Source organism: Semicossyphus pulcher, unplaced genomic scaffold, assembly GCF_022749685.1.
Source record: "Semicossyphus pulcher isolate SPU_LCO1_2020_fin unplaced genomic scaffold, fSemPul1.0.p SCAF_18, whole genome shotgun sequence".
Classification (NCBI taxonomy): domain Eukaryota; kingdom Metazoa; phylum Chordata; class Actinopteri; order Labriformes; family Labridae; genus Semicossyphus; species Semicossyphus pulcher.
Genome location: NW_027211691.1, coordinates 24,869,456 through 24,939,162, shown reverse-complemented (window position 1 = coordinate 24,939,162; position 69,707 = coordinate 24,869,456). Strand labels below are relative to the sequence as shown.

At 43.6% G+C, this 69,707-nt stretch overlaps 6 protein-coding genes across 8 annotated transcripts in view; 2 read left to right on the top strand and 4 right to left on the bottom strand.

Moving 5' to 3' along the window:
- LOC138595577 (cullin-1) overlaps positions 1–22,691 on the bottom strand; it is a 25,381-nt gene extending 2,690 nt beyond the window's left edge. Inside the window, exons 1-17 of the mRNA XM_069666881.1 lie at positions 22,560–22,691; positions 11,681–12,088; positions 10,192–10,366; positions 9,917–10,084; positions 8,828–8,878; positions 8,565–8,655; positions 8,252–8,415; positions 7,987–8,149; positions 7,170–7,300; positions 6,808–6,915; positions 6,594–6,700; positions 4,608–4,656; positions 4,092–4,223; positions 3,859–3,976; positions 3,487–3,563; positions 592–710; positions 60–165 (exon numbers count right to left, since the gene is read on the bottom strand). Of these exons, the coding sequence (XP_069522982.1) occupies positions 60–165; positions 592–710; positions 3,487–3,563; positions 3,859–3,976; positions 4,092–4,223; positions 4,608–4,656; positions 6,594–6,700; positions 6,808–6,915; positions 7,170–7,300; positions 7,987–8,149; positions 8,252–8,415; positions 8,565–8,655; positions 8,828–8,878; positions 9,917–10,084; positions 10,192–10,366; positions 11,681–11,820 (1,899 nt within the window). The 5' untranslated portion in view covers positions 11,821–12,088; positions 22,560–22,691. The remainder of the gene's footprint in view (positions 1–59; positions 166–591; positions 711–3,486; positions 3,564–3,858; positions 3,977–4,091; positions 4,224–4,607; positions 4,657–6,593; positions 6,701–6,807; positions 6,916–7,169; positions 7,301–7,986; positions 8,150–8,251; positions 8,416–8,564; positions 8,656–8,827; positions 8,879–9,916; positions 10,085–10,191; positions 10,367–11,680; positions 12,089–22,559) is intronic.
- A 2,229-nt stretch (positions 22,692–24,920) lies between these two features.
- LOC138595588 (uncharacterized) lies at positions 24,921–30,142 on the bottom strand. Its single transcript, XM_069666900.1, has 5 exons — positions 28,888–30,142; positions 26,527–26,585; positions 26,334–26,417; positions 25,514–25,590; positions 24,921–25,179 (listed from the first exon to the last, which is right to left on the bottom strand). The coding sequence occupies exons 1-5, from the start codon at positions 29,283–29,285 to the stop codon at positions 25,135–25,137; spliced, it is 663 nt and encodes a 220-aa protein (XP_069523001.1). The 5' UTR covers positions 29,286–30,142; the 3' UTR covers positions 24,921–25,134.
- A 1,332-nt stretch (positions 30,143–31,474) lies between these two features.
- LOC138595575 (polyhomeotic-like protein 3) lies at positions 31,475–48,497 on the top strand. 3 transcript variants are annotated; one of them, XM_069666877.1, is made up of 12 exons: positions 31,475–31,971; positions 36,233–36,893; positions 38,077–38,229; positions 39,557–39,655; positions 39,907–40,114; positions 41,786–43,006; positions 43,879–44,219; positions 44,309–44,474; positions 44,924–45,035; positions 45,425–45,545; positions 46,274–46,595; positions 47,733–48,497. In XM_069666877.1, the coding sequence occupies exons 2-12, from the start codon at positions 36,252–36,254 to the stop codon at positions 47,885–47,887; spliced, it is 3,540 nt and encodes a 1,179-aa protein (XP_069522978.1). In that variant the 5' UTR covers positions 31,475–31,971; positions 36,233–36,251; the 3' UTR covers positions 47,888–48,497. The 3 variants fall into 3 exon arrangements, with proteins under 3 accessions (XP_069522978.1, XP_069522977.1, XP_069522979.1); XM_069666876.1 differs by having other exon boundaries at positions 39,907–40,129; XM_069666878.1 differs by lacking the exon at positions 39,557–39,655 and having other exon boundaries at positions 39,907–40,129.
- Positions 48,498–49,249: 752 nt separating this feature from the next.
- On the top strand, positions 49,250–52,971 carry cldn11b (claudin 11b). The gene is made up of 3 exons (XM_069666901.1): positions 49,250–49,475; positions 50,286–50,450; positions 51,497–52,971. Exons 1-3 carry the CDS (start codon positions 49,250–49,252, stop codon positions 51,754–51,756), a joined length of 651 nt encoding a protein of 216 aa, XP_069523002.1. The 3' UTR covers positions 51,757–52,971.
- A 2,832-nt stretch (positions 52,972–55,803) lies between these two features.
- Positions 55,804–61,279, bottom strand: slc7a14b (solute carrier family 7 member 14b). Its single transcript, XM_069666886.1, has 7 exons — positions 60,979–61,279; positions 60,189–60,425; positions 59,717–59,934; positions 59,454–59,600; positions 58,049–58,257; positions 57,188–57,972; positions 55,804–56,198 (listed from the first exon to the last, which is right to left on the bottom strand). Exons 1-7 carry the CDS (start codon positions 61,277–61,279, stop codon positions 55,804–55,806), a joined length of 2,292 nt encoding a protein of 763 aa, XP_069522987.1.
- A 6,215-nt stretch (positions 61,280–67,494) lies between these two features.
- rpl22l1 (ribosomal protein L22-like 1) lies at positions 67,495–69,113 on the bottom strand. Its single transcript, XM_069666903.1, has 4 exons — positions 69,067–69,113; positions 68,237–68,350; positions 67,896–68,017; positions 67,495–67,676 (listed from the first exon to the last, which is right to left on the bottom strand). Exons 1-4 carry the CDS (start codon positions 69,073–69,075, stop codon positions 67,532–67,534), a joined length of 390 nt encoding a protein of 129 aa, XP_069523004.1. The 5' UTR covers positions 69,076–69,113; the 3' UTR covers positions 67,495–67,531.
- Between the last annotated feature and the right edge of the window lie 594 nt (positions 69,114–69,707).

Sequence of the window (69,707 nt, the reverse complement as noted above, 5' to 3'; positions counted from 1 at the left end):
AAGTCGAAGGAGAGATTCACTTGAAGGCGCCATGAGAAAGTGACGTTTCACGTTCTTACAGTTTTGATCTGTGTGCTGTCAGTGAGCTGCTGGACGGTGTAGCTGTCCTCTGTGTTGTACTGCAGCAGGATGGCCATCTGGAAGGTGGAGGCTTGCAGTGTGTACCTGGAAACAACAACCACATCGGCAGGTTCAGTGTGAAAGCAGCCGGCTCAGAAGAATCTGACAAACAACCTAACATGTTGTTCACATCATCATTAGTTAAAATCATTCAAAGTGACCTTTGATTCATTTATATTTCATTCAGTACAAAGTTTCATTCTATTGGTTTATTTATAATGTGAATGACAGTTTTGATTTCATCTGTTTGATTCATCTACGCTTTGATTACAGCAGCAGGTCGGTGCAGAAACTGTTCACTTTGTTCTCTCGTTTAAATATAGAATCAAATCTCATCCTGAAGCAACAACAGACACTTCAGGCTGCATCACGTGGTCAGACTCACGCTGCTAAGACCATAAGATGCTGTAACAAAGTCAGGAACTCCACAGAGCGCCCTCTACCTGCGAGTGTTTTAGGATCACACTGTACCTGTTCTTGAAGCAGTTGGTGACCAGCTCTCCTTTGGACAGGTGATAGAGCCAGGTCAGCTTCCTGCCGCTGTGTCTGCTGGCGTAGAACGCTGTGAAGCGCTGGTAGCTTCGCTCCAGCTGCAACACAAAGAGAGAGAGAAACAGGAGAGGTCAGAGCAGGGGTTCTCAAGCTGAGGTCCAGGGACGTTCCAGGGTCATGGAAAAGATGTAAGTGAAGTCAACAGCTTAAAGATATCATCTCTAAGATCATGTAAATAAATGTCTGTTCAGTCACCATGCATCTCAGAATGAGGTAACACAATGTGACTGAGCCGATGGCCCGCTGATGAAAGCCTTTACATTTGCAGTATATAGTATTATTACAGACTGGGCGTCTGTGGCGACAATCACGTTAAAAATCACAAGCAGCGCCAGCAGTGGTTGGTCTGCCAGAGAGGGTAGGCGGAGCTAAGCGGCTGCTTTTCCGCTCTCTGCAAGTGTTGCGAGTAAACAGTAATCTACTATGGCTGAACAAACAAAGAAAAGATGGATGACTACAGATACAACTTCAACAAGAAGTGAAAATCCAAAGAAGAAGAAACAAACTCGACGCTCAGATGAAGCAAACAGTCTGAAAAGGAAAGCGACCGTCAGCCAGGAAAATCAAGAGTTACAACCGGAGCCGACCGTGGACGTCTGGATAAACTGGGAAGAGTGCTCCTGCAATTACCGTTTATCACCAAAGGTGCCGCCAGAGAGAACACAACTGAAATCTTTGAGATAAGACTTTTAAAGAGGGAATAAAGTGTTTCTACTGCCCGTAGAGGACTGCTGCTCAGCCTCAAGACTGTGGAGGATCAAAATAAAAGGTTGAGTCGTCCTTGTTAAGAGAATAAAGGTGCTTTAGAAACCAAACCAGCAACACTGAACTCTCATTGTCAGCTTTAAATCAAAAACCCTGTCATTTAGAGCTCTAGAGGAACCTGGCCTGGTTCAACTCTGTCATCAACTATGATGATGTGATATGCTGCAGAGACTCTGAACCAAGTTACAGCTGCAGAGACTCTGGACCAAGTTACAGCTGCAGAGACTCTGGACCAAGTTACAGCTGCTGCAGAGACTCTGGACCAAGTTACAGCTGCAGAGACTCTGAACCAAGTTACAGCTGCTGCAGAGACTCTGGACCAAGTTACAGCTGCAGAGACTCTGGACCAAGTTACAGCTGCAGAGACTCTGGACCAAGTTACAGCTGCAGAGACTCTGGACCAAGTTACAGCTGCTGCAGAGACTCTGGACCAAGTTACAGCTGCAGAGACTCTGAACCAAGTTACAGCTGCAAAGACTCTGGACCAAGTTACAGCTGCTGCAGAGACTCTGGACCAAGTTACAGCTGCTGCAGAGACCCTGGACCAAGTTACAGCTGCTGCAGAGACTCTGGACCAAGTTACAGCTGCAGAGACTCTGAACCAAGTTACAGCTGCTGCAGAGACTCTGGACCAAGTTACAGCTGCTGCAGAGACTCTGGACCAAGTTACAGCTGCTGCAGAGACTCTGGACCAAGTTACAGCTGCAGAGACTCTGGACCAAGTTACAGCTGCAGAGACTCTGAACCAAGTTACAGCTGCAGAGACTCTGAACCAAGTTACAGCTGCAGAGACTCTGGACCAAGGTACAGCTGCAGAGACTCTGAACCAAGTTACAGCTGCAGAGACTCTGGACCAAGTTACAGCTGCTGCAGAGACTCTGGACCAAGTTACAGCTGCTGCAGAGACTCTGGACCAAGTTACAGCTGCAGAGACCCTGGACCAAGTTACAGCTGCAGAGACTCTGAACCAAGTTACAGCTGCAGAGACTCTGGACCAAGTTACAGCTGCAGAGACTCTGGACCAAGTTACAGCTGCAGAGACTCTGAACCAAGTTACAGCTGCTGCAGAGACTCTGGACCAAGTTACAGCTGCTGCAGAGACTCTGGACCAAGTTACAGCTGCAGAGACTCTGGACCAAGTTACAGCTGCAGAGACTCTGGACCAAGTTACAGCTGCTGCAGAGACTCTGGACCAAGTTACAGCTGCAGAGACTCTGGACCAAGTTACAGCTGCAGAGACTCTGGACCAAGTTACAGCTGCAGAGACTCTGGACCAAGTTACAGCTGCAGAGACTCTGGACCAAGTTACAGCTGCAGAGACTCTGAACCAAGTTACAGCTGCTGCAGAGACTCTGGACCAAGTTACAGCTGCAGAGACTCTGGACCAAGTTACAGCTGCAGAGACTCTGGACCAAGTTACAGCTGCAGAGACTCTGGACCAAGTTACAGCTGCAGAGACTCTGAACCAAGTTACAGCTGCTGCAGAGACTCTGAACCAAGTTACAGCTGCAGAGACTCTGAACCAAGTTACAGCTGCAGAGACTCTGAACCAAGTTACAGCTGCAGAGACTCTGAACCAAGTTACAGCTGCTGCAGAGACTCTGGACCAAGTTACAGCTGCTGCAGAGACTCTGGACCAAGTTACAGCTGCAGAGACTCTGGACCAAGTTACAGCTGCAGAGACCCTGGACCAAGTTACAGCTGCAGAGACTCTGGACCAAGTTACAGCTGCAGAGACTCTGAACCAAGTTACAGCTGCAGAGACCCTGGACCAAGTTACAGCTGCAGAGACCCTGAACCAAGTTACAGCTGCTGCAGAGACTCTGGACCAAGTTACAGCTGCAGAGACCCTGAACCAAGTTACAGCTGCAGAGACCCTGGACCAAGTTACAGCTGCAGAGACCCTGGACCAAGTTACAGCTGCAGAGATGTATTTAGCTCCCAAAGCAGGATCAGAATTTAGTCTCTGGATGCTCAGGCAGCTTTCAAATACTGTAAATTTCAGTCTCAGTCATAAAACAACTGCACAGTTGACCGTGTTAGTCTTACCTCAGAGGGCAGAGCGAAGGTGCAGGACTGCTGGAAAGGCCAAGACCCAGAGCTCAGAACCTGGATACTGAAGTCCACTGTGAGAGGCACAAAGAAACCAGTTTAAATCAAACATGTTGGTTTCATGTTTTGACAGCAGAGTTAAGAAAAGTTTCTCTCCAATTTAAATCCCTGCAATGTTTGGTCAATGTTATTCTAATGGACTGTACTTATTCAGCTTCTTGTCTTTCGAGTGGTTTCCAACACAAGCCATTCAAAGCCTTTGGGACACTTAAGAGTCCTGGACTGGAGGAGCTGGGTACAGAACTGCTGATTTTCCTATACTGGGTCTATCTAATGTGTTTACATGCGTGTGTGCGTGTGTTCACTTACAGTCCAGAGGCTCGGAGTTGGTCAGGTGCTTCTTGAACTGTTCGTTCAGGTCTTTACTGACTCCGATGTCCTGGAACATCCGCTGCAGTTTGGACGTGTACTCGAACCCGCACGCTTGCTGCACGAGAACAGAAACAGAACCGGGTTCAGTCTGAGGTTTGGAGTCCGCCGGGATGCAGAAGCTGAGGGTTTATCATGTGTTGTTCTGCAGCTGGTCTGTCTGTGAATCTCACCTTGAGCTTGGAGATCATGCTGGCCTCGGCGTCGTCGCTGGCGCTGTTCTGGTGGACCAGACGTTTGGCCAGCATCTTAGCATAGAACTTCTGGAAAACATCTTTGTCCTCGATGTACTTGAACACAACCATCTGAAGGAGAAAGAAAAACATTCATCTCTCTACACTAGTAAGACTCATCTGTGAGTACCACTGAAGCTGTACTGTGTTCTGCACGTACTGGCTCAAACATGTAGGTGTACACATGCATTGAATCATTACTCTGTACACACTTTCTTTCACACGACGGCCTCTAATACAAAACTGAACTGAAACAGACACACTGCAGAATAATGCTCGATATCGTCTGTTTCGTTTTTCAAACAGAATCAGGTGTTCTTCAAAGCTTAAGTCCAACATTTGTAGCAGGTTTGACCTATTTAAACATAACTAGGTCAGTGGTGAAGCTCCACTTTCACTGCTGCTGCAACGTTAATACAAACATAGTGTACGTGTTCATGGGTCAGAGTGTCTCACCACTTGGTTGAGTGTGTCCTCCAATTCTGCCTCCTCTGGGTTTTTAGAGCTAAAGAGAGAAGAAACAGAGTTTAGGTTTCATCTTCAGTTGAGGACGACGCAAAGTAACCGTTTGTTCTCCAACAGGAAGTGAAGAGAAAACAACAAAGTGCTGCACCGCTAACACCACACTTACCTTCTTGTTTCAGGTTGTCAGGATACAATTTAAAATCTAAGATTGGCCAGTATAAAAACACGTGTACACAATATAAATGTCACTTCTCCCAAAAATCACGTTTGAACGAATTCAAAGTGATTTGGAATTCGTTGGATTATATTGAACACGGGGGGGAGGGGGGATGTAGTGGTACACACAGCGCTTCTGAGGAGGTTGGTGTTGAGATGATCAGCTCTGTAGCTCGGTCGTATACTACAAACATAGCTCCGTATTGGTAAGGACTAAGAAGTGAAAGTGGGGTGGTAGAGCGAGTGAGAGAGAGAACAGAAGTGTGTGTGCACGAGTTACGTGAAGTGTCGGGGACCGGAGCAGCAGAAGAGCAGAGAAAAGAGAGATCGGATGCTGTGTGAACAGAACTCCGGGTTCCTACACGTCCATACCTTTTCAGACTCTTACTCACTATAACGAGAGCTAACAGCCCCATGCACTCACGTCATCACCTGGAAGTGGTGCTGCAGTGATTAGCTGACGTTAGCTTAGCTTCAGCTCTCTAGACTTCTAGCTAACATTTTCTAGTCATCTGAAGGTTTCATTACTTCTTGTGGTTGGTCTTGTCTCTGGTTGCGTTGGGTCAAAAACATTGACTACTGTAGTCTGGGTGCAGGGAGGCTGTGAGGTGCCCTTTTATATGGCTTACAATTGCAGCCTCCCCCATGTTGGAGAAGTCGAACGATTTTAGACAAAGTTTGCATCCAGCTTTCTTTTCTAATTTGGAATCTTAAGTCAACCAGGCTAAATATTAAATAGTTATATTTGGGATTTTTAAGCTAGTACTCTGAATACTTGTAATTCCCCACTGCAGCTGTTCAGTCCTCCTTTCAGGAGTGTCTTGCTTTAGACATCAAGCTCGCTCCGGCCCACGCTCTCGCACACAGTACACATTCTGGCTGTGCTGCCGTCTGCTCCAAACACGATGCGTGTATGATCAATTCATATTTGATATATAACAGAATTTTATAACAGAACAGGGCTAACAGGCTGGAAACACAAACATTTTTCCATACCCTCGTTTCTTTTTTCCATACTTATCCAGGCCTGGAAATGACTCAAATCAAAACAAGAGTTAGCTCCAAAGCTAGCTCCAGCTTCGGCCCTGAAGCTGAACAACAGTCAGTCTCCCCTGTGCTTTCTGATTACAGTGGGGACACTGAAGTAGGAAAGATTAACAACTCGGCCCGTTTCCTCCATTTAGTTTCTTTTTCTTGCCGACGTTGCTTTGTATGTTTATCACTCTGTAGATTAGCAGCAATAGTCATATTAACTTTGAGGTTCCGCCACAGCGCTGTAACGGACCTCGTCAGACCAACCAACGCCGGCACGAAGCCGCCCCACTGCCGGCTCCACAGTTTACACAGACGCTGTTACGCCTCTGTTTCGCCTCAGAGGTGGAACAACTTGACCCCACCTTTCCACCTCGGTGCATGTTACATAGAAGACGAAACGTAACAGAGGCGTGATAATCCCGCCTTAAAGGGGCAGCGTAAACGGGGCTTACAGCTTCTCTCTCCCTTGCTCACTTTGCAGTCTTGGTTTGACGATATAATTATAAGTATATCTGTTCGTTTAATAGCTTTGGCACTTTCACTTCTATCAAACCATAGAATAAGAGTCCAAGTACAGTTCAAACTTTATATTATGAGTTATATTATGTCCGACTTCCTGTCCATGTTGGCCTCCAAGTTAACATTCATTTTTATCTTGAAAATGTTTGTGAAGTTTGTGATCATTTAGATCTAGAGTAGACATTCTTTAGTAAACATAACACCTACCTCTTCTTCAGTAAAGAATCGCAGTATCTGGCCAGCAGCTCAGGAGATTTGCTGGACGACTGAGCCATCCTGGTGACGGCGTTGTTGTTGATGAAACGACCACACGCCTGTGAAAACAACGTTAAGATCTGAATGAAACTCTTCAGTAAACAGATGTGGCACTGGATGTTGTGATTCTACCTTGTAGAGTCGACCTGTCGGAGGGGTTACTGACCTTGTCGAGTGCTGCCACGAAGCCGGCGTCGTTGTTGAAAGCAGACATGACCAAGGCGTTGTACTTCTTATGGACATCCAGGGTGGTCTGGACGTACACTTTGGGGTCCTGGAAGAAACATGCACGTCTTTGGTTCCAGCACGATTCCATTCACTTCTAACACCTTTACTCCCCTCACCTTCCTACTCACACAACATCCATCAACTATGTACTCAAAAATGTAAAAAACAGACTCCTGGACGTTTTTGTGGATTTGGCACCAAATAAAGAAACAACAACAGTTCCTGACACTAAATCAAGTTAGTGGATAGTTAGAGTGAACAAATAAAGATTGGTATCAGAGGTGAGAAAGCGTTGCGTACGTTGAGCGCTGCCTCTCCACACTTCTCGATGGCCGCCAGGCCCTGGTTGTGGATGTGAGTCTCTAGAAGTTTCTTCAGTTCACCCAGACCGTCTGTGATCCGTGACACCAGGTTGTACATCCGGCCCAGGTCTGAAAAAAAAGGAAGAAGATCGAATGAAAGATAATTGAGTGCCTTCGTTACGAACAATCTGCTGATGAATGTAAAAAGGTCAAGTGAAATAATTTTGGTCTCCTACTTTTCCGCTCTCTGCAAGTGTTGCGAGTAAACAGTAATCTACTATGGCTGAACAAACAAAGAAAAGATGGATGACTACAGATACAACTTCAACAAGAAGTGAAAATCCAAAGAAGAAGAAACAAACTCGACGCTCAGATGAAGCAAACAGTCTGAAAAGGAAAGCGACCGTCAGCCAGGAAAATCAAGAGTTACAACCGGAGCCGACCGTGGACGTCACACATGCAGCACTGTCTGGACATCTGGGGAGTGTGCTCCCACTATTACTGCTTATCGCCACAGGTGCCGCCAAAGAGAACGAAACTGAGATCCTCGAGATTAGCACTTGAATGTAGGCATAATCATGTTTAGACGTTTCAGGCAAATACAGCAATACGTTTTCTTTTAAGGGACTCAGCTTTGAGTTGTAGATGAAGTTAAAGACACTGAGCAGATATAAAAACTTCTGTTAGCTGGGTTAAAAGTTTGTAAATAATCGCTCGTTTAAACCCTGATGTTGCTGTTCGGTCAGTCGGAGCTTGATGAATCATTGCAGGGTCAGCAGACACGGCAGCAATGGAAATAGAAATCCCAGGTTTACCTTCATTCTTGTCGGCATCCAGAAGGTTCTGAAACTCGGTGTGGAAGATCTCCAGGTGTTTCTCTATGAGGACCTGCTCACACTTCCTGGCCAGCTCGTCCTGGGTGGATTCATGGAGGTAAACCTGCACGCGCCGCTGCTCCTCCAGCAGACGGGCCTCCGCCTGAGGAAAGACACACACAACACACAAACAAATGTAAATGTTAATCTAAGGACACGGCTTCAACTCATCACTGCACGTGTTTGAAGTGAAAGGTTGGTGTACCTTCTTCATGTACTCAGTGACGGGGTTCTGCTGCAGGAACTCTGTGCTCTCGCGTGTGTAGAAACGTTCTGTGTCAGTGAGGAACTGGCATTCAAAGTACTCTTTGTACACGGACAGCGTGGGGCCTTTGGCGAAGGCGTCCTCCTCATTCAGACCCAGCTCGACTGAGGGAGGGAGAAGAGGTGAGACAAGAGAGAAGGTGTGAAATGACTTCATTCAAAGCCCTGGTGTCTATCTCTCTCCCTCTCTCTCTACCTTATGTCTGCCAAGAACAGATGTTCTTTATATTTGTTCGGTGTATTTATTGACCTACCGTAAGACTGGACCACACCGCTGATCAGTCTGGTGTTAATGGTCTCTCCGTTCCTCTCTCTCTCTATCAGCTTCAGCACGGCGTTTGTCACCTGAAGCAGAGACACTTGTTTAGTTCATGTTCATCACTTTAAAATAAAGACGTCATTTAGGAAATAAGGAGTTTTGCAGGAAAGATTAAGGACTATACTTGACAAAAACAAGATACACATAATGGTATAAACAGGTTGCGTCTGTTGTTGTTACAAAAGAAAACAGACACACCTGTTTGTTGAGGGGTCGGAATAAACACTCCCTCCAGGTCACAAGTGCCAGCTGGGAGGAAGCAGCAGTGAGAGCGGGAGAAGAGGGGAGAAAGAATGAGAGGGTTAACAAAAGGTCAAGACATCAGGCTTCATGTTTTTAACATCGTCTGTTAAGGCGTCTTCACTGGGACAGGACGCTGTAAGAACTGGAAATCACAAAAGCTTCATTCTGTCCTCTTAAAACTCTTAAATCAAAGCCTCCCGCTGAAATCATTTTTACAATGATGTCGTATCAAAACAAACAAGAAACACAGAAGCTCTGTGATGAGTTCAGACCATGAAAGCTCTCAGAGGAACCGTCCGTCTCACCAGAAAACATCATATTTCCACCATTCAATTTTGTTTACATAATAAGGAATAATTTGCAGGAGACAGACAAATACCCCACACATCCTGGGAAGCAACTCATTAGCTAATGCGCAGATATCAGACCCAGCACTTTCACTGCTCGGACCTGTAATTATGTGGGTTGTTGGCATCTTTCTGGCTTTGTAACAGCACAAAACATGCATTTTAACTCTGTCCAACGGAACTGAGCATAATTAAAGGCTAAAAATACCTGTTTAGATCCAAACACTTAATATTCACTTAAAGGGGAACTCTGGTATTTTTGAACATTTAACATATTTTTGTGTTTAAAAACAGAATACTTGTTTAAGACACAATAACACAAACACACTAACAGACTGAGGCAGCTGTAGACCAGGAGCTCCCGTGTTCTGTGAGGTAAAATTGCTGTTTTAGTCAAGGGAGTCTGGTTGCTTTGAAGAGAGGCTATGTAGCGGCCATTTCCTCTTTAACAAAAATGTCTCTGCCGGGATCCTTAGAAACTTAGAATAACAATCTGAGCCAGTCAGTGGAAACAACAAGAGCCTTTAGTGGACATATTTGATCATTATTTGAACATTTGCCCCCAAAGGATTACGTTGCAGCCATCACAGCTTATTTTGCCGCTGCCTCCCGGTACCTCTCTTGTCATTTAAACATCAATATATTTAGAAGTTTAGGTTTAAAAATGCTCCTCCAGCATCCGTGACGTTAGACGTACCGAGTATATCTCATAGATTCCTTTGCGTCCCTCATCACACTCTCGTCTGACCCAGTGGCGGTTGAGGTAGGCGCAGATCCCGTTGAGGACCTTACTAGAAAAACGGTAATCCTCCCACTGCTGGGTGTAAAACTTCAACACACACTCGTCCATTAGGTCCTCACCATCCTGTAAGACCAAGCACGGACAGGAAGAGAACATTGGTAAGCTGCAGAGTGTCTGTGACGGTCTGTTAACATCCCAGTGATGAGCCCTGATGAATTGTGAGCACTCACCTTGAGCAGGCTGGTCAAATAGTTCTTCAGGAACTCTTTGAGTCGCTTGTAGAGCTCCAGGCCTACAAACTGAGCCCCGCCTGGAGTGGTGGACTTTTTGGAGGGCTTGGCTGGAGGCACGGAGCCCCTGCCCTGGCTGGACTGGTGGACGCTGGTACAATAGTTATATACATGTCTGAGGGAAGGGTTAAGGATTAAACAAAGACACTGGACATCACAGACTTTTTCACTAACGTTAAAAATAAACTTTGGTAACAAAACCTGGGGTTCAATAAATGCGTCTCCTAAATGTAGCCGGTGTTTAGACGTTTAAAACATCTCAAACATGGTTTGGTTCTCTCTCTTAAACAGAGCAACACTATAACTACAAGGCTTGCTATAACTGGTGAGCAGTGACGCAGATTTGGGCTGAAGAGCTCTGAAAGGCAAAGCTGACGTTCCCAAATTGACGTTTCTTTAAATGAGTGCTGTTTTCGCTTTTGCCTGACGGGACACGATTACAGTTCAGAGCTGAATGCATTTCAGACTTGAGGGAAATGGTGACATCTTTTAGCGCTGGAAAGGTGCGCAAGAGGAAGCCAGGTTCTCAAACAACAAAATCTGCCCTCAGGGAAAATCATCTGTTTGTGTACTTTACAGCCACATCAGGTACACTTTGTATTTTATGGAGTTTGAATGTTTAAAAGGCTACTCGCAAATCACCCTCTTTTACATTTTGGATCAAGACCTACTAGTTTGTTATCTGACAAAATAAAAACTATTACATCTTTTGAATGATACTTTAAAACACAGTGGCAGCGAAGGCGTAAATGTTTCTGAAATATATACGTCTAAAGTTTATCAGTGACTACTTAAAGCACGAAATGGTGTTTTTAGAAAAGGTTTGTTTCCTGTCTTCCGGACTGGCTGTTTATTTGTTGTAACTCATTGCCTGGGCAAACAGCAATAAAACAGGTTTTGGTTTTTAGAAAGAAGGAAGTAGCAGGCAGGTGCTATGAAGTACACGACAACACACAGAGGGCTATTGACTAAACAACCGGCACAAATATGGTCATTATTTGCCACCGTCAGAACCAGAGATAATTCATTCTGAAAACGTAGCCTACTGGAGATTCATTTTTGCACTCATAGCTGAAGCATCCTAAAGGTTACCTGCTAGTTAAAGAGTAATTTTTTTGGTATCAATTAAACATATATGATAGATAACTTTCAGTATGTGGTTCAGTATATTTGTCATCTTTTCAATCAATTGTTTGGTCTCTAAAATGTCAGACAGTGAAACAGCCATTAGAATTACCAAACATAGTCACTGTACTGTTAAGAAGGTTAGAACCAAAGTTAGAACCAGTAAATTTTCCTTTGAAGTTTTTTTTGTGGCCAACTAGTCCCCGTTTCACCAAGTAACACATTAATCAAGTAATCGCCACGGCTTTAGAATCCACCTAAGCACAGCTTTTTAGCATCGCCCTCCCCCGCTCGCACAGGATACGTGTAGAGTTCCATGTAGCGTGACTTGGCCATGCTTTGCCGTGTGTACACCTGCTGGATGCCAGCCCGCAGGTCGTCCCATATCTGGTCCAGGCCTATCTGTTTCAGTCCGTGGGGGTTCTGGGTCCGGTTTGACGACATCGTGGAGCCCCTTGTCCTCTCCTCTCCTGTACGAACAATGCCCTCCTTTTCCTGCTCCGGCGGGCGTTGTGCCCCGGCTCCTCTCCTCGGTTGGTTTCGGTCCTGACTCACTCTGCTCTCAGAGTGCGAAGTCCATCTGGGGCAGCTGCGGCGCTTCGGGAAGCTGGTAGTCAAGTTGTGAGGCGGGATGCAGTCCCACTCTGCACACCTGGGTGGCGCTGTCTGCCACTCCACCACCTAAAAGCTTTGGCACTCCTCACCAGATGACCTTCAAAAGGGAAAAAAAAAAGGTACAGAAAAATACATTTTTATTAATGATCTTTGATTAGCTTTGACACACTTTTGCCTGAAAACAAGCCACAAAAAATCATCTCAGGATGAATTATCATATTAATAATCAATAAGAGAAGTCTCAGTTTCCTCACCACTGAGCTGGTAGTTAGCCAGGCAGGTTATATGGATTTATCTGCTGACACCTGGCTCTGATCCCTGCAGACACGCTGCTGACAGACCCTGACGTCACTCAACTAATAACAGATTAGTCCACTTTATCGCCTCCCTGACTTCCTTCAACAGTCCAGTAAAGACAGTGCCATGTCTACATAGCTCATTACTGGACACTCAGAGCAAAATTTTACTTTTAAGCATTTGTCCAAAGGCTTTATCCAGACATTTGAGTAGAGTATAGACTTTTATTATACTGCAGAAGGACACTTAGCTAAGAAGTGCTTTTAAAACATGTTTTTAAGATTAGATCTCCAGTTTTGGATAATAGCCTCTTTGTTGCAACATGTGGACGTGATTAACCAAAACAATGTACAGGTCTCAGTCTTCAGAAACCAAACATGGACCAAGTTATTGTCTTCACTCAGCCAGAGCTAGCCAGGACTTCTGGAAAGTGCTCCAGTGTAGGCTCTCGTGCTTACACTCCACTCATGCTAGCTAGTCCGTGGATGGAAAAACTTCACAAATAGGGTTAGGTTTCATTTTTCCAATTCGAATCGATTCTCATTTGAATGACGCAATATCAATTAATAAATCCCGAGATCGATCTTTAAAAATATGTGTAAAAACGTGTCTGATCACTCATGTTTCTGAGCGCTCCCGAACGCAGCACGACTCAGCGCATCCCCCCGAAACACAGCAGTGAGGGAGACATGCCCGGACTTGTTTACTGCTCCTACTACGGAGACATCAGTGATCGCCGACGGACTCTTTTTATCGTGTGTGCGTCCTTGAATATGTGCGTCAGTTTTGCACTGATGTTTATGTTACACTCTGTTAGTGAGTTCATTTTCGGCATGTTATACGTTAGTATGCCTTTCCCCATAACTCGTGTGGTTTTGTTCTTCGCGCTATGAGTTCTCGTAGCCAAATCTCGCACAAGTTGAAGGCCAGTTTGTTCAATCAGAACAAATTGACAAATCCTTATGGATACCCAGCCCTATTCACAAAGTTAATAAAGTCATTGTATTCACGTGGTCACGTGGTACATCGCCAGGTGCTACGCTTTTTTTCCGTGAACAGGTCATTATCGCTTCGTTATCAATTATTACATGAATCAACTTTCCCCACCCCTACTGAATAGCAGGTCAGGTCATGACTGCAACACTAGAACCAGAGTAAATTCAGCTGGTTTAAGATTGGCACTGATGTCAGTCCAACGAGGCCACATCATTAAGGCTAATAGACGGACCTAAAGCTGTAATTTCATCCGCACTGAAGGACAAGAGGAGAAGGTAAATGAACGCCAGAGTTTGCAGCGTCGCCATCTTTCAAGCCACAGAGAAAATGAGACACAACATAGGATGAGCATAAATATCTGTGCAGATTAGTTGCATTTGCTGAACTGAAGCAGAGTGGAGGCATTAAGCCTTTTGGACACAGATCAACAGACAAAATAAAGCTGACTCAGACCAGACTCTATTTCTAAATATAAGGCATGTTTTTTTCCCCCTTTTCAGTGTGAGGAAAATAAAACAAATGCAGAAAATAATTCAGGACCGTGTTTGAAATCGTCTTCAAACGGAAAATCTGTAATTCTGACGCAAGTTGGTTTTAAAATGTTTGTACAGTGCACATGAAAAAGATCAACATTCTGTTCCCTTCATGTGACACAGATAAACATGGTAGTAAAATATTCAGTAATAGTTTCATTTCCAAAACAACCAACATGAACTCAATGCCCAGGACTATAGCCAACATGTAATGTGAATGCTTTAATCCAAATTAGAGATTAAGCAATACAATTTAATAAATAATAAACTGAAAATAAGATCTGCTTCTTTATGATGTTTTTTATATTTCAGGCTGAATGTCATTAGGTTTTTGACTATTCGACAGATATAAAAAGGTATATGAAGATAAAAAACTAGAATTATGAGATTTGATTAAAAATTGTAATTAGCTGCAGCCCCATTTCAAATAAAACAATCCTGGTGTGACAGCAGTTAGATCTGATACCTTTAGTTTGAGGCAACCATGATTATTCTTGTTGCTCTGCATGAAAACAAAAATGGGAAGAAAGACAAACTGCTGATTAAACTAATGAGACACAATGATTAAGGGCTCATATTGTGTAGGGATACGCAGGTACCAAACCAAGATATGACACTGTTATTACACAGCATGTAACATCACAGGGAGATCACACTGATGTCCCGGGAAGAAACAGAGCCTTGTTGTGTTTAAAATGCAGCGTGAGAGAATCAGAGACTAAAGGGAGGCTGTGCGGGCAGAAACTGCTGTGTACATGTAGGCAGGGCTGCTATATTTAGAAGGAGCAGGCATGCAGCGCTGCCCGTCTCTGGCCATTCACAGCTATTAGGGCCAGAGACTCAGGACGTGACACAAGTGCAATAGTCTGTAAGTGGAAGAGAAGGAAGCTGATTGACCTGTTCTGTTTACTTCCTGTCCCTGTTGACGAGGCCTGGACAATGAATGAACACTTGACGTCTGAGCAGCATCAGAGACACGGCAGCTACAAGTCTGCTGCTGCTTTCAAAGACGTGGGAAAAGAAAATACAAAAGTTTGGTTCTTTAAATAACACAGGATATGTAGGTGTTTGTGGCAAGTTGCTCATGCTCCCAACTATATTTAGTTCTTTATATTGAATGCTCAGAAAAAGCAATAACTTCTTTCAGCAAGCTGACGATGTTGGTGAGCATTCTATTAACCTGTACAGAAACATAAATATTTCTACAAGGGCTGCAACTAACACCAACGCTTGCTAATCTTTCTTAAAGCACAAAGTAACGTCTTCTGCTTGTTATGAAAACAAATTAAGAAGTTGGACCTCGGCAATATTCTTCATTTGGCTTAAATAAAAATCAACCAGAAAAAAAGGTTGAGTAATTTTAATCGACCTAAAGCATTGTCACATAAAACGCCAGAAATTGTGCTTGGCCAAGGTTCCCACACCCCGAGGAGACCCCTTCAGTTCGCTTGTTTTTTGTTCAACAGAAGCTAAAAAACTGCAAAGAGAGAAAAAAAACAAATATTCCTATTTGAAAAACTGGAACCAGCTAATATCTGAGATCTTGGGGGGGATAGATGACTTTAATTATGAAAGGATAATTTAAATAGCAGGCGTGTAATCTCCAGTCCATTTTGTTTCAGCCATATTTGTTTGTAACATATTTTCAAATTGCAAGTTCCTGTTCTCTTGTGATACAAAAAAAAACAGTGTCCAAAAACAGCGAAAAGAAAATACCAGTTTTCAAAAAAAACATTATTGTGCAGCACACTTCTTCAGTTCAGACACTGCAGCACATTTTCTACATCTGGCTCTGGGAGCAATGCTATTGGCAAGATGATGAGGGGACGCACTGAGGCAGACAAAACGCTTCGACAGTGAGCTTCAGGCGCATCAGGACTGGGATTCAGCCTTCATCAGTCACTAAAATCTGCCGTCTTCTCCACGCCCAACCTCTGTCTCCAGCATCCCTTCCCCCCCTCCCACAGACTGACCACAGCACTGCAGCTGCTGTCTGCTGATGCTCTACTACAACTACGATAAACTACCTTTCTGCTTAGCAACATTTGGGATTAGCAGGATGCTAAATGGAGGTGAGAGGGTTAAATTGATTTCTGTGCAAATATATGACCAGAGTTAGATTCTTAATGTGATAACAACCAGTGGTTCTTTGTCCAGAATGACTCAACATTTTTGCACAAGTTTCACTTCAAAGAAACATAAGCCTTTTCATATTCACCCAGTAGGCTTAAGCAATACAAGACGTTTAGTTTAGCTTCCACCGACTGGCAACGTAAACACAGGAAGTCAGAGGCTGGCTAATCTGAAAACTCTTTTTTCTATTCAAAACCAATACAGTTCATCGTCCTCAGCATAAAAAACGCCCTTGCCTTCAGCTGTTTGTTACTGAGCTCACAGCGCTTTCATTTGAAAACAGTCCAACTTTTGGAACATCGCCACGCTCACCAATGGCACTTCTCGCACACCGTCCAATCAAAATCAAGAAGGGGTGGGACTTACGATATCCACTTTGTCAACAACAATGGCGGAGGAGAAACTAATCCTGGCGATCACTGACAACCCAGTCATTTTAGATCCCTCCTTGAAGGGTTACCATGATATAAGAGCGATATAAGAGTGGCTTTTTTGTAGAGGTCATATTTCTTGACTGACCTCAGGCATGCAGAGCCGTTCAGCCGGGCTGATGGTCTCCCTAAAACTGGTCTGCATTTGTGCGATGGATGGGCCGATCTTCTCCAAAACGATCTTTCTCCTCAAGCTTTTCCTGGCATGGTTAATCTCATGCACTCAGACTTGTTTTTTCGAGGGTACAATTTCCAGCTCTAGAGCTGCTTCTTATGTCAGGACATGATTCCTTTCCATGATTTCTTGGTTTTAAATTCCGCTGAACGCTTAATAATTGCTTTTCTTAAAGGAAAATTGCCCGTGGGGGCGCTGTTTAGCTACAGTCCTCGTCGCACTGATCGCAGGTTCGACTCCCAGTCAGCCGATCATTTGGTGCATGTCATCCCCCACTCTCTACTGCCAACATTTCCTGTCTATCTTCAGCTGTCCTATAAATAAAGCCAAAGGCCAAAAAATAAATCTTAAAAAAAATAAAAATAAAAAAAGGAAAATTGCCCAAACTACTGAGGAAAGCGGAAGTGCCGTCAGACAGCTTTCGTAACCTAGCAACAGTAGGCACCGACAAGAAGCGCACTGAAATTGAGGTTGTGGGAGGCCAGCGCAAAAAGCAGCGTTAATGGACACGCAGCCTAATAGAATTTATCGATTAATTCAAATTGACTCTAAAGGATTTTTAGAACTAAAAGATATATTTCTTTTAAGCTTTGTTAATAAAGGAGCTGGCAGCCCTTCCTAAGCTCCCGTAGGTCATAGTAAATTTTATATTTCTCTTCAGACAAAGGTTAAAAATATCAATATGGTGGCATCATAAAGACTCCTAAAGAGTCAGGTCTACCACTTTGCACTGTAAAGTTTATCTGAAGTCTGTGGCAACTATAAGCTTCAGCATGACGGATTTATTCCCGCACCTCAAACAGATACATGCAGAAAAGAAGGGAATTGTGTGGTAAGGTCTCAGGTGTTTATTTACTAACTTAACATCATTATTCGCCGGCCTAGCATCAACATCACTGGCTAACACAGGATGAGGATGCTGTTATGTGTGTTGACTGTCAGATGCAGGGCTTGGTCTGTCGGCAGCAGGCCCACACAGCTCGGCCCAGACTCTAGACCCGTTTCTACCGCCGCTCATGTTTGGCGGCTCCTCACTTAACTCGGAAAGGAAGCCCTACCTGAGCTGCTCCAGCAGTTGCCATGGCAACTAGGGCAGACAATACCTCCGAGTGGCCATTCGACTACAGCAGGTAGAGCATTCATTCTCCCCCGTGCTTCTATTCACCAGTGGTAGAGAAAGGTGCCCTTCACTGGGCAGCACTGGGATCAGATTTCAGACTCCCACAGCAGAGGGTATCAGATGTGTGCCGCTCTTCAGTATCTGACCTACAATCAGAGTGACAGGAAGTGGACAGCTCACTGAGTGGCAACAGTTTCTAGAGAGTTTGTTGTGAAACAGGAATCCTAAGCCGGGTCGTGCGGCGCCATGGTCGTCACGTTCCTCCTTCACACACGGCAGGATGGCAGCAAAGGTCAAAGGTCACAACTCGTTTCAGGAAACAAGCCTACATATGTCTGTGCCACAACATCGCAACTGTCAACACGTACTGTTTACCGTTATGCCGTTATTTAACCAGGAGAAGCAAAACAATCTCTTTTGTCGTTTATACATATAATAGCATATAGAACACAACATTAAGCATGTTTGTTTATCTTTGTTCTGTCCTGTAACATTTTCAATCACTGCATAAACTAAAGATAAAACATTATTATAATGACTTCTTATTAGTTAGGAAGCTATAAAGATGAGAAAAATGGGATTAGAAGGGCACAAGATCAGTATTTCGCTCAGTGGTAGAGTCGTCTCTCAATCAGAAGTTTGGGGTTTGATCCCAGACTGCTACAGTCACATGTCGAGGTGTCCTTGGGAAAGACACTGAACCCCAAATTGCTCCCGATGGCATGAGTGTGTGAATGGGTGAATGTGACATGCAGTGTAAAAGCAGCTTTGAGTGGTTGGAAGACTAGAAAAGCGCTATATATGTACAGTCCATTTACCATATAAGGACATCGCAGTCTTCATTAAGATGGCTTTTGTTTAGCAGCACATTGTAGGAGTAGAAACAAATTCCAAACATGACTGATTATGCAGCCCGGGGCACTAAAATAACTGGCGCCACCAAAAACAACCAGAATCATTAAAGAAAGGTTCACATGGAGGGCTGGAAGAGACTGAGGAGAGAGAGCGGGAACCAGTACACTATCCCATACAGTGAATTTCAAGCAGGGACAAAGTGACTACAAATCTTGCTCTTACAAATGTCTTAATTGCCAGTGTAAACACAGCCCTTTATATAAAATAAAATCAGCCACAAGTTAAGGCCTTACTCTGCTGTCTGCAGCAACATGCCTCCAAACTCCGGACAGGTTTTCATATTAGGACATGTAGGTGACAATTGATCATCTGCCAAAGAGGCTGGCAGACAAACCAAACAGCCAAACCTCACCTGCATTAAGCTGGTGGACTCTACTCTCCCACATTGAATAAGTTGTCAACGCTGTATGTAGTGCAGTGTGTATTACCACAACTCAAGAACTCAAGTGTGTGTGAGAGATTAGCAGGATGGGGAGGATGCAGGGAAGGGTGGAGAGAGAGAGAGAGAGAGAGAGACAGAGGAAGAAAGAGAGGGAGAGCGGTGCTCGTGGGAAAAAAGGCTCAGCCGGGTAAATCTGATTACCCTGGTCACCGTGTGTCCTGTCCAGACTCAACAACCTAATACCCTACATTTAAAAACACATACAATGCAAACCACAGCTAAGTACACACACAGAAGAACTTGCCATCACTTCTGCAGAGTCACCACAGAGACACGTTTCAGTTATTCATCTCCTTCCATAATTTCCGGAGACAAAAACAATCAAACTCGGAGGGTGAGTCATGAGGTGCACTGAAGCTTCTGCTGAATCTGAATCACAGTGACGGGCACATCTTATTCAACACTGACATGCTTGTAAGGTGTGTCTGTTTATGGACGTGAACCCATCATGTGCTAGGTTAGGCAGCGGGGGAGGACGTTTCATTAGCGTAAGCAGCTTTTGATTTCTCTTGCTCTGCTCAGCATTCAGAGGAGCAGCCAAGCAGAGACTCTCAGTCCCATTGGATTGACTTTACAGTGACTGCCCTCAGCACCGTCACTCCACAGCACCTTGTACATGTTAAGCAGACAGACCTGCATGGGTCAGACCGGGTAAAGGAGGAGCTAGGATAGACCAATAGTGGGTGACATCATTCTAAATCTTGTTTTCGTCAGGAGAGAAGGGATTTCACTGCATGTTTTGAACACAACATCAACAACACCTTGTTTATAGTGATGTAAACACTTTAGATATTCTGTAGTGTGCCTTAAAAAATTCAAAAGGTTCTGATTAAGACATGTGGGATGAGCAGATAATATTCTGGTTTAAGGGGCATTTTTTTGACATGTATAAAGCACATTCAGAATTTGAGCCTAATGACACACAGCTTCTGGCCTGTTTATGGTCAGCTCTATGTGTTGTAAACTAACAGTTTTCAAGAGCTGAATATAAACAGGTTTATTATTAGAATATTCATTTTCACCAGCCATGTAAACAGCTAAGTAGGATTATTGACTTTGTAAGAATATGTTCTACATGTTAACTGGGAGAGAAATTTTGATCCTGCTTTTCATTTCAATAATCAAAAATTGAAAGCTCACTTGATCAATTTTTTGATGTAGAATCGTGATGGTGACACCCCCAATGTTTACATACTGCTGATTTGCCTAATATTGCTGCCATTGAAAAAGCATGAGTCATTTTCTGCTGCCAAAAAACAGACTGATTTCTGTCATGCAAGCCAACATGATGTTGAGCAGAGAGGATCAGTCTGCTAAACTCGGCATGTGTGAGGGAGCTGTTGCGAAAGGGCAGATCAGGTGCAGCATGTGCTTCATGTAGTATAAACATCACTGAAGAAAACACTTTAAATAGATATTTTCCGTTACATTAAATATGTCAATCAAAGCACCAGTACAAGCAATCTATGAAAGAAAGACAGCAGCGTCTTCACAACATTAATGAAACTGCCAGGAAATGACTGCTAGCATAATTCTGGGTTCAACAAGATGTGATAGATGTAAGTGAGGATATGAGCGTTTCCTTTGTTGCTTTTAGCGACTGCGTAAGCCTCTGAATAACCACGTATGTAAGAATGGATCAGTCTGCAGCTGCTTTATCCTACACGCAAATTTACATCCTACGTTAGATGTTCTAAATACCAACATGCACCCACCCTATGGTCTACACAAACACATGCAGATCCTCCCACTCACACAGGTTGATTATGGAGGGGGAAAGACGTGTCCACACATGCAGTTAAACCTCGTCGCTCAGTAATAAGACAGGAAGAAAAAAGATTTTTGAAGAGGAAACTTAATGCAGCTGACGTGGCCAAATAGAGATATTAAGATATCTCAATACTGAAAGCTAGCAATTTTAACATTCACATTTTGTCGCAACGAGCCTGAAAAGAACTAGAGAGCCTACACTGATTGAAATAAAATAAAATAGGTGAAAGAAATGTCCTTGCATCAATTCTAAACATATTACTAGTATCAATGGAGACGTGGGCAGATCTAACAACCAGGGATCAGTATTGGGCTATGTCAGCTTTAAAAAGATCTTTCATACACACGTGTTATACTAGAAACACAATAAAATACTATGTTTCTTTTAATCTTCTAAACTACAGAATGCATTCCCTTTGTTCATGCCAAAGTAAGCCTGTAATGTATATTGCACAGCAACACTACAAGGAAAATATCACATTTTAACTTATAAAACAATGTATACCTAAATGTAGCTTGATTGATTACTTTGTGCCTCCATTTTAATTATTGGAGATTACGTTATTGACAACATTTTGGTTTTAAAAAATGAACATATGTAACATCTGAGATAAATGAGAAAACGAAGGGTGATACAACACAATGTGTCTTTTAAAAACCAGCACAAAAGGTAAAACAGATTAGCTTCTCCTGGATAGCAAAACATGGGATTTCGAAGTCCACATAATTCTGATCCATATTAAATCTATTAGGGGGACTATCATTGTGCATTTCTTACTAGCCTAACGTCTACATTATCTACTGTGTCACTGTACAGTTTCGCAATTCAAGTGCAATCTAAATAAATATATAAAGTATATACAGCACATGTTAAAAAAGTTGTGTAGTTTGAGCCAGTCTTCAACTGGGATCAGGATCAATCAGCTTTGTAGCAGATCAAAGTCTCCCAATTCAACACAAAAGTTTTGTTCAACACATACTGAAGGGCTGATCCAGTTCAAAGCCAAAACCTGATCCAATCCGATTTTAAAATCATTTTTTCCCATTAGACAACAGAGTTCCCAAATTTTGGATTTAAGTCAGTCCCATAACTGAAATCAGATCAGATGACTTCAGAATAAGAGGGCCCAGGTCTTTTCCAGGTATTCCAGGGGAATGGGAGTCCTCCTGTGTCAGGTTCAAATCACTATCCTTCACTCCAAGGCACCACAGGGCCGATCGGATCAGTTTAATCACGAGCTGTAGTAGCCTCGGCTAAATAAGGACCCTATACTCATCCCACAAAATAAGTTGACGCTATACATTAACCGCTTTTGGAAATATTTGTTGAGATTATCCTACACTAAGCTGTGAATGGTGTCAGACTCTGCTACGCAACACTGCTAACTATCATTAGCTTCTCAGGCTCGATTAGCCAGTTAGCTCTTAGGTAACGTTAGCTTGGGTGGACTAGATTTAAATCAGGGAACAGTCTCTCTTTGGACTGTGTCTTTAATTCATTTCATTACGTATTTAATGTTTGTAATATATTTAAGACAAAATATGTTGTGTCCGAGGTAACCGCAGTGGCCAGGAAAGACCAGCTGCCTGTGTTGTTGCTGTAAAATGGCAGCCTAGCTTCTCGGGCTGCTCAATAATGAGTCAGGAAAACAGTTCGCTAACAGTTTAGCATTAGCAAGCTAGCTTCGGCTAGATAGATTGTCATAAGAAAATAGCGCCTCCAGCTAACGTTCTCAACTCCGAAGTGTCTTCTTACCATTTTAGGGCCGTCTTTGTCGCTGTATAGTCGTTGTATTTATGAATTTTTGGGCCCAAAAGCTGCCTCCGCCGCCGTCTTTCGTCTCCCTGTGTGTGTTTGCTGTCCGTTGCTAACTGCGACCGCTCTGCTTCGTTCGCACAAAGATCAGCTCAGCAGCCACCGAATCATGCATCGTTCAGGGGCTGTCGGAAATATGTACGTTACAACCGAAATTGCACCAGCAAGAACACATTTAAGGAAAAAAATGTGCTTTACAATTTGGAATTGTTCCTGAACAATGAATCGTTATTCGTAAAATTAATCAAATGCAATACTATTGTTTTAATTATTTTTTGTGCTTTTACAGAACACTGAACAAAAAACAAACACCAACAGAAAATCAAAATGACAGAAAATAGCTACATATAATAAAAGGAGAGGTCTATATCAGTGATAAAGATAATAAAGGAAAGTCAATGACAAATAATTCAAAAAAGATAAGATAGTATAAAATGCAGTCAGTTTCACAGAATACAAATTAAAGAAATGCATTACTGAATAACATTCTGGGTGTATTTATCAACATTAAATTTATTATTAAATAAAATACCTTGATTCTTTGACGGTGCATATTAAACATACAGGGGGGGAAAGTGTTTATAAAATACAATCTGTATGAATCAAATTTAGGTGGGCCTACAGATTAAAGTATTTTTTTATTAAAATGTTTTAATACATTTTCATTTCATATTAAATAGTATTAATCATTCCCTTGATTGTTTTGGAATCACATTTTACATGATTTTATGATTTTATATGGTTTAGAAGACAAACATTAAACTGTAAAACTGATTACTCCCATATCCCATAACTTTAACTTGTCACTTTATCTTGTCACTTACTCCTACTTGTGTAAGAGTTGTATATACCTTGTATTTTATTTTGATCTATTCTTATTTTTATACTGTATTTACTTACTTGCTATTCTGTCTTTGTTCTGCTGCAACACCCGATTTCCCCCTCTGGAGATCCATAAAGGATTATCTTATTTTATCTTAGAATAAAAAATGGATTAAATCATTCCAAAAAGTTTTTCTTGTTAAAAAAAATGAACAGTTCCCGTTACTTTTGTTTTTGAAGATACAAATGGAGAATTAATTTATTGTGAGAATATTCAAGAAACACACAGAAAAAAATCCGGATTATAACCGGCTCACCTCTTATGTACTCGGCATTGAAACTTCTGAATTTACCAGGAATACTTGAATGCATCATTAGCGTCACAGAATGGCGTCTCTGTTGGACTACAACCATGGTTTCCCAAAACAATTACAGCAGCGTTGACTACAAATATTGCAATATCTTTCACGCATGCGCATTTTGCTTTTTCAGTCACCTAATATGACATTTTCAATTATGCATGCCCGATCCAGACGACACGATGCTGACAAATTAGCTCCTTGTCCAATAATCTGTGTATTTGTGTTATGTAAACACTGTCTATGTAATATTAGATTATTATATTAGAAATGTATATCCAGCTGTGCAATGCTTCTTCATGTTTGGCTATAAATGTATCTCCCAGCTTTGGTATCTTAGGTTCTATGCTCTGATTTTAATAGTGATCCTTTTTTTAATAATAGCTTATTTCTAGAGGGAACTAAATGCTATCAAAACACAAACCAGTCATCATTTACACAACATGCTGTGTACTGTGTTCATCATCAGTATACCCCCCTGTGTGTCTTCACTGCCTCTAAAACAGGCGGAAAACGACCTCTGCTGGCGGAAAAGAGAATTACAGAAACAAACACTAAAGTACATGAATTGACTTAAATTGAATCCCGGGATATTTACATTGACCTTAACTGTACCTACTATTTTCTTAACTCCAGTTGCTAAACTAAACTCTTTCAATATATATATTATATATTTGAATAATTTTAAGTTATTATTCCCACATACACTGTCCTGCTGACTCAAATTCAAACTCGAGCCCCAAATGTGTTGTTATTCGCTGCTGAAAGTAGTCCCCAAAAGACTCCTGTCTGAGGAGTGTTTGCACAAATCATATGAATGTTTTTCCCCTTTTTTGAATTCATGTTTATATTTTGCAACGCCTCCCTCAAAACCCTGCCATCACTGTCAAATATTCCCTGCTTGCATTCAGATTTGCTCACACTCCGATATATCGTTGCTTGCACTGATTCTAAAGCGAAACAATCTTGAGAGCCAGATGTTTCAAGAGTCAACAGAAGCAACCCTGAATACAAGGAGAAATCCATGACTAGATTCTTCAAGTGAGTGAGAAAATGTGTTTATTTGTGGGTGAACTAACCCTTTAAACTGCATGTTTTTTTATATGACCAAAATATAAAATACATAACAAAACACACCACATACTAAAAGACTGTATACAAAATTTAAAAGATAGCAGAAAAAAACACAAGCAGCGTCAGATTTTGTATACAAGTAGTGTAACGTGGATGTTTCTAAACATGTTTTACTTAAACTTTATATTTAAATATGTGATTTTGATCCAGTTTATAACCATGAGAGCTTTCTGTTAAAAACCACAGCCAGGAGGTGATGCTCAGATTTCTAGGACAGCTGTTTCTTCCATCACCAGAATCTTTTTCTGAAACAAAAAGACAAACACGAACAATGAATTATTATGGTGCAAACTGAATAAGCGAATGCATATGTACATAAAGACAATTAATTAATTCTTCTATTGTTCTTAGTGTCTACAATCTACAATCTCTACAGAAAAATATGTTACATCCCTCTCTTCAAAGCCACCAGACTCCATGGACAAAAGGAGTAATTTTACCAAAAACATATCTGTAAATTATTATGGTTATTCTAGATGTCAAATTCTTAATGTATAATTATTTAATAGCTTTTTTCTTAATGCAGCTCAATTCTTAAATTGTAAAAAATAAATGCAAATGAGTTACAAGTTGTCTGACCGGTTTTGGTTTCCTCTTGGCTTTCATCATTTCCTGCTGCTGCTTCGACCGTACTTCCTCCAGACTCATGCAGCCGCCTGTTGACAAACACAAACACACACTATCACACTATCACACTTGTACAGTCAGATTAAAGGGAAATTCTTGTATGTTTAATACCTGCAACCTATTTTAAATATTTCTGCGTCTTAAGGAGGTATAAAATGTTTTGGAATTGCTCTCGTAGATTTCTTCAGCCGGCATTTGTCAAACAAGCTGGAATGGATGAAACATTGTTTTCCAGGGCAAAGAAGCCCAATCAAAGCAAGCCCACTGAATGTTCAGATTGTCATTCTAAGTGTGTGACAACATTACAGAAAGGATCCCTACAGAGATAGACCTTTTTGTTACAGAGGAAGATGATTTTTAAGACAGAAACAGCCGGTTCATCGCTGTCTTCAAAGCCACCAGACCCCATTGACAAAAACATCAATTTTGACTTGCAGAATGCTGGAGTTGCTCGTCTTGCCTCACTTGGTTAGTTTGTTTGAGCTATGTTGTGGCTTTTGTGTTTCAAATATGTAGTTTGATCAAACACAATATTTGTGTAACACACAATTACACAAAACAACCCTAACTAACAGTGGAAGACAAGCACATTAAATCTTCTGTGAGACAAAATAGCTGTTTTTGTCAATGGAGTCTGGTGGCTTTGAAGAGTTGTTACAATCTAAGCCTGTTAGTGGCAAAACAATAACTTTTATTAGATATATTCAACTTTAATGGACAATAATGAATATATTAATTATATAAAATCTTCATTTGTGTGTGTTCGTCTCACCAACACTGCTGGGGTTGATGGAGACATAAGCCATCGCTCTGCTCAGCCGAAGCTCCTCTAAAGCTGCAAGCTCCGCCTCCGCCTCTGCTCATCCAATCACACATCACATACATATCAACCAAACATGAAAAACAATGATATGAATTCTACCTGAATCACACGCCACAGATTAAACACGAACAAGACGACTCACTTTTCTGGATCTCTCTTCTTTTCTTTGGGTTCGGGGGGATGACAGTGAAAGCTTTGTGGCTGAAACAGAACAACACATGGCAAACAAGACAAAAAGAAAACACAATGAGAGCCAGGTTGTAAAAAAAAACAGAGCTTTCCTTTACGCGAATGAAAAACCTATTTTCTACGGAAGATGAGTAAGGCCACATGTCAAAAACTAATTTAAGTTCTGATCTTAAAGTCAGAGATTTCTGACTGAATACAGAATTCTGACTTTATTAGCAGCAGGAAAAAAATCTACTTTTGCAAAATAAATAAAAGTTCAAAGTAAAAAAAAAAAAAAGGAATTTTAAGGCAAAAAAAAAACCTGAAATAAAATCAGACCACCGCAATTTATCATCTAAAAATGTCCACATTCTACCTCCGTACAATCGGCTGCTGGCTGAAGTCAAACCTCGAGCAGAGAAACAAAGCATCTGTTTGTTTGTTTCTGGATGTTAACTCTCACGGGCAGGTGAAGTTAACCTGCAGGTCTGTCATGCCAGTGGGAGGTAAAGCGTGCGGGATTAATCCAAAGCAACAGATGGTCACAGACAGCAGCCGGACGACGACCTGCCTTTTGTACTGAGATGATCCCAGAGTATCACATGCACACAGCCCACCAGATTCACATGAAGAAGACCTGCTTTATTTAGTCTTTTTCCCTCTGGTAGGCCTTGAGACATAGAATGTATAAAAAGATGGCCGACATGACAGCTACCCAAACCCTCTCTATTGCCCCCTGCTGACTGGCTGCAGTATAGCTCATAAAGCCCGCCTCCTCCATGTTAACAGAGGGAACATGAGTCAAACTATTAAATCAAAATACACATCAAACACATGTTTCTCAAACATTATAGTTAGTTCTTATCATGCTGATTTATGTCCAAGTGTTTTTTCTGACAAGTTTACTTTTAATTAGTTATTTGATGCTGTAAAAAAGGGGTGTGGCCTCATGATCGACAGCTCTGTTGACAAATGGGGCTCCTGCAGCGTTCTGTTCCTGAGTAGCAGAGTAGAGGAGGAACGGCGAGAGGAGACGTCACTAACACTAACACTACAGTCAGTGAACTTTCCATAAGCGTGAATATCTGCTTCAGACCGACACAAGAAGCTGTTCTGCTGTTAAACACGCCGACGTATCGGATCTTTGCACAAAGTTAAATGTGTGTTTTGGTTAGCAGAAGGAGCGGGACATCGTTACCACGGCTGGACCTTCTGATCTCTACTGCACAGTCTCTGGATACTAATAATGTCACCAGCACGAGATGGCAGCGCCCGTCACGGGGGCGATTTTGGCTTCACTTTTGTACAGTTAGAGTAGATAATCCATCCATCCTTATCCACAGTCATTGACTTAAAAGTTGTGCAGGTGGGTTGTAAAAAGTCATTTATGATAAATAAATAAAAACATTTTTTGTTTCAGTTTAAAATGTACTTTTTGTTCTTATTCTTTTGCTTGAAAACGTGTTGCATGGACAAGAGTGGATGTGTTTCCTGGACTTTCACATTCACAACAATATTCAAGAGAAAATTTGATCATGTTCTCCTGTGTATTTTTATAGTTGTGTGATCAGAGGTTCTGGTTCGCTCTAAAAACTTTTTCAGATCTAACGTTGGGTCGGAGCACTGTTTAGGAACGTTTGATGTAAAGCTTATTGTTGTCAATGCAGTGGCACAGATGTATTTCATGGTGGGAAATAAAACACCTACTCTTCTACATTCTCACTGAGATTATTATACAAACTAAAAAGACTCAAAGATCTCCAGAATTCTTCAGATGAATAACAGGATATTTTGTCTTGAATTATTGAAAACATTCTTATGACTTTCTCACAGAATGATCGGCATCCTTGTGTCTTTGGTTACTTTGAAAACACCTCAATGTGCTCGCGAGCAGTGGAAAAGGTCTGACCTGCTGCGAGTCTCATGACTTGACTAAAGTATTATAAACCGTTCATGTGCATTTGATAGATGAGTGATTTAAAAAAAAAAACTATTGCGTGATTGTAAGTGAAAAGGGGCGTTTAAACATCTCGATTAGCTGCTGCTGTCTTATCCTGCCTGATTGTAAGCGGTGCTGCAGCTCTATTTTTGTAGTAAACAAATCTGGATTTTGTTTCATCTGCACAGGAAGTGAACAAAGCTTGCCCTTTCCTTTTATATTATGGTCCTAAACAGTGTGGTGTTTCTGTGAGTATCTATATCAAATGGCAAAAAAAGATGCACAACAACATAATTGTTTGAATCACTGTAAAAATGTTTAGTTTAAGTACAAGCAAACAACTGCAAAACCTACTGTAATGACATGTAACTCACCACTTTCCAACACCTTTCTCACCTCTGAATAGCATGTTTGGTCTCAGCCCTGACCCCCAGCTGCTCCCTCTGACCCGAACACGCGCTCATCTCGCGGCATTTTGGGTTCACATTGGCACTCCTCACAGAGTTGGCCGCCCTCCTACAGTCCGGGTTATTTCTGGGGGCGGTGGAGCTGGACCTGGCCCTCCTGTCACAGCCCGGTTTGAGTGCCGTGCGCCGTGTTACGGAGCCCCCCTCCTCACACCTGCCCCGCTGCGGATACCTGGGGCAGCTTGACGCGCGGCTTTTACGCAAAGCGGGCGCTTTGAGTTCACTCTGTGTTCGGTTAACCGCCTTTACCTTTACCGGTTTGGTTCTCTCGAGGGTACTTCTCGAAGCCTCCACCGGGGTTCGTTTGATAACCTTGGTTGCAGGCATTTTTATTTCAAGGTAGCGATTCTGTTTCCGGCCTCGGTGTAAGAAAAAGACTCGTCATCTTCTGTTTCCATTAAAGTAAAAAAAATCATAAAAACTCAACTTTTCCTCTCAGGCGTTCCGTTGTCATGGAGCAGCTTGTACCTTAGCAACTGTCACGTGTCAAATCACAGACATCAGGGAGCATTTCTGGTTCGTAGTTTCAAAATAAAAGCCTAAAAAAATAATTACAAGAATAAAAGAGAAGGAAATAACATCCAAACACACAGGATAAGGTTGGATTTTTGATGTTTGGGTTAGTTTGTTGCACCTTTTCACCCCATCAGTGATTTTATGTCTAAATATAGCCTACTCCCTGACTTTGACTATTAGAGGATATTAGGAGAGAAGTCCAGCCGCACCAAAGAAAACCAGCCCTAACTAGCTTTGGGCTCAGATTAGTCGATTCATCGGTTAAGAAAACATGCTCAAAACGTCAATCTTTCCTGAAATGTTGTTGATCAAATAGATTAAGAAAATATTGATTATCTATAAATAAAAAGAAAATAATTGTTAGTTGCTAAATTATTTATCATAAGCATTTATTTATGATTGTAGTATTTACCCTGCCCACTGAAGCCAGTATGTTATATTTCTACTTTGTTTGTTTTGTTTTTGAGCTTCTTTTTGAGAACCTATATTTTATTTTGAAGGCAGATCGTCCTCATTTCCGGTTTCGTCCTGACTGTCTGTGTTGAGTTTGATGCAGCTGCAGATTAAAGTAGGTGACGCAGCAGAGTATTTGTTGTTAGAAGGTTTCAGTCTGCCGTCCGTCAAACGAGAGAGCCTCATCCGATTACTGACACGCGACCCAATCAGGTCACATGACCACAAAGAAAATACAAGTACACGTAGGCTAAATATACTGTACATATTGTATAAAGATGCTGTATACAACATTCACATATATATATATATAACGTTAAGTACATTTACATTTTCAAGTAATATACTGAAGTAGCCTGAGGTACTTTATGCTTGCACTTTATTAAATTTAAGACGGACATATTGTAGTTCTTCTGTAAGGACACTTTAGCTAATTAAGATTATTTATTCATTTACAAAATATAGTGCATTTTTACAGGCTGGATTAAACTACAAAACAATGGATGAATTCTTAACGAAAGATGCATCAGATTTGAATATGACTTTTAAAAGAGACAAAGGAGAACCAATGATTGATGATTAGAAATACACTGATGATAACAGAGAGACTGGGGACGTTTTCGACAAGGGAGTGTTGCACATGCTAGTTATGCATGTTAGCTCCTCCCATAGGGAAGACAAAGGACATATTAAACATCCGCTGCTACAACTATTTAAAAAATAAACTTCTTTTGTATAAAAGTCATTGTTGTCAAACTCTCCTAAACTTTTGTATCATTTAATTAAAACTAACAAAGTTTAATTCATTGTTTTATTCACTTTGGTAAGCAACTGGCAACATCTGTATATCAGCTAGCATATGGACGTCATGGCTGACGATAATTTCAAAAATAAAAAACAATGACTGTGTTTTTATACAGTCTATGATAAAAACATGTCAAAAAAGCTTGTTGTATTGTATTGTATAATATCATTGTATACATAATTATACTATAATATTATTGAAAAACATCTCATCATTGTACGATGCTGTAGCTGTTGATCATTTTCTGTCTCTATTGACATTGAATTTATGCTTTTTTAAAATGTTGCAACCGTCCGTGATGTGGGGCAGTTTCAACATCTTCTCATCTTCCAGCATTAAAATTAATATTATGAAGTATATGTATTATCTCTAAATTACATGGGCATTAGAAGACAGGTGTAAGTTAAATTCATACAGGTGTGTTTGGTCTAGCTCAAATATTCTCTAATTAACGAAGAGAAGTACAAAAAGTGTTGCAACCGTCCCCAGTCTCCCCTACTTCTGTCCCTTACGAATGCAACACGTTAAATGGAGGCTTTATTCTTGAATCTGAATATTTATTGAACCACTACACCTGAGAAACTGCGTTATTCCACTGCATCACCTCGTGCACTGTGCATGCTGCAGCCTGGTTGTGTGTATGTGCGTCTTCGCGGTCCTCCTGAGCTCTGAGTGGTGCTGTCTCGCCTCTGCCTCCCTGTGAAATCTGCCTTCCATTGCATTTCTCCACCAGCGGACTAACCAGGCCCCTCGCAGCCGCTACACAGGGGCCCCGAGCCCGGCTGATTCCCATCGTAGACCCGGCAGGTGTGACTCTGGTGGTTCACCGGGGAACGGGCTGGCAACGTAACCCCTCCGGATGCTGGATTTACGGACTGCTCCGCGGGAAAAGCCCCGGGTTGTGCTGAAACCCTAATCAAAGTGCGACACACACAAGCCCATGCACAACACACACGGGCCTGCTTTACATTGTAACTTTGCGTTTTTGCCTCTCTGCGGGGGCTAAACGCAGATAATCAGAGGTGAGGCTGCTGAATTTATTATCCGGGGAGGGTGACGCGCACTCCACAGCAGCTCCTGCGCTGTCAGACGAGGAAGTGAGGCTTCTAACACGCCCATTTCAGCCTGTCGAAGCCCAGACCCGTTCATCAGATAACAGCAACAGACTTTATAAACATGCGGTCTCTCTCGGATGGACGACACCGGGAATAACCTGCTGGACGACGCGGATATCAGGGGGTAGGTGACGGAACGAGCTTTACGCAGCACGCGGACATGACAGTTTCTCAAAATGTTTTTATCGTGAGACTTCTGCTCTGTGAAGGCCTGTCTCCATCTTTTTTTTTTTTTGATAGTCACATGCATGATCTCTGGCCTAACTGTCACCGACCTGAACTGTGACTCATTACTGTCATCGTTAGCGTGTGTGAATACAGTGAGGCTGCTTGGTGCAGTTAACAGGCTGCGGGCCAGATGTCAGCATCAGCCCGCCGTGCGTGGAGTGGCACCTGCTTGCGTGGTGATGTTGCGTGAAATTAGCTGAGTTCAGGCTGCAGACTGGGAGCCCATTTGAACCAGAAACCTGCTATTAATACGATTTTCGCCGAGTTTGCGCCCATCTTCATGTGTGGCAGCTGAACTGTGAAATAACGTAGAGTGCATTAGTGACATTTGGGCTTTCCTCTTTGTGCATGGAACTCATTTTCTGTTGATCATGACTTGACAAAATCTCTATACAGTGATTACAAAGCAGTCTCAGTTGGACGGTTGTTAATTAGGTAATGCACAGAAATTATCTTGCAGCAGTTTTGCTTATAATCAATAAGCTGCAGGTGTTTGTAGAGCACAAAGATCAAAAATTAACTTCAGATGTGATGATTTTCTGATTTCTTTTATCTTTTCAGCATAGAAACTAGTTTTTGAATTTGAAGAAGTCACCGCGGGCTTTGGTGAGTTTGTCATTGTTGTTTTTAAAAAGATATTCGGTTTACTACAAGAATAATCTGATGCCGCATTTAAGGAGGAATTCTTTGCAAATCTGAGCGTGAAACTTTCTCTGTAAGCTATTAATTGATTACAACACACTTTAAATCCATTTATAAATATATTATAGCTAGAGCCCGACCGATATATCACTAGGCCGATATTTGTTTATTGGAGATATATTGGTATTGGTAAATATATCCTCCGATATGATCCAATGTTAATATATGAAATTTTGCAAAAAATAAAACATTATAAGATGCCTGTAAAAGTGTAAGGCAGTGTCAGAATGTGTGTTAACAGGCAGGAGGCGCTGTAATTATAGTTTTAATTAGTTATAATTATATTTCGACATGTGGACCTGACCCATAGCGCTTTATACAAAATGCAGCTGAAGAAATGTGACAGCCTCCTCACTCGTGGTTACAACTATAAACCAGCACAAAGATGACAATTACCAACATATGCAGAACATATGTTCTGAAACACTAACAGAAATGATCACTTGTGTTTTGGAACATAAAACTGCAAACTTAACAAACTTCTCAGTCAGCACTGGGCGGCAGGCATGATGGGAAATGAGGACCGTCCCTATCGCTGGCAAAGTGCACATCACAGCTGAGCAGGGCAGCAGACGCAGCAGACCGGGAATTTTTTACTCACTAATACCGGAATCGGCATCAGCCCCAAAAATCACGCATCGGTCGACTCTAACGATAGCAGCTTACGGCCTAAACAAAGTGAAAGGCCCTCCCGATCAATGACGTAAGAGCCCAACAGACACGCTGTATAAAACACATGGAGGAGAAGTCACAATATCTTTAAAACTTCATTTTTAAATGACGAATCATCTTTGCATCTAAATGTTTGTGTCTTATTCAGTTGGTGGGATCTGATGTTATAGTGCAGTGTTTGTTTATGTCCCTTTGAGGCCGCCGTAGTGAACTTTTTTTAGTTTATAACATCAGAAATCTCACAGTGGATCTCAACATGTCTCTAAATATGTTTTCAAACGATTATATTGTAAGATAAATATCGTTCTGATTACACCGAGACACTACACCTCACAGTGAGAACGTTCTGGAAGAGAGGAGGGCTGCAGCTTATTTCTTTTTTCATCATCAGTTCATCTTTATATTTTCCTGACTAATCGGCTGATTATCTGGTCGATGAATTGTCAATAAATTTCATTTTTGCCGAGCCAAATGAGATGTTTTGACTTGCATACTTTGTCAGATCAACGATCCAAACTCAAAGATATGAAATTAAACCTCACTTGATGACCTAGAGAAGCTGACATTGAAGTATTTTTGGTGCTTTTTCTCCATACGTGACAGAAACCCCTAATCATATACCTGCAGTGGCTTCAGGAGATAAATAGAAGTCTGCATCATGTCAGAGTCGGTACTGTAGCTCCCTGTAGGATGAGTTTTCACTCGTCTCTGCAGCGTCGGGTCACATTAGCTGCTGCCATGGCTCTAATGCAAAACACACGGCTGAGGTGGATAGTGACGGTGTCGAGTGTCAGTCTGCAGAGGGCCAGGAAAGGTACAGTTGGAGGTGCGCTCTGAAATTTTAGTGTAGTTTTTGTTTTAACGTAGAAAAAGGAAAATAAAGGGGTTAGAAGCAAATGTACTTTTTGTCCCAGTGTCGGTGGAGTTGTGGCGTTCCTTCCATCCGGATCGTTTGGTGTGAGGTGGTCAAAGAAACTAATTCAGTCTTTCTTTCATCTTGACGTTATCATACGTTTTTACTCTGCAATAAGAACATCATCAACAACCAATAAGAGCGCTCTCTCCAGCACCAAACAGGAAGCAGGAAACCAGTGTTCTCACTCTGTGTGGCACGATGGTCGGACGCTTGCTTGCTGTTAGCAGAAGGTGTTAGTGCAGCAGCGGTCAGCCACGGTGAGCTGGTGAAGTAGAAGGAGACAATGCCTCGTTAGTGTCCTGCAAGCCCTTTATTAGAGCTCCAACTAACGACTATTTTATATTCGACGAGTCATCAATTATTGACTAATCAGATAATGAATTGCACAATGACTTAATGGCTCTTATTTAGCTTTAGGAGGAAGAGTAACAATAAAGACAATAACTATGAGTTCTTCATCCAAAAATAGGATTTATCCTGATGTTTCCTTCTGATACAACAGATCAATAAAAAAATCCAACATCAAGTTTTTGCCCATTTAAAACCAACGACAGACAAAGTGCTGATATAAAAAATACATCATATCGACCGCATCGTGCCTTCTCTTCAGATGCTCAACGTGCTCGCGTGATAAGCGAGGTCGGCTTTACAGATGCTGCAGGCGATCCTTTTTGTTTACAGCATTGAGGCTGAAATGCTTCCAGACTTTACAAGTTGTAGGACGCGATGGTGTTGCATCAGCCGCTACCATTTTGCTATGTTTTGTTTACCTGTTGCTTCCTGGTTCTGTTTTGCATGAACGACTCTCAGCAGAGACGGTAAAGGCCAGTTCAGAGCAATGATTCGCAACGAGACTGGATGCAACTGCCAAAAGAATCCTCTGACATCTGAGCGTTCACATCAAAGCAACAATGACACAGCTGACCATCTCCATAGCAACGACGCACTGACATACCCCACTACTTCTGCGTTAATACTTTAACGTTAGTTAACATGAATTAACTAGCTGGATTTCTGTTATCGTTATAAAAGAAGTGGATGACAGTGACAGCGACATGCTCACAGTGTTAGCTGTAACACTGATTAATAAACGGCGAAGACAGAGAGTTTGGAAAGAGAAGATCTGGAGCGTCTTTGGCGACTGCAGCGCCAGAGACAGGGTGCCTACGCCAATTTATGCAGCTTCCTGATTGGCTGAAGTGAAATAGCGACATCATTCAGTTCTAAAACTGCATTTGGAGATTTGACAAGTCAAATCTTCTGCAACTCCAGACAACGGCTTCAGACGCTCTGCAACTAACCAGCTCACACCGCTGCAACTTTCTCTGCAACATTCTGAAACCGTTTTGTTGCTTTGCGAATCATCGATCTGAACTGGGCTTAAGGATGTGAGACAGATAATCTCAATAGGAATTTAGTAGAAGTCTTGTAAAAACCAAATCTTCGTCTTTGAAAAATCTCATAGTCTGTGACTTTGACCTCAAAGCCTTTATGTATGAGGGTGTGAAGTCTCAGATGATGTATGAGGGTGTGAAGTCTCAGGTGATGTATGAGGGTGTGAAGTCTCAGGTGATGTATGAGGGTGTGAAGTCTCAGATGATGTATGAGGGTGTGAAGTCTCAGGTGATGTATGAGGGTGTGAAGTCTCAGGTATGGTCGGCAGTACAGGAAACATGTCTGAGCCTCGTTAGACCCAGATTTAAATCAGCAGCAGACGTATCAGAGGGTCGTGTAGTTAGCAGCTTGTTACAGTGTTTTGATTGTAGCTTTTCAGGCCCCAGTTTAGATAATGAAGTGATGACATCTTTACACCCAAAAGGTCAAAGGTCAAAGGCTAATGTCTTGATTATCTGTCTGTCTCTTGCAGTGTGCTACAGCATTGAAGGATGGACCGGGAGCTGCTACGTCAGAGCCAATCAGAACACGGAGAGGCCACCAATGGAAACAGCCCTCAGACTTCCCCCACCACGGCCGACCCCTCCACTCCTACGACCCCCACCCCTCCCCGGCTCACCCCCAACCCCATGCTCCTGGACTCCCCTGTCCCCACGCTGACGCCCACCACCTCCTCCCCTCCTCCCCCTCTCACCCCTGCTCCCTCCATCACCACGACTCACATCCCAAAGGTGGCGTCAGCTCCATCTCCCCACGTCCTCGTCCCTGCTCCCCCTAAACTCACCTCCACTGCCGCCCCTGCCCTCCGCACATACTCTCGCCCAATTCTTCCCTCCCCGGCGGGCGTCTCCAAAACATCTCCCACCAAACAAACCTCCTCCTCCTCTTTTCTCCCTCCTTCCTCCCCCTCCTCCTCCTCCTCCTCTTCCTCTCCTGTTGTAGCCAGCACCACTTCGCCACTCCTCTCTTCTTCTTCTTCTTCGTCTTCTTCTTCTTCTGCAATGCATAGCAGCACCGCCACGTCCACCAAGACCTCCACCAGCCTGACCAACGGGAACACAAGGCCTGTGTCCGCCTCGACCTCCACACCCATCACGCCCTTTCACACACCAGCCAGTCCACCTGGCCGACAGGTAACTCACACACGTATTATCATTAGAAGCCCCCCTTAAAACTGTATGATCACGTGACACGACCACATGTGGTCGGGGTTCAGCTAGACGTTTATTCACAAAGCAAACGAGGCCGGAGACGTGTAACCTGAGGCCGAGGATGTGAAACTGTAACCTCGAACAGTCAACGCAGACAAACTCTGACCCACCGAGCAGGAACTGTCTCACCTACACACGGTGTGTGTTTAAGCTTCTTGATCAGCTGTTACCTGCGTTTAAAGGTCAGCAGTGATCAGGGTAAACCTTCAAATTGAACTTGGAGCACAGGGTCTCTTTACTCCATAGAGGAACACACACACACACACACACACACACACACACGCACACACACACGCACGCACACACACACACACACACACACACACACACACACACACACACACGCACGCACGCACACACACACACACACACACACACACACACACACGCACACACACACACACGCACACACACACACACACACACACACACACACACAATCATTACACACACACACAATCATCACACACACACACACACACACACACACACACACACACACACACACACACAATCATTACACACACACACACACACACACACACACACACACGCACACACACACACACACACACACACACACAATCATTACACATACTGTCTTGCTTTTCTAGGAAATGTAACAAGAAGATGTTCTTGATCAAATGCTGTTCCTGATTTGCTCCTCTCCTCCTCTTCTTTCCTCTCCTCTCATTTACCCTCTCCTCTCCTCTGCTCTCCTTCTCTCTTCTCCTTTCCTCTCCTCTCCTTCTCTCCTTTCCTCTGCTTTCTCTGTCACCTCTCCTTCTCTCCTTTCTGTTCCTCTCCTCTGCTTCTCTCCTTTCCTCTTCGTCATTTTCTTAATTCTCCTCCTCCCCTCTTCTTCTCTCCTTTCCCTTCCTCTCTTCTCCTCTGCTCTCCCTTCTCTCCTTCTCTCCTTTCCCTTCCTCTCTTCTCCTCTGCTCTCCCGTCTCTCCTTCTCTCCTCGCCTTTCCTCTCCTCTCCACTTCTCTCCCGTCTCTCCTTTCCTCCTCATCTCTCCTTTCCGTTCCTCTCCTCTTCTCTCCTATCCTCTCCTCTCCTCTCCTTCTCCCACCCTCCCTCCTTACCTCTCCTCTCCATCCAGGTATCACAGACTCATCCTGTGGGCACACCTGGTCTTGTGCGAGCCAATCAGAGCCCGTCCCCTGTCAGGCAGAGGGTATCCCAGCAGACCTTGCTCCTGGGGAAAGGTCTCAAAGGGTCTGGCCAAGACCAGGTGCTGCTTAGAGCTCAGATGGTAAACATAGAAACACACACAAACCCACATTTACATTTAGACGTCCAATCCCATTGGCTGCTGACAGCAGAGGGAGAGCCGAGCAGAGAGATAACCAGTATTTAAATTACATATGAAGGGAGAGCAACAGGGATGATACATTCAGGGTATGTAGGAAATACAGACGCTGAAAACAGACATGTGTATCAGGGGTTTGATGAGAAAAAACAAGAAAAACAGAAGAGAGAAGACATCTGCAAAATACACAGATGCTTTTGTATGATTAGAAAATAAAAGTAATAATAATGTTAACAATGTTTTCATATGTAAATGTCATGCTTCAGGATAAATCTCTTGAAATGCACCTTTTAAATGACTGTAGTTCTAAAGGAGGGAATCTCTGCTGTGTCTGTAAAAAACTAGAACAAAGAAAACAACAACAATAAAATACTGTAAATAAAAAGAAACAAGTTAAGGGTATAATAAGTAGGATTTTCCTAGAAAAATAAAATTAAAATAGAATATAGACTACAAATATAATATAATATAAATCATCACTTCTGGGCCTCTTTACATGTGTGTTGGCGAGTGTGTGTGCAGACCCTTGTGAGACCCTTCCCTCTGCATCTATTCTGTTGTTTTGTTTTGCACGGGACGTTTTCAGGAGGGGCGCTGTCGTGGTTCCCTGAGCCAATCACAGCGTACAGGTGAGTGTGGGCGTGGTTCAAATTAGCAACTGGGCCTCATTCACCAGGTGAAAGAGCGATGCAGAGTTGGCCTTCTTTCTGTTGGACAGGTAGGTGCCTCAATCCGGGTAGGACAAGCTAACCAGCGGTTAGCATGCTAGCGCATCAGTAACCGTGATGCTGTCGGTGTTAGCTCAGCGGGGTGGGCGTCTTCTCGCACGAGAGAGTGAGCGTGAGCTTCTGGTGACGAAGAGCCCAGGAGGAGGGGCTCAGTCTGAATGTGTTGTTGACAAAATGCAAAGAAAAAATCCTACTTATTATACTTATTATACTATAAGTGTAAAAATAGGAGTGAGTAAAACAACCCGAGAGAAGGGAGAGTACCAAGTGTGTTAATCCGCCGCAGTAAATAGTTCTGTTCCCTCATGTTTCCATGAAACAAACTACAGCTGCCACATTTAAGGACATAACCGAGCCTTTTGAAGAACGAATGAATGAAATAAAAAGTGGTTTTATTCAGCGCAGAGGTTTCAGACACTCACACACAAACATATTTATCTTCAGTGCTTCAGTGTGCTCCTTTAACTCCTGCTCTCCTCTTTCTGCTTCCTCCTCTGTTTGTGCTCTGCTTTTCTTTCCCGTCTCTCCTTTTCCTCCTGCAGCTGATTCTTACGTCTGCTATGCGACCTGCCCTGTCCTCCTCTTCCTCCTCCTCCTCTTCCTCCTCCTCTCCTACTTCCTCCAACCCTGCCTCCGCTCAGGTGAGGAGCCGAGCTAATTTGACTTTTCCTGTGTGCATGTTTGAATATTTGCCTCCCTTCCTTAAACTTTTTATGTTGTTTTTTTGAAATGCTTGTCTTACTGCAGCTCCATATAAAAGTAGCATTAGTGACTGTTGCAAGGCTGTGATTGGACAATCACCTGTTTGGGGGAGGGGTTTAGCAGAAAAACAAAGAATGTTTTTTAGATCTAACTGAGCATCTCTCTTTCTGTCTCCCCCTCTCCTCTCCAGCTCCAGAGTCTCACCCTGAGGCCTCCTCCCCCCGGGACCCTCACCATCCCCCCCTCCCTCCGCCTCAAGCCCCCCTCCTCAGCCCCGCCTCCCCTCTCTCGCCCTCACGCCCCCCTCTTCCCCCCTCTCAGACCGCGGCCGCAGCCCAGCACCACGGCAACGGAGAGCCTGACCACGCCCAGTCGCCACCTCTCCGTGCCCCCGCCAAGTAGGTCCCAGACGGGTAACTATTCACGTGATAATGGTGCACGACTTTAATCACCCTCTGGGCTTTATTCAGGGTTTATATTGAGCTTTGTTAAACACGAGTGAACTGCAGGAATATCTACACGGCCAGGGATGTTGGGGAGGGCAGAAAAGTCTGCAAATATATCAGAACAGTAAAAGAAAATCTAAACTGCATTTAAAACATTATCTTTAAATTGGTCCAAAATAAAGTGATTAAAGTAAAGTTAGTTATGAACTCTTTTTTATCATTCAAAGTATAGAAAAGTTGTGTTGATGATGTCATTATTGCACCCGAAAAATGTGCAAACAAGGCCGCATATAAATTCAGCAGCAACCTGGGGCTCCTGAAACATACAAGAGAGATTAACATGCCACCGAACGTGACGTGACATTCTGCAGTGAAGAGTCCAACACAGGGAAACATAACAGTTATTCGGCTGCGTTTTTACGCTGTGCAGTGTTCATCAGCCATAATCTGACTGAAACAAAAGTACATCATCGTGACGAAGGCAGTCTGTGATGTTTACATCGAATGTTTTCATTTGTTCATCCTCGCCTCCTACCAGAGGAATAGATGATGGATGGAATTAACAAACAGGGGTAGCAGTGATCGCATAGTCAGCGACCGCTCAGCTAGCGTCATGTCTCAAGTCAAATCCAAAGAGGGTGGGAGATGATTACCAGAACAGAAAGCAAAAATAAGTATTTCTGCAAATTAAAATGATTCCTTAGATGTGTTTTTCTTTAAGTATCGGACAATTAAATAATGAGGCTCCCTTTTCTCGCTCTAACCGGTCAGGAGGTTAACGCTAACCTACAGCAAAAAGTGTGGGAGAGGAATATTCAGATTTGCTGCTTTTACATTTTTTCAATCCTCCAGTTTTATCAGCAAAATGAAAACCTCGTAAAGACAACCTGTGGGGATCAAACATAAAGCAACAGGTATGAAGTGAACATTAAGATGAAGGTGATGAAAGAGGAGACGCTTGCTGCCAACACCCTGAATCAGAGTCTGTCCCTGGGAGCTGTCAGAGAAGCCTCAGGTGTTTCAGGGTTGGTCTCAGAGCAGATTACAGCCGAGCAGCTGGGGGTTTAGTGTCTCCATGACTGCTGGATCCACCTGTGGGTGCATCACCTTTAAAAAAAAACAAACAAAAAAAAACAAAGTTCATGGCTTTTTCTGAAACCAGAAACGGCGGTAATATCATTCCGTTCAAAAACACCAGACTCCATTGACAAAAGCAGTCAGAAAAAAAAGAGTCTATGATCTACCACTGCTGCAATCAGTTAGTTTATTTGTGTCACTGTGTGGCGTTGGTGTATTAACAGGCCAGTTTTAGATCCAGCTCAGCATCTGTGACACAAAAAAACAGATCTACACAAGTGTAGACAAGTAACTTACCTGCATAGTAAAATCACTGTTTTGTCAATGGAGTCTGGTTTCTTTGAGGGGAGCAACGTAACAGCTGTTCCTGGTTAAAATAAATCATCTTCCTCTGTAACACAAAGGTCTATCTCTGTAGGGATCCTTTCTGTCATGTTGTCACACACTTAGAATAACAATCTGAGCCCGTCAGTCAACAAGAAGAACTTTTTGGAGGATTAATCACTGCTCTCTCCTCTTCCTCTCTCTCTCCCTCTCCTCCTACAGCTCTGTACTCTCCGGTCCGAGCCGTCCCTCTGAGACCCAGACTTCACTCTCCAAACGGTCACAGAGCGTCCTCGCCACGGCAAACCTCAACCTTCCACCCGATCGCTGCTGCCCCCGCCAGTCAGGCCTCCATCGGCAGGCCGCTGACCGGGCCGAAGAGATGTCCATTAACTCAAACCATGCTCGGGCCCGGCCAATCACAGCACGGCTCATTATCCGTGACCAACCCCATGTCTGTTTCTTCCCATTTCGAGCGCTCGCCTTCTGCAGCGAGGCAGCTGCAAATCATCGCCCTCTCCTCGGGCCGCCAGGCACAACCTGGCACGTACACCCACACTGTGCAGTCGCCTCCTCAAATCATAGAGTCTCCTGAGCTGTCCGGCCAATCAAAGAGGACTCTGAGCGGTGAAGACATGCTTCCTCTTCCTCTGAACCCAAAATTGCCAAAAAACACCTCTCCTCTGTCCTCGCCTCCATCCCTCCTGAGTCCTGCGTCTCCTCCGAATCAGGCGAGTCATCAAACACAAACTCTGACCCAGAAAGGAGAGATGAAGGAGAGCAAGGAGCAGCGAGAGAGACCACGAGGGGTGAGACAAGGAATCAGAGAGGACGGGGGTGTTGTGAAGGACCTAAAGGTGCAGAAAGACGACCAAAGAGAGAAAGAGAAGGAGGAGAAAGCCAGGCTTTCACCAGAGAAGGAAGTAAGCCTCGTCAGTCAGAAACAGATACAGGAAGTAGAAAGAGGCAGAGGGGAAGAAGACATGGAAGTAACAGAGGAGGGTGAGAGTAACAGAGGGAGGGCAGAAAGAGGTGAGGAGAAAAAGGTGGAGGAGGAACAGGAAGGAGAGACCGCTATGGACCAGTCTGAGAACCTGAGCAGTCAGATTCTCCAACAGTACCAGAACAAGGATCCAATCCCAACGCCTGATACCGCTAAAGACTCCGTCGTGGAGCTGAAACCCATCCTGGGTCTCACTACAGCTCCAGCTCCTCTCCCAGTCCAGACCCCAGCTTCAGTCCCAGTGACATTACCAGTACCAGCTCCAGTCCCAGTAACATTACCAGTACCAGCTCCAGTCCCAGTAACATTACCAATACCAGCTCCAGTCCCAGAGGTCTCTGTCCACAGTCAGAGGCTACCAGAGTCTCATCGGGATCTCCAGCCGGTCGGCCAGGAGGACTTCTGTGAGAACATGTCAACGCAGTCCGACAACCAGTCAGGTACCTCCAACCCCACGTCTAGGGATGCACGACATTATCGGCATATATATATATATATAGTGTGTATATATATATATTTTCTGCCGATAAAACAACGCTTCAATTCTGCCTAAATGCTCGACGACTCCCTGAAAAGCTTCACGTAATGCTATGACATTAACTCGGCACAAGTGTGTGCGCACTGCCTGCGCAGAGTTATCAACAATATACAAATAAAGACAAGTCACAGAAACTCGAGCTGATGAACAAGTTAAACCAATTTCACAGCTCTTAGCTAGCTAACAGTTAGCTCACACTCTCCTCATTTTACCGACTTAACATCAAACACGCCGAAAATACACTCGCGGCCAAAGCCGACGCTAACAGAGAGTAACATAAACATCAAACTTAAATATTCACGGACGCACACACGATAAAAAGAGCCCGTCTGCGATCACTGATGTCTCTGTAGTAGGTGCAGTAAACAAGTCCGGGCATGTCTCCCTCACTGCCGTGTTTCGGGGGGATGCTGCATTCAGGTGCGCTCAGAAATGTGAGCGATCAGACGTGTGACCTTTCGTACGCCTCTTCTGTTAGGCGTGAAGAAGGGTGCAAGAAGAGTTTTTGGTCACTACAATAAGAGTAGGCATGATAATCAACTCCACTACAGGGGAGACTTGATGTTCTCTGCAAAAAACATGAGCCTAATATATCGGTATCGAAACCGGAAAAAAGAGTTGGAATTTACGGCATAAAAGTCCAATATTTTGCATCCCTACTCAATTTTTCTTACCTTGACGTTTCAAAAGATTTTACCATAAGCATTTAAGAGCTTAAAAAATCAGAACAAACTTGTCTGTGTGTCTCACTGTGATCACTCTCTTTCCTCGCAGCACTGTCCAGCCTCTCCTCTCAGTCTCCCCCCTCCTCGCCCTTCATCACCCCCTCGGCAGAGAACCCCCCTCCCCTCCTCCCCGCTCAGACCGCCCACCCGACCGACCTCAGCCTATCACAGCGCGACACGGAGAAGGTCGACAAAGCGGCCGAGGAGTCGCAGCAACTTACCGGAGCTGAAACCCAGACAGAGCCCCTCGGCCAATCAGAAGACGAGTCCGACAGCTTCAGCCAATCGCTGAGCAGTCCCTGGGAGCCGAGGGTGTGGCCCGAGGGACAACAGGTTCTCACTCACCTGGTGGAGGGATTCGTTATACAGGAGGGGCTGCAGCCATTTCCTGTACGGACACACACACACACACACACACACACACACAGTTACAAACCATCTCAGTACTTGTATTTAAGTACCTTTTTTCTATCCTGCAGGTGAACCGCTCGTCCCTCCTGGTTCCAGAGCAGGTGACCAAACCACAGGAAGTGAACGGGACCAATGGGAAGGCAGCGTCGCCTGTGATGGACACAGTGAAAAAGGCTGAGCACTCCACAGAGTCAGAGGAGGAGGAGGCTGGAGACATGGACGACCAGGAGAACAGTAAGAGTCTATAGAGCTCAAATGATTCATCAGTAATTAGAAGTGGTGTTTGTGAGGCTTTGGACTGTTGGTAACAACAAACTATAACATATGTTAACTGATATTTAGGTGTAAACGATCAGTAGGTTCTTGAATGTCTCCAGTAGATGTTCATCCTGCAGCAGTGAAACAGGCTGTAACAGCTGCAACATAATCCTTGATGGGTCAAAGGTCGTCCACTAAAAGTTCTTGTTGTTTCCACCGACAGGCTCAGATTGTTATTCTAAGTGTGTGACAACATGACAGAAAGGATCCCTACAGAGATAGACCTTTTAGTTACAGAGGAAGAGGATTGTTTTAACCACAGACAGACGTTACCTCTACTGTCCCGAGCGACCAACAACAGCCTTGTGCAGCTTGAACTGCTCTGAAATGAAACCCAGTTGAATTTGTTTGTCTCACACATACAGGGTCGGCCCACAGGGACAGGACGGTGCTGCACTGTCAGTTCTGTGGGAAGAGAGGTCACGCGCACAACTTCATGCGGTCCAAGCGCTTCTGCTCCACTTCCTGTGCACGCGGGTGAGACCTCATTTCATTGGCTCCAACGCACAAAGCAACCTTTGTTCTGTGTGACCTAAAGACGTTGTTTCTGAGAGGCAAGGTTGTTCATAAAGGTGTTGCTGTCACAGCGGCGGTGCTGACAGGATGTGGTGTGTGGCCGGTGTAGACACACACAGGTGTTAGGAGCAGATATGAGTGTGAATCAAACGTTTCTCCCCCTCTCTGCCCTCCCTCTCCCTCTGTCTGCCCTTCTTCTCCCTCTGTCTGCCCTTCTTCTCCCTCTGTCTGCCCTTCTTCTCCCTCTGTCTGCCCTCCCTCTCCCTCTGTCTGCCCTTCCTCTCCCTCTCTCGACCCTTCTTCTCCCTCTCTCGACCCTTCCTCTCCCTCTCTCTTCCCTTCTTCTCCAGGTTCAACGTTCGTCTGACGAAGCGTCTGCGGGCTCTGAGTGCAGGCAGCCGGTCAGAGAGGCCCCGCCCAGTGCTGAACAGGGCGGAGTCAGTTCCTGGAAAACCTCTGTTACTGCGGCTGGTAGGGACCCTCAACTCCCAGAATCATTAGCTGTCAATCTAACTGTTCCCATTTATTTAGGCGAGCTAAAATACTTAACTTTGTGTTCAATAGATGAGTTATATCTCAGTAAGAAATGGACAGGCAAAATGTGTTAAACTTAGAAGCTTAGTTCAGTGTTCTTCTCCAAAGCTGACGTCCAGTTGAACTTCAGCCTCTTGTGGCCAAAACGAGTATTACACCTGCTAAGACTTTTATTTTACCGGATGGCACGAATAAAAAACTAACTTAAAGAAAACATCATAGCAAACTTTTTTTTTAAAAGCTACTCAAACTTTTTCCACATATATTTAAATATGAAAAACAACCGAACTTAATGAAATGATCCAAAAGAACTTTAGAAGATCATCCAGGCAAAAAATACAAGTTCTTAAATCATAAACACAGAAAAGGAAACGATTTAGATCAGTCGACTTCAAAAATGGATCACTAGAATTTTAATTTTGCCTCTCTGGGCTTCCGTACAGCAGCCGAAGTATTTTTATCTTTGATGTTAAAAGAATATGTAGACGATTATTCTCACCTACTTTTATTTTGGTAAGATTTGAAGGACTTTTAAATTCATTGGAGTACGGTAATGGAGTAGTTTGAAGAGCCTGCATCCTCATATATTAAAATTAAGGATGAACTCATCCGTCTCACCTGAACCGCCATGTTCAGCATTCTTTTTTTCTCACATCTCTCTCCAGCCTCGTGACCTCTGGAGCGCCGGTCGGCGAGAGAAGGAGGGAAAGGAGAAGGCAGCGGCTGCAGAAGAGGAGGAAGAAGAGGAGGAGGAGGAGGAGGAAGAGGACATGGAGGCAGGAGGAGAGGAGGAGGAGGAAGAAGACGAGGGTGGGGAGGAGGATCCTGCTGTTGCCATGGCAGGCAGGATGGAGCGCCGGGCGGCACGGAGAGCGAGGAGGGCGTCCGCACCCGCCCTCACGTCCTCTACGCCCACGACCACGTTCAAACCCGCCCCCTCCCAGTGGAGCGTGGAGGAGGTGACCGCCTTCATACACACCCTGCCAGGTAAACAGTCACACACACACACACACACACACAGGAAGAGATAAAACAAATGCCTCACATGTGGAGCTTCTTTAAATCTGGCAGCCTCCGTTAAAGACGTCAGTTTGATTTATTAAAACACTGAAGCGTCGTAATCGTCAGCAGATGACGGGGGGGGGGGGGGATTCTCATTCAATTAAGTATTTCACAAAACGATGAGATTAACCGCAGGCTGAGGTAACGCACATACTTCTAACCACAAGCTGTCAGTGTGAGCGACATCACTGTGCAGGGAAAACAAAACACAGTGAAGCTCGGGTCTCATTCCCAAACTCGACTCGGTGCAAATCCGAAGGTTCAGACGGACGATTTTATTGTGTCAAAATAAACTGCGATTTCTCAGATTTGTTTCAGCTCACGTAAACAGACTCTTCCATTTGGATCTTCTGAGTTAGGCCTCATTCTGAACGTTGCATTGTGTGTGATCTGCTGATACAGGCTCATCGTGTGGACGTGCTTTCATTGCATTCTGAATTATATCTCAGCTGTGTCAGTCGGTCGACCAGCCTAAAGATTGCATGTCCCGAGTTAATCAGAGCATCACCTCCTTCAGGCAAACAGGAAGACTAGTGGAATATTTATTTTCCTTATGCATCTAGACGATCCAAGTATTTGCAAAACCTGGAATATTTTGTGTCCGTAAACATCATCTTTGTCACGTTATTGGAAGCTGGATTTTGTGCAGCTTTTAAGGCGACATCCACACCAATCTCAGAACCCACAGGCTTTCCCCTGATGATGATGCAGCCTCTGTGAGCGACGGCCAACTTCTCACAGCTTCCTGTGTGGCCAGCAGTTAGCGATAGAGGGCTGAACAATTTGCTGTATGTGCGCATGTGCAATAGTCGCATCGCAGGACCTGCCTGTAAACTGCGAACACGCGACGCTGCTGCCGTCACAGATCATGTCGGCGGGATGATCGAAGCAGACGCTCCGTTACACGAGGTGGCTTATAAATGTGCGTATTCCCGTTATTCGCGGCACCTTGTCCCGGTGCAACAATTTTTGTTCCTCTTATTAAGAAATAAAAATATATAGAGAGCCTTAAAAATATAGCAGTTCCCCTTTAACTCCTCTCTCTGTGATGACCTGTTCCAGGCTGCAGCGACGTGGCCGAGGCTTTCCGGCTGCAGGAGATCGACGGCCAGGCTCTGCTGCTGCTGACCGAGGACCACCTGATGACCAGCATGAACATCAAATTGGGACCAGCTCTCAAGATCTGCGCTCACATCAACTCGCTGAAGAACCAGTGAGCGGACAAACAGACGGACGACAAAAGAGACGTAGAAGGAAAACCGGAGAAAAAGATTTGGGAAAATTGAAGGCGAATTAGTTGTTTGGAAAAACAAAAGCTGACACCAAGGATGACAGAACAAAGTCACAAAAAGAGTTGAAGGTAATTTATGAGATTTTAAATCGAGGAGTGGCCTTAGAGGAGGTGGAAGAAGCGTGAAGACACCAGAGGACGTTTGATCCGTTCGGTCCTCTGACTGTAGCAGGAGAGCGGGGGGGTTTTGTAACTTTGTGTACATTTTACATGCAGCTGGAGAGTGTACATTTGAAGCTATTTCATGAAGGATTTTGAACATTTAATATATAAAATTTGTCTATTTAGTTTTTTTAGAACGTGACGTCAATGACAAATCTATCCAGTAGCTAACATAACCAGTGTGTGTAAAAAAACAATAATAATAACGATGAAACGTAGACTTTGTAAGTGATTAATGAAAGTTTAATGTTTTATATCACTATATTCTGGACAGAAACATGTCTGTGGATTAAAAAAAGTCACTATCAGGGTAGAGACTGGTGTCTTTAATCGTCACATTTTTATGGTATCCTGCTTGAAATTATTTAATAAATGAATAAATAATCAAAATGATGTTTGATGTTGTTTGAATGAGATGAGGTCGTTCGGCAGGATGGAGACCAGCAGGGGGCCACAGCGAGGCAGGTGAGTGCTCCTGAAGACTAAGTCTGTGTTTTATGAGGATAAATGTTTTGAATTCATACCATAAAGTTCCTTCCGGATACTTTTCCAGATAGAAAACATCTAATGTGCGCATGCGCACAGGTCAGTCGGTATCTGCTGCTCTGATGGATTTATGTTTTTTATTTTCTCTTTTGAGTCTGTCTGTCTGTCTGTCCATGTCTGGTTTTGGTTAGGATCTCACACGCGCTCTGATTGGCTCAGAGTTTGCACTGATGGGTATTTTTCACCACACCCGATGATAAATCTTATTCTAGGCGTTTTTCTGCTGATCAGCTCGAGACGCGCTGACGGGACGCAGCAGGATAACTTTTGAATTTTCTACTTTTTCTGATCTAAAATTCATTTTTGGAAAAACTTTTTTTGTTTTTTAGTGAAGACTGCAGAGAGCTTTCGCGATTTTACTGAAATATTACTTTAACCGAGCAGAGAAGGAAACTACTGAGCGTTTTTAACGACCTTTTCATTCTCTGGAACAATAAACAAAACTTTATAAATCATAAAACTGACAAGAGAAAAAGTAGAAAAAGTTAAACACTGTAAACTCTTTTGAAAAATCCCGCATTTGTAAGAAATAGAGATTTTGTCTTTTGGAGTTGAGCGCGTAAAAACGCACGGCTGCTCCATGGCGCACATGTGCAGGCAGATCACCGGCAGCGCGGCGAGCTGCGCGGGCTGGGTCGGCATCATCGTCGCCACGGCCACCAACGACTGGGTCCGAACCTGCGACTACACGGTGGCCACGTGCGTCCGCATGGAGGAGCTGGGCTCGCGGGGACTGTGGGCAGAGTGCGTGATCTCCCCCGCGCTCTATCACTGCGTGGCCCTCAACCAGATCCTCACCCTGCCCGGTGAGACAGACACTCACATCACATCACATCACATCACATACCTGAAGTACTTAAAGGAGTGTTTAGTATTTGTACTTTCTTTGCTTTGGCTCTCAGTGCGCACAGATGGAGTGCAGAACATTAACTCTTGGGCTGTACTTAAGTACTAATGTAATGTGTAACTTGTAACTTGTGATGAACTTTTTAGCTACACTCCAAAAAATCTCAAAGGCAAATATTTTACTTTTCTAAACATTTTTCTGACAATTTAAGTTGCTTTTCAAATGATCTTTTTTTAAACCTTTCGGTCCAAATGTGTTGATTTTAAATGTTTCTGATAAACTAAACGATTAAACATTACTATGTTTAATTCTTAAACTTAATAAACTATTTAACCCTTCGCTGGATTAGCTATGAAATGTACTGGCACAAAGCTGTAAACAGGGCTGTGTTTCTGCTTTTAGAGATACAAACAAACAAAATGTGATGATGTTGAAATATATGTCATTAATCCTGACACATCATATGTTACAGAGAGAGCCTGACAGGGATACAGTTCACCGCACTGTTAGTTTGACTTTTTACTTTAACGGAGTTTATCTGACACATTCTTTTACTTAAGGAAGGCTTTGAATGCAGGACTTTTACCTGTATTTTTTTACAGTGTGGGACGAGTACTTTTACTTTAGCTCAGGATCTAAATATTCCTCCAGCTCTGACTGCGCATGTGTGAGTGTGTGAGCGCATTCCTGACTGTAAATGTCTGACAGAGACTGCCCGAGATAAGCAAACACATACTGCAGTTATAACCCCCCCCCCTCTCTCTCTCAGCCTACGTCCAGACGTCCCGCGCTCTGATGATCTGCGCATGTCTGCTCGGTCTCCCCGCGATGCTGCTCGTGCTCATGTCGATGCCCTGCGTCCGGCTGCAGAATGACAACTCCGCCGTCAAGCAGCGCCGCGCGAGGGTGGGAGGCGTGCTCTTCATCCTGATGGGTGAGGACACAGACACACACACACACACACACACACACACACACTCATCCCTGCTGACAGGTGCATACTTGACTTTGATATTTGTTAATGGGGTCAACACCTTGATATTCTATTCGAGAGGTCTAATTTCGAGTTTTTGTAAATATTGGAATTATATTATTTGTCTTTGACACTTTTCTATGCACATAAAATATCTTAAAGCATCTCGGCGCCCCCCTGTGGTACTCAAAGACACGCTGGGGAAACAGTATTTGCTTGGTTAGCAAAGGGCAAATCACAATTTTAGCTGGTGCGAAACAGACTGTAAACAAAATGTACTTGTATCCAACTCCTCACAGTAGGAGCAGAGCTGAACAAGACATTTTGCACGGCAGCGACAATCAATCACAGGTAGCCCCGCCCTAAACCCTCCCCTGCTTTCTGGTCTGTGTGACTCTCAATGGGAGCATCAGTGACTAAATGAACATCATGCTGTGTTGAAGAAGACTTGAAACTAGAGACTGAGACCATGAACTCATTAGGAACATGTTTACTGAGGGAATACATCAAGAGAGAAGCAGGACCGTTTCCTCAGGAGTCGCCCCCTGCTGGACATTAAAAAGATCAAAGGCACTTCTGCTTTGGCTTCAGTTTGAAACAAGAGGCTGGTTTTGCTTTGGAGGATAGTTTTTATAGAAGGAAACTGGAGTTTTGGTTAGTTTGGATTTTGTGAACTTATTTTGGTTTTCGAGGACGGTCGTTTGAGGATGCACGTCGGTCGGGTCTTTCCCAGCTCTTGCAGGAGGGAGGAGGGGGTGGAAGGAGGGTCAGGGTCTGTCCGACCAGGCCTCATCCTGACTGGGTTTATCTGTCAGACTGGCCTGCTTCCTGTGGGAAGAGAGGTACTTCCTGTCAGCAGCCTCAGGGACAGGCAGCCAGATGGGTCCAGACGTACAGAAACTCCTGCAAACGGTGCTTCAGACCCAGATGTTACTTCAAATGTTTCCCATACTGTTTCACTCAGGTCTTTAATACCTCCTCTGTATCTCCTGTCCCGTCTGTCCCAGCTGTGTGTGGCATCATATCCACCGTCTGGTTCCCGATCGGCGCTCACCAAGAGGATGGTCTCATGTCGTTCGGGTTCTCGTTGTACGCCGGCTGGGTCGGCTCCGCCCTCTGTCTCCTGGGCGGCTCCGTGATCTTGTGCTGCCACAGCACCGACCCCGGGACCCCGAGCAGGGACAACAGCTTCTACTACTCCAGACAGCGGGGCACGGCCACGCCGCTGGACCCCCCCGCCAACCACGCCAAGAGTGCACGAGTGTGAAGATCCGCCTCTCTGTTCGTCTTTTAACAGACTGTAGATCTTTATAATCAAACATGAATCTTTCTGTTTACTTTTAACTTCAAGTGATTTTTCAATATGTGAGTAGGGTCGTACATGTAGGGGTTTAGTGCCTTGCTCAAGGGCAGCCAGGAGTCACTTAAACGTCCTCTGAGGTAGAACTTTAATAAAACATCGTTAAGCAGAGCAGAGAGAGCAGTTTTTATTGTATTTTCACTGAATTTGCTCAATTTCGATAAGCTAGAGTTCTGCACTCAGATGATATGTTTGCCTGTAATTCAACTCGTGCAAAAACAACAACCTTAAGTCGCATTTCCACCAAAGGTACCAGGAACTTTTAGTCCCAGGAACTATTTTTCAAGACACTCAAATGTTCCTTGAGCCGGCTGTTTTGTGCGTTTCCACTGCGGTCTAAAGACTCGGAAATGTAAGTTGAATTATTCCAAAAGATTCCAGACACAATAAGCGCCTGCTGTTTTACGCATACTTTTTCGGAACGACAGCAGATCAATAGCATCCTGTTTGTTCAGTGATTTAAATAAAGTGCTTTAAAGGGCCGGGATTTGGTTGTCATCTCTTGCTCCGTGAACGTGTCAAAGCACTATCGACAAAAAACATGCAGGTTCGAGGCTTCAGAGTTTTTAAAGTGAAAAGTTGCAGGTACTCCAGTAAATCAGATTATTTAGCGTTGCAAGCCCCAGCCCCCAAAGTTCCTGCACTTCTGTAAAGTACTACCCCTTAATGTAAAGTCTTGCTGGGGGCAGAATCATGTCCCCAGAACCTAATTAAGACCCTGGTCCCTGTGGTGCTCGTGCACTCCGGAGTTCCTGGAAAAGGTTCCCGAAAGTAGCCGTGGAAATGCGACATTAACAGCTTTAAACTAACGAGGATCAGTTTTACAGGCCGACACGAGTATTTCTGCTCTTTACACTTTTAGTTTTGTTTCATTCTGTTTCCTTTTTGATTTTTCATGATTTGAAAAAAGATAACTTTTGTCTCATTTAAGATTTTGTGATCAATGTTCTTGTGATGATTATTATTCCTTAAACAGCATGAACACATTTCTAAAGTATTACCCGAAGCTCAGAGAATTCACATTTTTTTGTTGAAATGATCTGCTCTTGTTATCTCACTTTGCATATTTCAGTATAATCACTAATGTGTATCAAAGTGTACCTGTATTGTAAGGTTTTTGGATGGTGCTAAAAAAAATAAACTATTTGAATTAATTAAAGTCTCAGTTTAAATAATTTCACTCAAAAAGAGACATTTATTCCTAAGACATAAAAGTGAAACGCCCGTCTGTTCACACGTTAACACAGTTTGTAGCTGCAGACACTGAAACACTCCTCACTGTAAACAACATTCACTCAAACCAGGAAAACAAACTCAAAGGAAACTTTTAAGGCTCCGGAAAGCCGCCGTGGAGACACTCAGAGAAGCCGTAAACAGGAAGTAGAAACAAAACAACTTGAAATACAGAATTTTCAAAGAAAAATTCAAGTTCTTTCAGAGTCCAGTTATAAAAGTTATATATTGAACGTAACTGACTTTTTTTACTTTAAGTGTTAACCACATATTTACTATTCTTGCCATAGGTCACTGTGCCCTGTCCTGAATGTCTAAAAGTCATGATCACAGTAGCGCTCGTTTTCAGGATTCATTTTAAGGTTTTATCGTTTGTTTTTAAATCTTTAAGTGGGCTAGCACCTCAGTACATCTCAGACCTCATGCATGTCTGCAGCCCTCGAGGTCTCTGAGGTCTGCTGATCAGCTGCTTCCTGTCGTTCCTAAGACCAGGCTGAATGAACCAGGCCCTCACCTTGTTAAAAGTTACTTTTATTCTTTGGTGTTTAAACCAGCCTGAGAGTTGTGTGGTCTCTGTCTTTCTGTGTCGGTTTATTCTTATCACTGCATGTATAGTCTGTGCTTTTATGTTTTATGTATTTTACTGTGTTTTATTTCTGCCATTTAATTTCACTGTGCAGCACTTTGGTAAACCTTGTTGTCTTTTTTCAAATGTGCTATATAAATAAAGATTGGATTGGTCACTACCCACAGGTCAAACCACAGGTGAGGCTCATGATTATCAGAGGTGGTTACTTCGATCCAGAGGTTCAGATATTTCTTGTTCTCTGCGACATCATCGAGCTCTGCAAAGCTTTCTTAGGCTTTCACTGCATCCCAAGGGATCAGTGCACAGGGCTGCAATGTTGGAGGTGGGCTTTCCCCGTTAGACCATAAAATGCAGGGAGTTTAGTTAGACTGACAGGAGCAGGAATTTAAAGACGTAGCCAAAGCTGGAATGCTACACGGAGGTTTGTTATTCTATAAAACGGGTGGATCCAGACTTTATTCACTAGGGTGGCCTAACTGGGGCACTGACTAATGCAGGGGTAGCTTTTATTCACCCTTACTATCTCCACTAATCATATCGACTTAAATAAAAGATGTTATATCACTGTGTATATTTTTTAACATATAACTCTGTAAAAGCTTAATTTGTGAAGGACTCATGTGTGCCCAGAGTGATATTTAAAGTACTAACAAAAGGACATGAAGGTGCTTTTCAACAAACGTTCCAGGAACTTGTAGTTCCATTGTTGTCTTTGTTTCCACAGCGACCTAAAGTCCCGGGAAGATTTTGCAGATCTGGCCAATGATGTATGGAGAAGCAATAAAAGTAACTGCACTACTCCACCAGTCCAGTAGGTGGCGGTAAGAAGAAGATGAAGACTATACAACAAAGAGGTTGCCATAAAACCAGTCTTTTAAATTTGCAGTCTTTTAAAATGGCAGGTGAAATTGAGTACTCAACCAATCAGAAACAATCAGCACTGCAGGCCCCGCCCTGAAAGTTCCTGGACAATTGGAAAGTACCACCCCTCGAGCAGCGACTTTCAGGGGGTAAATCAATTACCCCGGAACTTAATTTAGACCCTGGTTCCTCAAAGGTTCCTAATTCCTGGGGAAAGTTCCTGCTGTCGAAAAGCACCTGTTGATATGCAAAGACAGCTACTAGCAACCTGTTGCATCACAGCTCAAATAGTTGATATTAACATGTAAGTCCCGCCTCTGACAAGTCAAAAAGCCAATCATAGTTTGGGATTTTGGGGTGGCACCTGGGGCAGCCAATCAGAGTTCAGGGGGCCCAGGCTATTTAGAATAGTTATATTGTCTTTTTACGCTTAATCTTGTTATTGATTTGAAGTGTGAAGTTGAACAATTTTGAGGGAAGGAGAGAAGCACAACATTTTCCCTTTTGCAGAGGAAAGTCTTGTGTCACAACGTCACCGAGTCTCACGCAAATTAAAGCTGCACAAAAGTTGGAGATTCACTGTTACGGTGAGAGAAAGTGCTCCAGCAGCTGCTGCAGCCTTCATTCAGTAACACATCCGTCAGGACAGGAGAGGTGCCCACTCCCCACCCTTCTCCCTGATATCCAAACCAGGTGTTCACTCTGACAAACGGAGGGGTGATATGACTTTTTACACAGCCGCCATTTTCCTCTGACATCATGCTAAAGGTGGGAAGCTTAAATGCTGCTATACTGCTGAGTTCCTGGTTGTTAGCCGTTCACATTTTGAGTGTCTGAAACCACATCATTGATAAACTGTTAGCTAAGGTCAGAAAACAGCTAGCGTTAGCATTTAGCCAATCTCTAGCAAATATTACTGTTAGCTAGGAAGCTGCTGACGGCTAATATCACCATGTGGTAGTGTAACATGATACAATAGAGAAAGATTCCAGTTAATGTAATGTTTGCTGGGAGTTTACCGTGAATGCTAACATTAGCTGATTCTAATAGAAGCTAACGAGTTATCAAACATTTTGCTTTGCTTCAGTTGTGTTTGTCAGATTCCCTTCATTTCTACGACTAATGACTAATAGTAGAAGTACAACATCATAACACTGTCTGAGCTTCCTATCCTCAGTGTGATGTCAGAGGAAAATGGCCGCCAAGGGAATTTGGTGAGTCTCATGTAGAAGTCTTTTTCCTCTGTTCTTTGTTTCGGGCACTTCCTCTTTTCAGTCTTCCTCTTCCTCCCCATCAAAGCCATGATTGGTCCGTCCTTTTGCCCTGCTTCCTCTGCTCGCATACTGGCCTCCTGGTCCAGACTGGTACCCATACTGGTCCCCATTATCCTCATACTGGCTCTGATGCTGCTCTCCATCCAGGTTGTCATACTGGTCCTCCTGGTGCTGGTTCTCCTGCTGGTATGGATACCCCCTCTCCTCCGGGGCCGACCAGCCCTGGTAGGGTCTCTCGTCCTGTTCCTGGGGGTACAGGCTGTCATCGGGGGAGAAGGTGTCATCGAGGTGGTCGTCGTAGCGCTGGTAGGAGCTGGCGTGCGCCTGCTGCTCGCGGGCGTTCAGCTCCAGCGTGCTGTGCCACACGCCGTAACAGCCGTAGATGAGCAGACCTGAGGGCGGACAGACGGTAACTGTTAGACACGAACCTGTCCAGCTGGAGAGGTTTAAACACCGTCATGGATTCCAGAAGGAAGGAAACTCTTTCCTCTCTTCATCATCTGTCAACCAACTGCAGATCTAACAGAGATCAAAGTCTGGACGGACAGTATCTTCTCGTTTCTCAACAAAATCAAAGAGGAAAACCTCCGAATCAATATCTTATTTTTTACTTTCTATTAATGCTTTGCCTTTTTTAATTATTCCTCAGCACAAGCTGTGTGTACGTTTCTGAGCCAAGTTAGCAACTGCTGGTTAATCAGTCCACCACTTTGGACGAGAATAAAATAGACTAATAACTATTAGATGAGCTGTTTGACATTTTCACTAACATTAATGGTGTACAAAAGAAGTTGATGAACAGGCAGAACTAAAAGGGCTGAACAGCCAATATGCACCTGTGCAACTCTTGAAGTAACTCAAACCATATGTCTAAACACACGTACAGTAGAGCCTCTTTCAAAGGGAATCCAGTATTTTTAAAACAGGGCCCTTTTCTCATTTTTTAGAGACACATTTTAGGGTTCAAACAATTAACAGGTCCAAAAAGTTCTGGACTTGCTGCAGTAGATTGCTTCATCTGGCAGCCATGAAACAGGCTGTAATGTAATCCTTTGGGGCAAATGCACCTGGTCAAAGTGCGTCCACTAAAAGTTCTTGTTGTGTCTGACAACATTACAGAAAGGATCCCTACAGAGACCTTTTTGTTGAACATTAAGATGTTTGTTTTTTTAACCAGAAACAGACGTTACATCGCTCTCTTCAAAGCCACCAGACTCCATTAATAAAAACAGTCATTTAACAATGCAGAACACAGGAGTTGCTGATCTAACCAATCAGGAAAAGTACTTCAGAAATGTGTTAAAGCACAAAACATCTTGCAGGGTAAAATTAACCAGCACAAAAATTGAATCTGAAATCTGTAAGGAATGATTCCTCTCACCTATGAAGCACCAGACAGTGAACCTGGCCCAGGTGAGTGGAGACAGCTTGAGCATGAGGTAGCTGTTGACCAATATGGCCGCCGCAGGGACGAATGGCACGCAGGGCGCCATGTAGGGCAGCCTCCTCCGACTCTCTGGCTGCTGTATTATCGTGATTAAAAGCTTCACCCAGGACCCCGCCATGAGTGTGGCCATGAGGCCTGAAAACACCGCCCCCGCACCTGCTCCCTGCTCAACGCCAAATATGACGGTGGACCAGAGGAGGAAGGACAGGAAGAAGAGGAGGAGGGTGCATCGGGTCACTATGCGTCCAGTGGCAGGGGTGGGCCGGGCGGATGCATCTGGCATTCCCAGCCGCAGCCGCAGGGTGTAGTAATGACCTCCCAGGATCCTTTTTGGCAAAGAGGCGTGGCCTGTGTGGAAGTCAGAGTCGTCACCTTCCCCTTCAGTCCCGCCTGCGTGGTACGACGATGAGCCATCGCCGTCTGAGCCTTCGATCAGCATCTGGTCGTCTTTGGTGGGGAGCGCTCCATCTTCCTGGTGCTTAAGGCCTTCCGCGTCGTCCTCGGAGGAAAACTGGTGTGTGTCGGTCTGTTCGTCAGGCTGGTATCGCAGTAATAGCACACACACGCTGACCAGAGTGTAGGCGAGCAGAGTGCCGATGGACATCATCTCGATTAAGTCCCTGAGGCTCACCAGCAGAGCGAGGAGGGCCGCAAAGCTCCCCGACACCACACATGCCACTGTGGGAGTGTGTGTGAGCGCTGACACGTGGGACAAGAACCTGCAGACACAACATTAAAGAGTTAGCCAGGAATCGTACTCATTGTCCTACCATGGGTGAGTGTGTGTGTTCTTACCTGAACAGCAGTCCATCCCGGGCCATGGCGTAGATGACCCTGGGCATGGGGAACAACGAGCCGAGCAGAGAGACGGTGAGTCCGGCTATGGAGCCAACAGCCACCGTGTATTTCCCCCACAGGAAGCCGTGCACCGCAAACATCTCCATGAGAGGAGCCGAGCCGTCGATCAGGTTGTAGGGAACCATGAGAGTCAAGATCACACTCACCTGAAGAGAGGACAGGTGGAGGGAGGTGGATATATTGTATACTGTATAAAAAGATGAGAGAGATAAAAACCTTCTCTGTCGCCCCCTGCTGACTGGCTGCAGTATAGGTCATAAAGCCCGCCTCCTCCATGTTAACAGATGGGACATGAGTCAAACTATAAACATGGTTTCTGTCATTATAGTTAGTTCTTATCATGCTGATTTATGTCCAAGTGTTCATTTTTCTGACCAGTTTACTTTTAATTAGTTATTTGATGCTATAAAAAGGGGGTGTGACCTCATGATTGACAGCTCTGTTAACAAATCAGGCTCCTGCAGTCGATCTGTTCGGGATTAGCAGAGCAGAGGCGTTAGGAGACATAACTAAAACAATCACTACAGTCATTGAAGTTTCCTTATCTGTGAACGCCTGCTTCAGACCAACACAAGAAGCTGTTCTGCTGATTAAAAGGCCGACGTGCACGATCGCAAGACGACACACGGGTATTTTGGCTTCCATTTTGTACAATGAGAGCAGATGGAGACACGTCGTCCGTCTTTATATACAGTCAATCGTTGAAAATCAGCTCCATAGTTTCAACAAACTAGTTGAATACTTTTTTTGTTGGTACTGGTTTCAAAAGAGCATTTTACTCTTTTCTTTTCCTCTACTTCAACAGAAAGTCTCATTGTATTAAATAGTGTCATCTGCATAGACATGTACATTTCTGGTGTGGTTGGTAGGGATGATATTGTTTATATGGATGCTAAATGAAAGAGGACCGAGAATGGAACCTTGTGGGACACCAGCACTAATTTTAAGAGGACCTGACTTGGAACCATTGAACACTGTTAGTGTTAGTGTGATGACGTTTTATTCATTTACCATATATAAATAATAAATAAAGCAGTACAATACCACTGGACTGGACATGGACTGTGCTGTTGTTTGATTAAAACAGGGTCGAGATTACAGGAAATACCTCATCCCAGTGCAAGAGTCTGAAGGAAGCTCTGAATGACGCAATTCTGCTGACGTTTCAGACATTTATTTACATCTTGCAATACTGATTCAAATCGTTTAAGTGAAGCTTCACTCAAAAAATATAGAAATAAGCTATATCCGTTATCACATTCCAGGTGCCTTGAGGATAGAAAAAGTTCAGCAAAATAGTCCTTAGTGTTACAATCAATCATGCACAACACAGTGTACTGACCGACACATAGGCAGTGAGGCAGGTGACCAGCGAGGCGGTGATGGCGTATGGGATGGAGGTGTTTGGGTTCTTCGCCTCCTCCCCTGTCGTTGCGATGATGTCAAAGCCGATGAAGGCGTAGAAGCAAGTCGCTGCCCCCTGCATCACCTGACCAACAAGATTTTAGTTTCGGTGATTATATTTAACTAATTCATCTTTTATTTCTTACATCAAGACTTTCAGGTTAGTTAAACTCATGCAACAAAACGGTTTCTATGTCTCACCCCAGACCAGCCATAAGGCAGGAACTGTCCGCTCTCCCAGTTGCTGGCGGAGAGGAAGAAGAGTCCTGCGATGACCATGAAGACCCAGACCACCAGGTTGACCACATTGAGGATATTGTTGAAGCCCACGGAGTTACGCACGCCGAGAGCAATGACCACTGTGACCAGCAGGGCGATAAACAGGGCGAGCAGGTCAGGGTACGTGTCCTCCCCTTTACCTGAGACAAACAGAGACCCAGCAGCTTTTAAACAAAAAGGTTTGACAGATTTGAGGACGAGTAAGTAAGTATTTATACGTATGAGAAAGGATTGAGGAATGGCTTCTGTTGTAACTTTGACTGGCTCTCTGGGATTCTACACCACAAGTGTATAAACTCAACCGCATCGAGCGCTGGAGTCAGGAACAACAACTGTATTTAGGTTAAATGAGTTACATGCGCTGATAAATGACACACGTACAGATGGTACTGACCGAGTCCTCTGAGTGTGCCCAGGTGTGTTATCATGTAGTTACTAATGCTGTGATTGGCCAGAGAGTCGAACATGCTGCTGAGAGCCGATGCCCCCGCCGCTGTGCCGATCAGATACTCCAGGATCAGATTCCAGCCAATGAAAAACGCCACAAACTCCCCGACTGTCACGTAGCTGTAGGTGTACGCCGAGCCGGTCGTCTTTGGAACCCTGACACCAAACTCTGCGTAGCACACACCTTCAGAATAAGAGACAAAAAGCGTGAAATTGTAAGACGAAGGTAGACTGTGTTTAACGTTATTTGAAAAAACAATGCTTGAACATACAAACTGTTATTTTCAGTTTTCTTATACAGCCTGTGCCTGAAACGACTCAGTCAGCTCTGTCTCTTTAAGAAACCCCGCCCCTACAAGACTGCTTTTTTGATTGGCCAGCTGTGGTGGAGTGCTGGGGGGGGCGTGTCCTTGAACTGTGCCAGGGACAGGAAGTTCTGTTGTGTCTTGGGCAGATGCCCAAACATAGAGTTCCTCCACTTTGTGACAACACAAAGTGCAGCGTGTAGAAAAAACTGTCTGAAACCCGGCGTTCACATCAGCCTGCAGGCTTTTTTAGCAGGGGATTACTCCATCATACTTTTACCGACAGATTTGAAGCTTCACCCACGTTTAGTATGAACATCCAACATTGTAACATTATATATATATGTGTGAAAATGTGAAACAGCATAACACCCCCTCTTTAAGTGAATAACCTACTTACTTAGCAGCTCTGGTTGAACAATGATCTCTCACCTGACAGTATGGACGCCATCGCTGCAATAATAAAAGACAGGATGACTCCAGGCCCAGCCATCGCCTTCGCAACCAGCCCGGCGACCACGTACATCCCAGTCCCGACGCAGCTTCCCACCCCGAGCGACACCAGGTCCACTGTGGTCAGGACTTTGGCGAGCCCAACATGTGACCCCTCTGCGAGCTCGGTGAGGTCGTCCGAGCTCTGGGCCATGGAGCCCATAGGTTTGGTCCTCAGGAGGCGAGAGTACATGTTGTACCAGGCGTCGCCCAGAGACAGCCGGCCCAGCCACGCCGCCATCACTGCACCTGTCTGTCACCTGTGTGTGTGTTTGTAACTCCTTCTAGCTTTTCTCTGATACTCCCTCTATCATTCTTTCACTGTCATCATGAGGCTCGTCCTCTTTCTTCTTCGTTAGCTTTATTCTTCAGCACCCACAGATTCAAAGAGACATCGACTGTGAAAGAACAGATGGAAGAAGTTTTCAGATCAATACATAGTTAAAGGATCACTGACACGTATCAAAGTGTCCAATTACATTCACCTAGTTCACATGGCGGCCATTTTCCTCTGACGTAACACTCTGGTTGGTGCTGTGATAATGTCATACTGCTGTGAACCAGTATTATAAACAATAGTAATATTAGCTGGCTTACATTACCATTAGCTAAGATTTTACACCTTTCCTTACCTGTAACATCATCAAATGGTAATAGTTAGCCAGGTAGTGGTTGAATGCTAACATTAGCTGTTGTATAAAAGTAGCTAATATGTTGTTTTACCCTTGAAATATGTCAACCTTCCCGACTAGACTATCCTTTGCCGCTCAATCAGGAAACTGGGAAATGGCAATTATTTATTCGTCAGATTACGAGTGCTGTCGCCTCACAGCTGGAAGGTTCCTGGTTTGATTCCCGGTTCAGACGTAGTGGGCCTTTCTGTGTGGAGTCTGCATGTTCTCCACGTGCATGCGTGGGTTCCCTCCGGGTACTCCGGCTTCCTCCCACAGTCCACAGACATGCTCGTTAGGTTCACTGGGGACTCTGACCGTAGGTGTTAAGCGATATAAATGATGAATGGATGGATGTCAGGTTACTTCCAATAACAACGCTTGCTCTCTGGAACACAGCAGCAAAACAGCATTTGGGCTTCCCACCCTGAGCGTGATGTCAGAGGAAAATGGCCGCCCTGTGGATACGATTAGCAAAAGTAACTGCAACAGTTACAAAAACAAATGGGACTGAAAACTGACATATTTGTCTTTGAAATGTAGCGAAGGATTCATTAAATGCTCGACTTGATCAGCTTAACAAAGAAGTCCACGTAAAGGAGATAAAAGGTGTGATCGATATCGTCTTCATCATCATCATCTGTTGATAAAAAATGTGTTTGGACATGAAGTGACAGACATTATTTCCAGACATCAGTTTTACAGATGAAAGAAAGACACATATCCGAAAGCTTTGACTAAATTCCATTAACCTCCATTTCATCAGGGTGGAGGCCGAAATCTCGAGACCTGGAGAAATCAAACAAAGCAGGCTGAACTCTTCTCCATGCCTTAAGCAATCAAGTCTATGGATCAATAAATCAACAATCATCTTTCATCAACACCTGATTGTTTAACTAAGGCTGATATCATGCAGGTGGCCTGCAGTGGATCATGGAACACCATCAGCTGTTCTCCTCACTCACTAGAGCGAGACTCCCTCTCTGAAACATTAATGATGACCAAAAGATCTGATGTCACAGCGGAAAGGTTCGACCGTGAAGCTCAAACAGGAACGTTTACAGACTTGAACCAGCGTCGAAACACCTGAAATAACTGCTTCACACTTTGATCAAACACCTGAACTTTAACAGCTCCATCAACAGCAACAGGTTGGATTCAAGAGGAAGACAAGCAAAGAAACTTTCCAACTTGTAATAGAAATGCTGATAAAACACACAACATGCAGGTAAAAGACACACACCTGAGCAGACAGGTAAACACTCACCTGCTGCGTGTTTTCCTGCGTCAGGTTGAGTCCACGTCCTCTGCAGCCCTGCAGGAAACTCTGACGAGAGGAGACGGCAGAGTTAATCATTCAGACCTGACCCCATGTGATCAGCCTGATACATTATTCAACACCTGAGGCTGACCAGGTGTGTGTGTGTGTGTGTGTATGTGTGTCTGCCATCATTCATTCATAGGAGGAGGGACAGAAGCGGCTTAGTTTGAGCTGCAGCTGTCACCGGTGACGTTTCTTTACTTTGTATGCAGAGCTGGGAACTCAACAGGTGTGTGTGTGTGTGTGTGTGTGTGTGTGTGTGTGTGTGTGTGTGTTATCTCATTTTTTCTATTCTACCTGCAGAGTTTTATCCTCTTTTTCTAAGGGTTGAAATTAATCTTAATAACCTTCCATCATCTATACCACTTAATCTGTTCAGTGTCGCGGGAGGGCTGGAGCCTATCCCAGCTTTCATTGGGCGAGAGGCGGGGTTACACCTGGACAGGTTGTCAATCACAGGGCTGACACACAGAGACAACCGTTCTCGCTCACATTGACACCTTCGGGCAATCTAGAGTCAATGAAGCTAGCGAGCATGGACTGTGGGAGGAAGCTGGAGGGAACCCACACATGCACGGGGAGAACATGCAGACTGTTTGGACTTCATTCTCTCTTGTTAACTACTTTTATACACTCCTATGTGATTGTAATCTGTGTTTATGTGTTACAGCTGATTTATTACATTTTTTGATTTCCTGTCGGCTTCGGAATCTCCCTCTGAGCATCAGTGGAAGTTCCCCCTGTGGTACATGAGCCTATGTGTTGGGAATCACTCATCATTTTGCCTTTCCAACATGCTGCGACCCAGAGCTGCTGAAGTGTTCCTCCTGTCAGTCAAACACATTAAAGCTTCTGGAGGATGGTTGGTGGCTGTATGTATGTGTCGTATTGTTGCTGTTATCCGCTGGTAATCTGATCCACAGAGTCAGATGACAGTGTTAGCTGCAGGCGTGGTAACAGGCCGGTCTAAAAACAGCAGAAAGCAGACCTTTAGCTTCTTTTTTATTGGATTTTCTTATTGTTACCTGTGTTATCTTAAACTCCAATAACCCCAGTTAAACATGGCAAAAGTCAACTGTAACTGATGAACAAATAAGCAATAACAGATGTGCAAAGTTTTCCCGGGTAAGAGAGCATATACTTATTTACTGTCTCCTTTTATATGTGTAGAAAGTGTTTATTTTTAGTGTATACTTCTTGTGTTTACAAGTTGATTTATTTTGCCGCTCTTCTATACACACCTGTACCTGTGCTAACGGCAATAAACATCTATTCTATATAAATATGAAACAACAGCTGCACTCGAAGGCAGTCAGACAATAAGGCAGTGGAGCACTGGTGAGCCGTGCTAAGGATGATGAAATAAACCTGACATGGCCGTGAAACAGGCTGCTTATGCGTACAAGAGGTAGTAGTTGTACATCTACCTCTACGTCTTAAGTAGAGGTAAAAAGCTGTAAAACATCACTACTTTTCATTTTACTTCATTATCTCTCCCCTTATTTAATTCTCAATTTTTCTGTTTGCTTTTTAAACGTATGAATCTTAAGTGTCTGTGTGTGTGCGCTGACTGCAGAGCATCTGAAGGTGGATGCATTCCTGAGGCTGCGTGCTTTATACGCAACAGATGAGCAAGTGGGAGTGAATCCAGACACACACACACACACACACACACACACACACACACACACACACACACAGAGAGAGAGAGAGATCAGGAGCAGAACATCCCTTTCTGTTTAAGAGAATAAAGGTTTTTGCTGGCAGCCTGACGCCGTTTGTAGAGGACAGAAGCACAGAACAGGAGGGAGATGGACCTTTGGTTATTGTGTTCAGTGTTTCTGTCATCTCTCTACGTCCCAACTATTTCAGATGAATTTTAGAATCAGCTTTATTGGCCAGGTATGTACACATACAAGGAATTTGACTCCGGTTCTCTATGTACAAGCATTAAACATTAAATATTAAACTAAAAACTCCCAGCCTATTAAACATTAAATATTTAACACTAAACTAATATGTACATGCTACGAGAGACAATAGTGCAATGATGAGGAGTGCAAAGGATGCTGAAATAATAATAATAATAAAAAAAGATGAAGGAAATAAAATAAATAGAAAATAGATTTTTTTATAAAATTATCAATAATTAGAACAGGAAAAATTCGACAGTTCATTCAGACGGTTTGTGACTTTTCACTTGGCTGATGTCAAACATTCGTCAGTGGTTGTATGTACCGCGCCGCTGTCAGGACCGGAAATGCACGCAACACATTACAAAATAAAATCGGGGAGACACTTCCGGTGTAAGCGTTTTAGTCATTTCTTTACATTTAACTGACTTCTCGATATTGTTACGTGAAAACTATTAATATCGTTTCAATTATTGTACTATCGGGCTGGCTAACGGTGTCTTATTTACACTCGCTATTGATTTATTCTCTAAAACGGGAGATAAACGGGAGAGAGAGCATTTATAGACAGAGCTCGATGAATCAGCAGTTCTTAAAAAACAAACTTCTTATTAACAATTTACGTTTGAGTGCAGTCAGCATTTTACTGCCACCAGCTTAATTTGACATGAAAAAAAACTGTTGGTGTTTGTAGGACTAGGAGGCTGATATATCCACTCGTACTTTAAACCTAAAGACCTTTTTAACTGCATCAGTTTGGTCTGACTGACGCAGTTCACGATCTCAACATGCAGGTGTGGTGGTTTAAAGTATCTCTAGCACCACCTAGTGTGCAATTAGTCTACTGCCTACTGACTGTGTCCACCAAGTGAGCTAAAGCAGTCTTATCTTAAAGGTATCATACTTACACTTGCTTATGCGTTTCCCTCATTGATATAGACTGAAGCATGTCTCATTAAGAAACAATGTAACTACCCATCACTTCAAACTGCAGCCTGAAAAATTAACATACTTTTAGATAAATGTGCTTTTACAACAAAACTGGTTATGACATGAAGAAAGGACTTAATACAGAGGGTTGGTTCTGGCAGCTGAGTGATCATACAGGTTGGGTAAATCAGATGAATATGGATATGTGTCTCCTTAACGCCAAAAGATCAATATATCAGTATATTGGGAATAGGCTAACAAAGTACTACACATTGGGTTAAGCAAATGCTAACAACTTTCCCTTTAGAGAAAGTGACATATACACTGATCAGCCATAACATTATGACCATCTGCCTGATATTGTGTCGATCCACCTTTAGCCGCCAAAATAGCCCTGACCCGTCGAGGAATGGACTTCACTAGACCTCTGAGGGTGTGCTGAGGTATCTGGCACCAAGACGTGAGCAGCAGATCCTTTAAGTCCTGTCAGTTGTGAGGTGGGGCCTCCATGGATCGGACTTGTTTGTCCAGCACATCCCACAGACGCTCGACTGAATTGAGATCTGGGGAATCTGGAGGCCAAGTCAACACCTTGAACTCGTTGTTCCTCAAACCATTCCTGAACCATGTCTGCAGTGTGGCAGGGAGCATTATCAAGCTGAAAGAGGCCACTGCCATTAGGGAATACAGTTTCCATTCCTTACTTGGAGAACTTTTGGTAGGTCCTGACCTCTGCAGCTGGAACACCCCACAAGAGCTGCAGTTTTGGAGATGCTCTGACCCAGTCGTCGAGCCATCACAGTCTGACTCTCACATCCTTACGCTTGCCCATTTTTCCTTCTTCCAACACATCAACTTCAAGGACAAAACATTCACTTGCTGAATAAAATATCAAACACACTGACAGGGGACATTGTAACGAGATAATCAGTTACTCACCTCACCTGTCAGTGGTCATAATGTTACGGCTGATCGGTGGATAAGAAAAGGAAAACGGGATATGTTGAAAAGATATGAGGACCATTTACTGCCTTTGTGACATGTCTTCATTTATCAGATCATGGAGTATTCTTTGACGGAAACCTTGGACATGGTTCAATGTTTTGATTCAGCGCCACCCATCCATTTGTTGTTTTTGTTATTAAAGTATGAAAATCAATAAATTGTTAGAAACACAAACTGGTTCGTAATGAGGTCTGACTGGTTCGGTTAGGTTTGAATATATTGATTAAAACATCTGCATTATGTATAGATTGATCCAGAGTTTTTCTTTTAAGTTACTGGCATTTTTAGTATCTCCTTTTTCACAAAAATATTTTAATAGCAACAATTTTAGATTTTTATATATGCAATGACAGACATGTAACTACATTAATTATACAAGCGGTCACTCCCTGCAGGATCTCGCGCTGGTTTCTGTGATTGTAAAAGGCCAAAAACACCCGATTTCTCTGCAGCTTTTTAAAGAAGTTGCAATGCAAGTTGCATATTTATTCTGTTAAACACACAGACTGTAGTTTGTGGTGCCACCTACTTACATTGCTTGGTTTGCAAGGTGGAGAAAAAGTTTTAACTTTTGAGGGTGAATAAAAATAAAAACAAAAACACAGGAAAGTTCTGTTTCCACCTTTATTCTCCCAGCACACACACACAGCTGATTACTCGTCTGCCTCCGACTCTTCGTCGTCCTGACTGATCTGGAAGTAACGCAGCTCGTACGTCTCCTTGTCGGACGCCACCACTCTCAACCAGTCACGGAGGTTGTTCTTCTTCAGGTACTTCTTTGTTAAGTACTTGAGATACCTGATGGGGAGAGGGGGGGTCGTTTAGTACCTGAATTTGTCATAGTGCAATAAAAACCAGATGTATTTAGGGTAAAAATTTGTGCACAGGTAATGGTAGTTTAATGTAATTTTTATGTATTTTTTTTGAGTAGTTTGACTTTTGATTTCCAACAAAATAGTTCAACGAGATCTTAATGTCAGCAGGTTCGTTTGCTTCTGAAGCTGCACCACGTGTCACCTTTTGGAGAACTGCTTCTCAGACGACACGTTGATCTTGTTCTTCATGCGGCCGACCTGGACGGTGTTACCCAGGTTTCCCGTCTTTCCATTGACCTTGATCCTCTCTTTGAGGAAGGTTTCCTGTTGGACAGAGCACAATGACGCACTAGGGAAGAGAACCCTAGTCGATTAGGAGCTAGGGAAGGGAGCCCTAGTCCAGACACGACGTTAGCTGCTTGTAAACATCACTAAGTTATCCCTTTATCATGGTTTGATTACAGAAATGGTTATGGTGTCTGAGCAAAGTTTCTAACACACAAAGGCTTTAATAATAACTGGCAGTAATGCAGTAAGACTTACAAAGTTTGCAGAGTCCAGGATCCCATCCTCCACAGGGTGGGTCAGGTCCAAGGTGAACTTCCATGAAGCTCCCTTTCTGGCCTTCTTGCCAACAGCTGGCCTCTTCGGTTTCATCTGTGAGGTCAAAGGTGGTATTCATAAGATATGTGCTGTCACTTTAATATGTAAATGCAATCTAATTAACTTCATGGTTATCTTCTTTGTCACCATCTTAATTTTAAAAGCCAGAAGAGTGGCTTGTTAATTGTAATATTTGGATTACAATTGGCATTTATTACATAAAGGTGAGCACTATAAATCATTTGTACCTTCAGTTAGTGGAGAAGTAGCATTTTCTTTATTACAGATCAGATGTTTTAAATTCTGGTTAATGGCACTGAGAGGCAGAACATGCCAGATACTTTGGAAGACGTCTGCTGACGATTTAATTTCTACTTCACTGACAATCTATGAGGAAAGCTTGTATTAAAGTCATGCCGAACTGACTAGTGGGCCTTATAATACATATAGACTGATAAACACATCTAGGTCACCAAAGAAAATTAGAGAAAAGCCCTGATTTAAAGAAAACACCATTTATTCTATGGAGATCCGCCTCCCGTCAAGTGCTAATGAATGGAACACGTGTGAGCACACGTCAAGACTGCCACTAGCTAATGCTAACTCTGCTATCTTCTTGCTCTGCTTCCATACAAACCCACTAAATGCTTCTGGTGCATTCATTACGATCAAAGCATTACTTTGTTTCGTGAATAGTGAACAGGATAAGCAAAAAAAACCAAGAAACTAACAATAAATGGCGATAATTGCTGAGGAGTTGCTTAACTTACCGGCGCCATGTTAAGAGATCGGAGGGGAAAGGGAGAACCGGAGGTGACGCAGCAGTGACGTGACTTGTGCCGCGTGGAACGCCCTTACCAAATACGGTAAACCGACTCTCAGAGCTGAAATAAACATTTCCATGCATGAATTTGGAAAAGGCTGCGACCTGTGGACCTTTAGTATAGCAAAAAATGTTGAAGGTATTTCTTAGCTTTATTTTATGTGTTAGCGTACAGTTTCATTCAAATTTCATTCCGTTTTTTCTAAACTAATAACTTTACAGTTTGAGTTTTTCTTGTTTAAGCAGCTGAGTTAAATGGCAAGTCCAAAGGTGAACTACGGCTCTAACACACCCTGATAATAAACCTGCTGAGCCTGGTCAATCATTCACACACAGACACACACACACCTACACCTCTCTGGGCCTCAGCCCTGCCCTGTTCACCCAGCTGCATTTCTATGAACACAGTCACAACAGAGAATGAAATCCCTCCCAGTGACTCAGAGAAGCCATGACTGATCAGACTGGTACACAGAAAAAAAACCTGCTTCCTTCTTTCATAATGGTGCCATTCGTGGCACAGTGTAGACCGGTTCATCACATAATTATTAGGGTGTGTCTGCTGCCATGACTAAAACTGCTGAAACA

Excerpts from the sequence above, each read along its gene's own strand:
- cldn11b (XM_069666901.1), top strand. The coding sequence starts at position 49,250 with ATGGCGCACATGTGCAGGCAGATCACCGGCAGCGCGGCGAGCTGCGCG. Across the intron at positions 49,476-50,285 it reads CCAGATCCTCACCCTGCCCG|CCTACGTCCAGACGTCCCGC; the intron begins GTGAGACAGACA and ends TCTCTCTCTCAG. Across the intron at positions 50,451-51,496 it reads CGTGCTCTTCATCCTGATGG|CTGTGTGTGGCATCATATCC; the intron begins GTGAGGACACAG and ends CGTCTGTCCCAG.
- rpl22l1 (XM_069666903.1), bottom strand. Across the intron at positions 68,018-68,236 it reads TCCTGGACTCTGCAAACTTT|GAAACCTTCCTCAAAGAGAG; the intron begins GTAAGTCTTACT and ends TCTGTCCAACAG. Across the intron at positions 67,677-67,895 it reads GAGAAGCAGTTCTCCAAAAG|GTATCTCAAGTACTTAACAA; the intron begins GTGACACGTGGT and ends TCTCCCCATCAG.
- LOC138595588 (XM_069666900.1), bottom strand. The coding sequence starts at position 29,285 with ATGCCTGCAACCAAGGTTATCAAACGAACCCCGGTGGAGGCTTCGAGA. Across the intron at positions 26,418-26,526 it reads AAGAAGAGAGATCCAGAAAA|AGGCGGAGGCGGAGCTTGCA; the intron begins GTGAGTCGTCTT and ends TTGGATGAGCAG. Across the intron at positions 25,180-25,513 it reads CCAAGAGGAAACCAAAACCG|AAAAAGATTCTGGTGATGGA; the intron begins GTCAGACAACTT and ends TTTTTGTTTCAG.
- slc7a14b (XM_069666886.1), bottom strand. The coding sequence starts at position 61,279 with ATGGCGGCGTGGCTGGGCCGGCTGTCTCTGGGCGACGCCTGGTACAAC. Across the intron at positions 57,973-58,048 it reads CGGGATGGACTGCTGTTCAG|GTTCTTGTCCCACGTGTCAG; the intron begins GTAAGAACACAC and ends TTGTGTCTGCAG. Across the intron at positions 56,199-57,187 it reads CACTGTCTGGTGCTTCATAG|GTCTGCTCATCTACGGCTGT; the intron begins GTGAGAGGAATC and ends GTCCGCCCTCAG.
- LOC138595575 (XM_069666876.1), top strand. The coding sequence starts at position 36,252 with ATGGACCGGGAGCTGCTACGTCAGAGCCAATCAGAACACGGAGAGGCC. Across the intron at positions 45,036-45,424 it reads TCCACTTCCTGTGCACGCGG|GTTCAACGTTCGTCTGACGA; the intron begins GTGAGACCTCAT and ends CTTCTTCTCCAG. Across the intron at positions 46,596-47,732 it reads CTTCATACACACCCTGCCAG|GCTGCAGCGACGTGGCCGAG; the intron begins GTAAACAGTCAC and ends GACCTGTTCCAG.